The following is a 67,494-nucleotide window of genomic DNA, read 5'->3' as shown; positions in this document are numbered from 1 at the left end:
CGACCCCGCTGGCCAACAGCTGCAATGAGCCCTGTGTCAGGCAGTGCCAGGACTCCACCGTCGTCATCCAGCCCTCCCCCGTGGTGGTGACCCTGCCCGGCCCCATCCTCAGCTCCTTCCCACAGAGCACCGCCGTGGGATCCTCCACCTCCGCTGCCGTTGGCAGCATCCTCAGCTCTCAGGGAGTGCCCATCTCCTCCGGGGGCTTTGGCTTCTCCCGCTTGGGCAACCGCTACTGTGGGAGAACGTGCCTCCCCTGCTAAAGCTGCTGGCGATGGCCCTGGGGAAGGTCCCCAAGGACCCACAAGTTGGGACCGGACTGGCGACGGAGCACCCGCTTCTTGCTTTCAGAGGGGCTGAGCCATGCCAACACCCCTTGCAGAAGTACAGGGTCAGCATGGGCTCTCGGAAAGCACAGTGCATGCCTACCCTTCCCCTCTTCCACTCTCTCCTTTCCCTCCCGGGTCCTTGATCTCCCGTGCTCCCCGTGGCTCTGAGCCCCACAAAGCCAGCCTAGGGAATTCCTGCTGGCTCTGCTCCCTCCGTGGGGCAGGCAGATGGACTCCTGGCAGGATCTCTGCTGCAGCTGTGGGGCGCAGGCTGTCATCTGCCCCTGGTGCTCGCTGCACCATGACCAGCACTCAGAATGACCTCAATTCCCTCTCCTGCCTCATTAAAGTTCTGCTGCATCCCCGCCTTTGTCTCTGTGTCATTCTTCCCCCTGCAGATGCTCTCCCAAGATGCCCAAGGGCAGATATGTTGCTCGGGGCTGGTTCTGGGAGAGGCTTGTTGGGGATGGTAATGCAGTGATTGTTAACACAGGCTTGCTTTGAGTATTGTTTGGCACACGTAGGGTGACCCCCTGCTTTCTGAACTTCTCTGCCTACCTGGGACGGGAAGAGTTACCTGACACACTTTAATGACCGTAGCTGCTTCAGAGACGATCTTAGGTCTCTCACCAAAGCATTCTCTTCTCCACGCTCAGCAAACCCCACACCCTCTGCCTCTCATCCCCAAGCAAGGGCTCCAAGCCTCTCACTCTCCTGGCCACCCTCCGCTGAACCCATTCCGTTTGGTCACGTCCTTCTTATATTGCAGCCCAAAACTTGAACTAATGTTCTAGAGACTGTCGGGCTGGTGCTGAGCCGAGTGGGGTCATCACTCCTAACGATCTCCTGGCTACACGCCTACTCACGCAGTCCAGGATGTTGATGTCAGCCGCCCTTCATGTCTGGGAAGAGTCCTGAGAGTTGAGTTTCACCTGTTTTAATGGGGTTACCAAAAAAGCACCTCTTCCTGGCCCTGCTCTTGGGCTGTTGCTTGTCAGAGGGCGAAGGAGATGTGAGGTGACGTGGCTGGTTACTACCAAGACAGATGCTGATCACGGCTCTACCCACAGTGCTATTGTTGGCCATGATGTCATACAGCATGCCACAGCTCTTTTGTCAATTCTGGTCAGCTGTTTGGGGGTCATTTCCTGCTTGAGCCTCCTCCCCCAGCACAGCAGCAGCCAGGGCACGAGCGATTGCTACCCCTTCCCACCTGACTCCTCTCCTCCCCACCTGGCCACTTCCCAGCAGCTTGTGGGGCTGCTGCCCTCCCAGGGCTTCGCGCAGCCCAGGCTCCTCAAGCGACATCAGCAGTGGCCACGCGTCCCTTCCTCAGCAAGTGCACTGAGGCCCGGAAGGCACGGCTGCGCAGAGGTCCAACAAAGCAGGGCCTGAATGGCCAGGGGCTCTGGAGGACTCATGGATGACTTCGTCTCCATGAAAGTGATGGTGGCCCGAAGGGGCCCACCGCCCTGGGTCCCACCCTGCCCGCCTTTTGCAAAGAGCAAAGGCTCCCCATCTGCCCTACGCACCTCCAGCGCAACGCTCTCCTCACCCTTGGTGCTGCGGTGTCCGTAGACGGAAGGACCACGCTGCGGCAGTTAGCAATCGTTCTTGTGGCGGGTTGACCTTGTCTGGCTGCCAGGTGACGGGGATACAGGTGTTACCTTATTAATCACATCCATAAAGATGTGGTGACAGCCACCCTGCCATCGTACTCCCAACAAACACCTCTCCTGGGCAGGTCCGTTGCCCTTGCTTTGTTTCATGGCCAATCCACCTCTAAGAAGAATCAGCATTTTTCTTTTTGCCCTTCCCTAACCCTTCTTCTGCTTTCTTGCCCCCAGATAATGGGGTAACTGAGCTGCAGCTCAACTGACAGCCTTCTTGCACGGCCCCTTATTAGCAGCGGCCTTCCCCGCTGTGTGCGCACGCAGGTTTCCGGCTCAAAGGTGGGCTCAGCATCCCACTTCCCCTGGTCATGCAGGAAGATCCGGAGAGGGCCACGTGACACGGTCCGGGGTCTTCCTTTCCCCCCTGACCACAGCAGGAGCAGACTGGCTCTGTGGGGCACCCCTCACAGCTGAGGTGCTGGCCTGCGGGGACAAGGAGGGAGAGACATTTTCTTCAACATTTCAGAGGCAGCAAGCTGCTCTCTCCACAGTTGGTGTATCCAAATCTGGGCAGTGCAGTGTTGCCAAGCTGTTAGAATATGCCACTGGTGCATTGCGGACCACCTTTTTCACATGGCCCGTATACACGGGGCATTCTCCAGACCTTTGGAGACCTCCTTGTCACCCAGGTCACCGTAGACGATGACCAGCACCGCTAATTCTCTTGGGTATTGGATGCCATCCAAAGTGGTAGTCCACCTTCCTCGCCAAATCACAAGATCTTCCCTCAGCGGAAATCCTGTCCTCGTACTTGACAGGAGACGCCCCCGGGCACTGCAATTCACCGCCTCTTTTCCAATGCCGCTGTCAACCCCCCACTCCCTAGCGAGGCGCTCAGCCTGTTGGGCTTCCTTACCTTCCAGTTCCTGACTGTTGGCCCTGCTCTTCCAGCATCGGAGTTGCCAGGCAGTGATCCGCTTTCCCGGCTGCTGCCTGTAATCTTTCCACATCTCCCAAAGTTCCCTTGAGGTCAGGGACCGGGTACTTCCCGTCTCTTGAGTGATTTCTCTCACTTCTCCCTCCCACTTCTTTGCTGAAGGACCAGCTTACCCATCAGACTCTTCGTCCCCCTCATTCCCTTACTAATGGACGATATAGTCCGGTTCACCTCCCTGCCCACTATTTCTTTTCCACTACTGGAGCAATTACTCGAGGTGGTGTTTGGGTCCCGATCTCAACCATGGCTGTCTCAGATGTGCTTTGGGTCTCTGCCTCAACTACCACGTTCTTAGATGTAGTTTGGATGCCCGGCTGAACCGTGACATTCTCAGAGAGGTTTGGGTCCCTCTCTTAAACACTGTCCTCTGATAGCACTGAATCGTGGCTCGATAGGCACAGGTCAAGCTCCAACACAGTGCTAAAAGCAGCTGGTTTTCAGGCAGCTGCCGCCCACGGACCGGCCACCTCAGGGCATGTTTCACTGTCACCGCACCCAGAAATTGTCTCCTCGTACGCCAGCATGACACCACATTCCACAAACCCCACGTTAAGGCGACAGTGTTGGTTAGTAGTTTTAAACACCTCGCGTAAAGGAGAGGGAGGACCTCGGGAGCCTGTGTAACCAAACAACCCACATCAGTCCCGCATGGGAAGAGGGAGGTGTGTTCCCGCACCCTCTCCACAAGGCAGCTCTGCCCAGCACAGGAAGGGCATCCATGCCAGGGCAAAGCGCATAGCCTTTGGTTCTAGGAACATGTGCCCAAGCTCAGGCAAGGAAAGAGATAAGCGGTGCACCAAGCGAACACCCTCCCTCACCTGCGCAAACGCCTGCTAATTAGGAACTACTACAGCTAGAGCATGCTCAGATCAAAACTGCCAATGTCTTGAGACCCGTGCTGAACGCCAGAAAGGCTGCGGGGAGTTGGCCTCGTCTGGCTGCCAGCTGCCCACCAAGACACTCTATCCTTCCGTGTCCTCAGCGAGACAGGGGGCAGAAAATAAGGAGAAAACTTTGTGGCTTGGCATAAAGGCAGTGTAATGAATAAACGCAAGTCCCACGTGCATAAGCAAAGAAAAGCACTGCTCAGCAGAAGGCAAAACATTTCTGTGTTACCAGGACCCTTCTAGCTACACCTACAAAGCACAGCACTATGAAGGCTCTTATGGGGAAAGTTAATTCCATCCCCGTCAGACGCAACACAATTGTGATAACAACCATTGCACAACCATCCCAAAGACCACCCTGCCAGAATGACCAGGGAGCAACATCTCTCTCCCTGGGCATCATGGGAGAGATTCTACAGAGGAAAGGATGACACAGAGGCATGGACTGGGATGCAGCAGAACTTTACTGAGGCAGAAGAGGGAACTGTGGTCGTTCTGAGTGCTGGTCCCAGCGCAGGGAGCACCAGGCTCAGATAGGAGTCTTCGCCCCATGGCTGTGGCCGAGACCCTGCCAGGTGTCCATCTGCCTGACGGGCTGCCGGTGTGGCTCAGCCCTTCTGAAAGCAACCAGCCGACCCTCCATCCGCACTCCAGTGCCATCTTGTGGGTCCCTGGGGGCCTTCCCCAGGGCCATCGCCAGCAGCTTTAGCAGGGGAGGCAGCTCCTGCCGCAGTAGCCGCTGCCAAAGCCGGAGAGGCCAAAGCCCCCGGAGGAGATGGGCACTCCCTGAGAGCTGAGGATGCTGCCAACGGCAGCGGAGGTGGAGGATCCCACGGCGGTGCTCTGTGGGAAGGAGCTGAGGATGGGGCCGGGCAGGGTCACCACCACGGGGGAGGGCTGGATGACGACGGTGGAGTCCTGGCACTGCCTGACACAGGGCTCATTGCAGCTGTTGGCCAGCGGGGTCGGGCCGCAGGGCTGGCAGGGCAGGCACGGGTTGTAGCAGGACATGTCTCGGGGCTGGAGGTGCACCTGTGAGAGTGGGCAGGGGGAAGCAGAGCATGGGGGGGGAGGGGTGGGTGAGGTGCAGCCTGTCACCCCAGGACGATGAGGAATACCATTTCCCTCAGCCCAAAAGAGCTCCAAGAAGAACGACTAAACCCACATAGCACCAGCTCAGCAGACACCTCAGCCAAGCCCAGCCTCTCTCGAAGCCACACCATCCCTCTACCGTGGCATGGGGACTGAAGACACAGCAGGGGAAAAAGAGCCAAGTGTGGGCTGAGAAATCCCACAGTAGGAAAAGGAGGAGGCAGCTGAGAAAGACAGGAAAGGGCTTCAGCTCACCTTGTTCCCAAGGAAATCGAGGCGAGAGGAGTGGGTGAGAGAGTGACGGGAAGGGCCTGCTTTTATACTGCTCCTGCACTGCCCCAGGCCCTCAGTCACTGCACGCGGGCAGTAATTTTCCAACAGACTCACCTCCAGAGAAAAATATCCTACCTGATGGCACAGGCTGTGTTTTGGTTTACGTCAAGCCTGCCATTTTATTTCCTCATTTCTGACATGACCATTAGGCCACGGAGGCTCTTTTGAAGGAAGGGGATGAGAGGCCCAAGGATTTCTTGCACAGAATCATGTCAACACAGGCAAAAGGTGTGTCCCCAAGAGCTGGGGAGGTCTGTGGAGAGGGAGGACATGGGTCTGGGGAAATCTGGTGAGATGTTTTCAACAGCCTGTGCAGGAAGATGGGCATATCTTCCCACCAATGCTGTCTTCTCCCTGGTGCCCGAAGGCTTCTGCGAATGGGGACACGCCGCATCCTTCCTCCTCCTTGACTGCCCCCATGCTCGCTCCAGCAATCACTGACCATTGCCTCTGTGGGCAGGTGGGCTGTGCTGTGGTTACAAATGTCTTCTCCCAAGGAAAGCTTCCCATTCCTGCAAACTTTGGCCAGTGTCTATGGTAAAGTCATCCCCTCTTGTGGCAGTCTCTGGGGGTCTCCTAACAATGACATCTGCGGGCTTGTGGAATGAGAACGTTGCCCTCCCAAAGCCCCACAATAAGTTGGGCCCCTCCCTCCTCCCTACAAGGCGGGTGTGTTGTGGCTCTGGACAGAACCTTGTTCCTCCCACTCTCCTCACACCACCATGCAGTTTGGCTGCATGCTTAGGACCCTGACCAGCGGGACACACAATGGCCTGCCCTGGAGCTGTGTACTCGGGTGCAGCCAGTGCTCAAAGACGATTTTCCTGGGGCAGGGATGGAGCGGCCCTGGCCTCAGGGGAATTCAGCCCTGCGTGGGGTACAAGCCTGCAGACAGCACGCACTCCTGGCTTGGCCTCACACATAAAGGCTGGCACACGGCCAATCCAACATTAGAGTGTGACTCACCATGGGTAGGGAGAGTCTATCCCGGGAAGCTTGGCTTCTGAAGGCATTCCCTTGCCCTCCTGAGACACATCCCAGCTGCCTCCATGTCTGCAGGGCAGGGAAGTGCATCACCTCCTCAGCGCAGTCTCAGAGCTGCTTCTGTACCCAGGGCCCTGCTGAGCACGTCCCCTCATCCCCTCAGCATCCCCAGGCACGTGGCACTGCAGGGTCCTGACAGACACCGCTCGCTGGGGAGGTGGGGGAAGTTTCCTTGCTTCCCCAACAGCGCTGGGTTATACTCCAAACTGAGGAGGCCTTTGGGGCATGGGAAAGGAGGCATGGTGAGGCACTACTGCCAGGAAAAGATGTAACGCTTGAGAACCAAGCAAGAGTCCCAACCTGTGGGGAGATATTTTCTGTGACCTTTTCTTTTCCTCCACGGAGCATTCAGGAGTGCCCCCTCCCACAGCCGGCTGTCTTGGTCCAGGAAGACGAGGCCTGTATGTCCATTGCCTTCCACCCTTCAAGCGTCTCTCCAAGGGTGACCCTGCCCCACGGCTCAGGTCTACCCAGAGGAGGTTTCAGGTCTCTAAGAGCATAGCCTGGTCCATTCCCCAGGCCATACTGATGTAAGAGGTTCTTCCTTTCCAGATGCAGCACTTGCCACGTGTCCTTCTTAACACCGTGAGGTTCCTTTGGCCCAGTGCTCCCGCTGGTCTAGGTCTTCCTTTACAGCAGCCCTGCCCTGTAGCACATCAGCTGGCTTGTACGGCTCAAGTTTACTCAGGCTGGGAGGGATACCCCTCCTTCCTTCAACTCTTTCAAAGGGCAGAGCAGCCTGGGAGAACTTACAGGTGACCGCTGGGAGAGAGAAGGCCCTGACTCCCCACAGGCAGCCTGCTCTCTGTCCACTGTCAGGAAATCAGACGCCCCAGTCAGCAGAGGGCCCACATTTTTCTCCCATCACTCTTTGGCTACCCCTGTAGGGGTTGGATGTTGCTCTTGATGCTTGTTGCCTGTTGCTCTTGAGGCCCCTTGCAAGACTCAAGGCAGGCTGAGCTTTGGCTTTCCTAACAGCATCCCAACATGCCCAGGGATTATTCCCACATTCCTTCTCTGCAGCTCATTCCTCCTTCCAACTCCAGGATGCTGCCTTTTGACGTTGGTGCTCCGCCGTGGCTACGCCGCTCAGCCAAAGCCAGGCTGCTGAGATTTCTGATTGTTTGCCTCAGTATTGGCTGGACCCTTCTTGCTCTTGGACCATGAGGTGCCTACCCGCTGCCTGACTAGGCCACAGTTGGCCTGCCTGAAGTCCAGGGGCTGTACCCTGCTACTCACTTTCCTCCCTGACCACAGCTCTTCAAACCTAGTGTTCCTGTGCTGTGGTAGCCAAGGCTGCCCTTGATTCCCATGTTCCCAACCACTTCTTCCTTCTTCGCAGCAGCCGTGCGTCACCTGTCTTTTGCCCATGACAGAATCGCAGGAGCCTTGAGGTTGGAAAGGTCTTTGTGGTGCTCACAGCCCAGGGGAGTGCAGGAGAGCAAGGACCCAGGAGGGAAAGGAGGTGTGGAAAGGAGGTGTGGAAAGGAGGGGAAGGAGGTGTGGAAAGCCCACACCAGGTGGGCTTCAGCTTTCCTAACCCAAGCGCTGGGTATCTGGAGGTATCTGCTGCCTGTGCCGACATGACCTTATTCGGGATATCCTTGGGCCTTTCATCCCAGCACATGAAAGGAGACTGCATGGCAAATCAAGCATGATGGAAACGAGGAAATGAAGCGGCAGCGTTGAGGGAAACCAAAGCACAACCTGTGCCAGTAGGGAGGATAGTTTGCTCTGGAGGTGAGTCTGTTGGAAAATTACTGCCCGCGTGCAGTGACTGAGGGCCTGGGGCAGTGCAGGAGCACTATAAAAGCGGGCCCTTCTCCTCACTCTCTCAACCACTCCTCTCGCCTCCATCTCCTTGAGAACAAGGTAACTCTGAAGCCCTTTCTCCTCTGCCTGCTCGTCCTCCTTTGCCTCATCCTCCTCTAGGATTTCTCAGCACAAAATTGTCTTTTTCTCCTTTTGTTGGGTCTTGGAACTGCTTGTCATGGGAGATGGAGGGGACGGAAGGTGTGGCGTGGGCAGAAGCTGGGCTTGGCTGAGGTGTCTGCTGAGCTATGGGCCAGGAAGGGACCTCCCTGGGTCTGGGTGCTCTTTTCAGGGCTCTTTTGGGCAGAGGGGAAGGAGAACCACTAGGTCTGCCTACGGTGCCTCCACCTCTTGGCTCCAGCTCGTGGCTCTTTCCCTCGTCCTGGGGTGACAGGCTGCACCTCACCCACCCCTCCCCCCCCATGCTCTGCTTCCCCCTGCCCACTCTCACAGGTGCACCTCCCGCCCCGAGACATGTCCTGCTACATCCCGTGCCTGCCCTGCCAGCCCTGCGGCCCGACCCCGCTGGCCAACAGCTGCAATGAGCCCTGTGTCAGGCAGTGCCAGGACTCCACCGTCGTCATCCAGCCCTCCCCCGTGGTGGTGACCCTGCCCGGCCCCATCCTCAGCTCCTTCCCACAGAGCACCGCCGTGGGATCCTCCACCTCCGCTGCCGTTGGCAGCATCCTCAGCTCTCAGGGAGTGCCCATCTCCTCCGGGGGCTTTGGCTTCTCCCGCTTGGGCAACCGCTACTGTGGGAGAACGTGCCTCCCCTGCTAAAGCTGCTGGCGATGGCCCTGGGGAAGGTCCCCAGGGACCCACAAGTTGGGACTAGACTGGCGACAGAGCACCCGCTTCTTGCTTTCAGAGGGGCTGAGCCATGCCAACACCCCTTGCAGAAGTACAGGGTCAGCATGGGCTCTCGGAAAGCACAGTGCATGCCTACCCTTCCCCTCTTCCACTCTCTCCTTTCCCTCCCGGGTCCTTGATCTCCCGTGCTCCCCGTGGCTCTGAGCCCCACAAAGCCAGCCTAGGGAATTCCTGCTGGCTCTGCTCCCTCCGTGGGGCAGGCAGATGGACTCCTGGCAGGATCTCTGCTGCAGCTGTGGGGTGCTGGCTGTCATCTGCCCCTGGTGCTCGCTGCACCAGGACCAGCACTCAGAACGACCTCAGTTCCCTCTCCTGCCCCATTAAAGTTCTGCTGCATCCCCGCCTTTGTCTCTGTTTCATTTTTCCCCCTGCAGATGCTCTCCCAAGATGCCCAAGGGCAGATATGTTGCTCGGGGCTGGTTCTGGGAGAGGCTTGTTGGGGATGGTAATGCAGTGATTGTTAACACAGGCTTGCTTTGAGTATTGTTTGGCACACGTAGGGTGACCCCCTGCTTTCTGAACTTCTCTGCCTATCTGGGGCGGGAAGAGTTACCTGACACACTTTAATGACCGTAGCTGCTTCAGAGACGATCTTAGGTCTCTCACCAAAGCATTCTCTTCTCCACGCTCAGCAAACCCCACACCCTCTGCCTCTCATCCCCAAGCAAGGGCTCCAAGCCTCTCACTCTCCTGGCCACCCTCCGCTGAACCCATTCCGTTTGGTCACGTCCTTCTTATATTGCAGCCCAAAACTTGAACTAATGTTCTAGAGACTGTCGGGCTGGTGCTGAGCCGAGTGGGGTCATCACTCCTAACGATCTCCTGGCTACACGCCTACTCACGCAGTCCAGGATGTTGATGTCAGCCGCCCTTCATGTCTGGGAAGAGTCCTGAGAGTTGAGTTTCACCTGTTTTAATGGGGTTACCAAAAAAGCACCTCTTCCTGGCCCTGCTCTTGGGCTGTTGCTTGTCAGAGGGCGAAGGAGATGTGAGGTGACGTGGCTGGTTACTACCAAGACAGATGCTGATCACGGCTCTACCCACAGTGCTATTGTTGGCCATGATGTCATACAGCATGCCACAGCTCTTTTGTCAATTCTGGTCAGCCGTTTGGGGGTCATTTCCTGCTTGAGCCTCCTCCCCCAGCACAGCAGCAGCCAGGGCACGAGCGATTGCTACCCCTTCCCACCTGACTCCTCTCCTCCCCACCTGGCCACTTCCCAGCAGCTTGTGGGGCTGCTGCCCTCCCAGGGCTTCGCGCAGCCCAGGCTCCTCAAGCGACATCAGCAGTGGCCACGCGTCCCTTCCTCAGCAAGTGCACTGAGGCCCGGAAGGCACGGCTGCACAGAGGTCCAGCAAAGCAGGGCCTGATTGCCTGGGGCTCTGGAGGACTCATGGATGACTTCCTCTCCATGAAAGTGATGGTGGCCCGAAGGGGCCCACCGCCCTGGGTCCCACCCTGCCCGCCTTTTGCAAAGAGCAAAGGCTCCCCATCTGCCCTACGCACCTCCAGCACAACGCTCTCCTCACCCTTGGTGCTGCGGTGTCCGTAGACGGAAGGACCACGCTGCGGCAGTTAGCAATCGTTCTTGTGGCGGGTTGACCTTGTCTGGCTGCCAGGTGACGGGGATACAGGTGTTACCTTATTAATCACATCCATAAAGATGTGGTGACAGCCACCCTGCCATCGTACTCCCAACAAACACCTCTCCTGGGCAGGTCCGTTGCCCTTGCTTTGTTTCATGGCCAATCCACCTCTAAGAAGAATCAGCATTTTTCTTTTTGCCCTTCCCTAACCCTTCTTCTGCTTTCTTGCCCCCAGATAATGGGGTAACTGAGCTGCAGCTCAACTGACAGCCTTCTTGCACGGCCCCTTATTAGCAGCGGCCTTCCCCGCTGTGTGCGCACGCAGGTTTCCGGCTCAAAGGTGGGCTCAGCATCCCACTTCCCCTGGTCATGCAGGAAGATCCGGAGAGGGCCACGTGACACGGTCCGGGGTCTTCCTTTCCCCCCTGACCACAGCAGGAGCAGACTGGCTCTGTGGGGCACCCCTCACAGCTGAGGTGCTGGCCTGCGGGGACAAGGAGGGAGAGACATTTTCTTCAACATTTCAGAGGCAGCAAGCTGCTCTCTCCACAGTTGGTGTATCCAAATCTGGGCAGTGCAGTGTTGCCAAGCTGTTAGAATATGCCACTGGTGCATTGCGGACCACCTTTTTCACATGGCCCGTATACACGGGGCATTCTCCAGACCTTTGGAGACCTCCTTGTCACCCAGGTCACCGTAGACGATGACCAGCACCGCTAATTCTCTTGGGTATTGGATGCCATCCAAAGTGGTAGTCCACCTTCCTCGCCAAATCACAAGATCTTCCCTCAGCGGAAATCCTGTCCTCGTACTTGACAGGAGACGCCCCCGGGCACTGCAATTCACCGCCTCTTTTCCAATGCCGCTGTCAACCCCCCACTCCCTAGCGAGGCGCTCAGCCTGTTGGGCTTCCTTACCTTCCAGTTCCTGACTGTTGGCCCTGCTCTTCCAGCATCGGAGTTGCCAGGCAGTGATCCGCTTTCCCGGCTGCTGCCTGTAATCTTTCCACATCTCCCAAAGTTCCCTTGAGGTCAGGGACTGGGTACTTCCTGTCTCTTGAGTGATTTCTCTCACTTCTCCCTCCCACTTCTTTGCTGAAGGACCAGCTTACCCATCAGACTCTTCGTCCCCCTCACTCCCTTACTAATGGACGATATGGTCCGGTTCACCTCCCTGCCCACTATTTCTTTTCCACTACTGGAGCAATTACTCGAGGTGGTGTTTGGGTCCCGATCTCAACCATGGCTGTCTCAGATGTGCTTTGGGTCTCTGCCTCAACTACCACGTTCTTAGATGTAGTTTGGATGCCCGGCTGAACCGTGACATTCTCAGAGAGGTTTGGGTCCCTCTCTTAAACACTGTCCTCTGATAGTACTGAATCGTGGCTCGATAGGCACAGGTCAAGCTCCAACACAGTGCTAAAAGCAGCTGGTTTTCAGGCAGCTGCCGCCCACGGACCGGCCACCTCAGGGCATGTTTCACTGTCACCGCACCCAGAAATTGTCTCCTCGTACGCCAGCATGACACCACATTCCACAAACCCCACGTTAAGGCAACAGTGTTGGTTAGTAGTTTTAAACACCTCGCGTAAAGGAGAGGGAGGACCTCGGGAGCCTGTGTAACCATACAACCCACATCAGTCCCGCATGGGAAGAGGGAGGTGTGTTCCCGCACCCCCTCCACAAGGCAGCTCTGCCCAGCACAGGAAGGGCATCCATGCCAGGGCAAAGCGCATAGCCTTTGGTTCTAGGAACATGTGCCCAAGCTCAGGCAAGGAAAGAGATAAGCGGTGCACCAAGCGAACACCCTCCCTCACCTGCGCAAACGCCTGCTAATTAGGAACTACTACAGCTAGAGCATGCTCAGATCAAAACTGCCAATGTCTTGAGACCCGTGCTGAACGCCAGAAAGGCTGCGGGGAGTTGGCCTCGTCTGGCTGCCAGCTGCCCACCAAGACACTCTATCCTTCCGTGTCCTCAGCGAGACAGGGGGCAGAAAATAAGGAGAAAACTTTGTGGCTTGGCATAAAGGCAGTGTAATGAATAAACGCAAGTCCCACGTGCATAAGCAAAGAAAAGCACTGCTCAGCAGAAGGCAAAACATTTCTGTGTTACCAGGACCCTTCTAGCTACACCTACAAAGCACAGCACTATGAAGGCTCTTATGGGGAAAGTTAATTCCATCCCCGTCAGACGCAACACAATTGTGATAACAACCATTGCACAACCATCCCAAAGACCACCCTGCCAGAATGACCAGGGAGCAACATCTCTCTCCCTGGGCATCATGGGAGAGATTCTACAGAGGAAAGGATGACACAGAGGCATGGACTGGGATGCAGCAGAACTTTACTGAGGCAGAAGAGGGAACTGTGGTCGTTCTGAGTGCTGGTCCCAGCGCAGGGAGCACCAGGCTCAGATAGGAGTCTTCGCCCCATGGCTGTGGCCGAGACCCTGCCAGGTGTCCATCTGCCTGACGGGCTGCCGGTGTGGCTCAGCCCTTCTGAAAGCAACCAGCCGACCCTCCATCCGCACTCCAGTGCCATCTTGTGGGTCCCTGGGGGCCTTCCCCAGGGCCATCGCCAGCAGCTTTAGCAGGGGAGGCAGCTCCTGCCGCAGTAGCCGCTGCCAAAGCCGGAGAGGCCAAAGCCCCCGGAGGAGATGGGCACTCCCTGAGAGCTGAGGATGCTGCCAACGGCAGCGGAGGTGGAGGATCCCACGGCGGTGCTCTGTGGGAAGGAGCTGAGGATGGGGCCGGGCAGGGTCACCACCACGGGGGAGGGCTGGATGACGACGGTGGAGTCCTGGCACTGCCTGACACAGGGCTCATTGCAGCTGTTGGCCAGCGGGGTCGGGCCGCAGGGCTGGCAGGGCAGGCACGGGTTGTAGCAGGACATGTCTCGGGGCGGGAGGTGCACCTGTGAGAGTGGGCAGGGGGAAGCAGAGCATGGGGGGGGAGGGGTGGGTGAGGTGCAGCCTGTCACCCCAGGACGATGAGGAATACCATTTCCCTCAGCCCAAAAGAGCTCCAAGAAGAACGACTAAACCCACATAGCACCAGCTCAGCAGACACCTCAGCCAAGCCCAGCCTCTCTCGAAGCCACACCATCCCTCTACCGTGGCATGGGGACTGAAGACACAGCAGGGGAAAAAGAGCCAAGTGTGGGCTGAGAAATCCCACAGTAGGAAAAGGAGGAGGCAGCTGAGAAAGACAGGAAAGGGCTTCAGCTCACCTTGTTCCCAAGGAAATCGAGGCGAGAGGAGTGGGTGAGAGAGTGACGGGAAGGGCCTGCTTTTATACTGCTCCTGCACTGCCCCAGGCCCTCAGTCACTGCACGCGGGCAGTAATTTTCCAACAGACTCACCTCCAGAGAAAAATATCCTACCTGATGGCACAGGCTGTGTTTTGGTTTACGTCAAGCCTGCCATTTTATTTCCTCATTTCTGACATGACCATTAGGCCACGGAGGCTCTTTTGAAGGAAGGGGATGAGAGGCCCAAGGATTTCTTGCACAGAATCATGTCAACACAGGCAAAAGGTGTGTCCCCAAGAGCTGGGGAGGTCTGTGGAGAGGGAGGACATGGGTCTGGGGAAATCTGGTGAGATGTTTTCAACAGCCTGTGCAGGAAGATGGGCATATCTTCCCACCAATGCTGTCTTCTCCCTGGTGCCCAAAGGCGTCTGCGAATGGGGACACGCCGCATCCTTCCCCCTCCTTGACTGCCCCCATGCTCGCTCCAGCAATCACTGACCATTGCCTCTGTGGGCAGGTGGGCTGTGCTGTGGTTACAAATGTCTTCTCCCAAGGAAAGCTTCCCATTCCTGCAAACTTTGGCCAGTGTCTATGGTAAAGTCATCCCCTCTTGTGGCAGTCTCTGGGGGTCTCCTAACAATGACATCTGCGGGCTTGTGGAATGAGAACGTTGCCCTCCCAAAGCCCCACAATAAGTTGGGCCCCTCCCTCCTCCCTACAAGGCGGGTGTGTTGTGGCTCTGGACAGAACCTTGTTCCTCCCACTCTCCTCACACCACCATGCAGTTTGGCTGCATGCTTAGGACCCTGACCAGCGGGACACACAATGGCCTGCCCTGGAGCTGTGTACTCGGGTGCAGCCAGTGCTCAAAGACGATTTTCCTGGGGCAGGGATGGAGCGGCCCTGGCCTCAGGGGAATTCAGCCCTGCGTGGGATACAAGCCTGCAGACAGCACGCACTCCGGGCTTGGCCTCACACATAAAGGCTGGCACACGGCCAATCCAACATTAGAGTGTGACTCACCATGGGTAGGGAGAGTCTATCCCGGGAAGCTTGGCTTCTGAAGGCATTCCCTTGCCCTCCTGAGACACATCCCAGCTGCCTCCATGTCTGCAGGGCAGGGAAGTGCATCACCTCCTCAGTGCAGTCTCAGAGCTGCTTCTGTACCCAGGGCCCTGCTGAGCACGTCCCCTCATCCCCTCAGCATCCCCAGGCACGTGGCACTGCAGGGTCCTGACAGACACCGCTCGCTGGGGAGGTGGGGGAAGTTTCCTTGCTTCCCCAACAGCGCTGGGTTATACTCCAAACTGAGGAGGCCTTTGGGGCATGGGAAAGGAGGCATGGTGAGGCACTACTGCCAGGAAAAGATGTAACGCTTGAGAACCAAGCAAGAGTCCCAACCTGTGGGGAGATATTTTCTGTGACCTTTTCTTTTCCTCCACGGAGCATTCAGGAGTGCCCCCTCCCACAGCCGGCTGTCTTGGTCCAGGAAGACGAGGCCTGTATGTCCATTGCCTTCCACCCTTCAAGCGTCTCTCCAAGGGTGACCCTGCCCCACGGCTCAGGTCTACCCAGAGGAGGTTTCAGGTCTCTAAGAGCGTAGCCTGGTCCATTCCCCAGGCCATACTGATGTAGGAGGTTCTTCCTTTCCAGATGCAGCACTTGCCACGTGTCCTTCTTAACACCGTGAGGTTCCTTTGGCCCAGTGCTCCCGCTGGTCTAGGTCTTCCTTTACAGCAGCCCTGCCCTGTAGCACATCAGCTGGCTTGTACAGCTCAAGTTTACTCAGGCTGGGAGGGATACCCCTCCTTCCTTCAACTCTTTCAAAGGGCAGAGCAGCCTGGGAGAACTTACAGGTGACTGCTGGGAGAGAGAAGGCCCTGACTCCCCACAGGCAGCCTGCTCTCTGTCCACTGTCAGGAAATCAGACGCCCCAGTTAGCAGAGGGCCCACATTTTTCTCCCATCACTCTTTGGCTACCCCTGTAGGGGTTGGATGTTGCTCTTGATGCTTGTTGCCTGTTGCTCTTGAGGCCCCTTGCAAGACTCAAGGCAGGCTGAGCTTTGGCTTTCCTAACAGCATCCCAACATGCCCAGGGATTATTCCCACATTCCTTCTCTGCAGCTCATTCCTCCTTCCAACTCCAGGATGCTGCCTTTTGACGTTGGTGCTCCGCCGTGGCTACGCCGCTCAGCCAAAGCCAGGCTGCTGAGATTTCTGATTGTTTGCCTCAGTATTGGCTGGACCCTTCTTGCTCTTGGACCATGAGGTGCCTACCCGCTGCCTGACTAGGCCACAGTTGGCCTGCCTGAAGTCCTGGGGCTGTACCCTGCTACTCACTTTCCTCCCTGACAACAGCTCTTCAAACCTAGTGTTCCTGTGCTGTGGTAGCCAAGGCTGCCCTTGATTCCCATGTTCCCAACCACTTCTTCCTTCTTCGCAGCAGCTGTGTGTCACCTGTCTTTTGCCCATGACAGAATCGCAGGAGCCTTGAGGTTGGAAAGGTCTTTGTGGTGCTCACAGCCCAGGGGAGTGCAGGAGAGCAAGGACCCAGGAGGGAAAGGAGGTGTGGAAAGGAGGTGTGGAAAGGAGGGGAAGGAGGTGTGGAAAGCCCACACCAGGTGGGCTTCAGCTTTCCTAACCCAAGCGCTGGGTATCTGGAGGTATCTGCTGCCTGTGCCGACATGACCTTATTCGGGATATCCTTGGGCCTTTCATCCCAGCACATGAAAGGAGACTGCATGGCAAATCAAGCATGATGGAAACGAGGAAATGAAGCGGCAGCGTTGAGGGAAACCAAAGCACAACCTGTGCCAGTAGGGAGGATAGTTTGCTCTGGAGGTGAGTCTGTTGGAAAATTACTGCCCGCGTGCAGTGACTGAGGGCCTGGGGCAGTGCAGGAGCACTATAAAAGCGGGCCCTTCTCCTCACTCTCTCAACCACTCCTCTCGCCTCCATCTCCTTGAGAACAAGGTAACTCTGAAGCCCTTTCTCCTCTGCCTGCTCGTCCTCCTTTGCCTCATCCTCCTCTAGGATTTCTCAGCACAAAATTGTCTTTTTCTCCTTTTGTTGGGTCTTGGAACTGCTTGTCATGGGAGATGGAGGGGACGGAAGGTGTGGCGTGGGCAGAAGCTGGGCTTGGCTGAGGTGTCTGCTGAGCTATGGGCCAGGAAGGGACCTCCCTGGGTCTGGGTGCTCTTTTCAGGGCTCTTTTGGGCAGAGGGGAAGGAGAACCACTAGGTCTGCCTACGGTGCCTCCACCTCTTGGCTCCAGCTCGTGGCTCTTTCCCTCGTCCTGGGGTGACAGGCTGCACCTCACCCACCCCTCCCCCCCCATGCTCTGCTTCCCCCTGCCCACTCTCACAGGTGCACCTCCAGCCCCGAGACATGTCCTGCTACAACCCGTGCCTGCCCTGCCAGCCCTGCGGCCCGACCCCGCTGGCCAACAGCTGCAATGAGCCCTGTGTCAGGCAGTGCCAGGACTCCACCGTTGTCATCCAGCCCTCCCCCGTGGTGGTGACCCTGCCCGGCCCCATCCTCAGCTCCTTCCCACAGAGCACCGCCGTGGGATCCTCCACCTCCGCTGCCGTTGGCAGCATCCTCAGCTCTCAGGGAGTGCCCATCTCCTCCGGGGGCTTTGGCCTCTCCGGCTTTGGCAGCGGCTACTGCGGCAGGAGCTGCCTCCCCTGCTAAAGCTGCTGGCGATGGCCCTGGGGAAGGTCCCCAGGGACCCACAAGTTGGGACTAGACTGGCGACGGAGCACCCGCTTCTGGCTTTCAGAGGGGCTGAGCCATGCCAACACCCCTTGCAGAAGTACAGGGTCAGCATGGGCTCTCGGAAAGCACAGTGCATGCCTACCCTTCCCCTCTTCCACTCTCTCCTTTCCCTCACGAGTCCTTGATCTCCCGTGCTCCCCGTGGCTCTGAGCCCCACAAAGCCAGCCTAGGGAATTCCTGCTGGCTCTGCTCCCTCCGTGGGGCAGGCAGATGGACTCCTGGCAGGATCTCTGCTGCAGCTGTGGGGTGCTGGCTGTCATCTGCCCCTGGTGCTCCCTGCACCAGGACCAGCACTCAGAACGACCTCAGTTCCCTCTCCTGCCCCATTAAAGTTCTGCTGCATCCCCGCCTTTGTCTCTGTGTCATTCTTCCCCCTGCAGATGCTCTCCCAAGATGCCCAAGGGCAGATATGTTGCTCGGGGCTGGTTCTGGGAGAGGCTTGTTGGGGATGGTAATGCAGTGATTGTTAACACAGGCTTGCTTTGAGTATTGTTTGGCACACGTAGGGTGACCCTCTGCTTTCTGAACTTCTCCGCCTATCTGGGGCGGGAAGAGTTACCTGACACACTTTAATGACCGTAGCTGCTTCAGAGACGATCTTAGGTCTCTCACCAAAGCATTCTCTTCTCCACGCTCAGCAAACCCCACACCCTCTGCCTCTCATCCCCAAGCAAGGGCTCCAAGCCTCTCACTCTCCTGGCCACCCTCCGCTGAACCCATTCCGTTTGGTCACGTCCTTCTTATATTGCAGCCCAAAACTTGAACTAATGTTCTAGAGACTGTCGGGCTGGTGCTGAGCCGAGTGGGGTCATCACTCCTAACGATCTCCTGGCTACACGCCTACTCACGCAGTCCAGGATGTTGATGTCAGCCGCCCTTCATGTCTGGGAAGAGTCCTGAGAGTTGAGTTTCACCTGTTTTAATGGGGTTACCAAAAAAGCACCTCTTCCTGGCCCTGCTCTTGGGCTGTTGCTTGTCAGAGGGCGAAGGAGATGTGAGGTGACGTGGCTGGTTACTACCAAGACAGATGCTGATCACGGCTCTACCCACAGTGCTATTGTTGGCCATGATGTCATACAGCATGCCACAGCTCTTTTGTCAATTCTGGTCAGCCGTTTGGGGGTCATTTCCTGCTTGAGCCTCCTCCCCCAGCACAGCAGCAGCCAGGGCACGAGCGATTGCTACCCCTTCCCACCTGACTCCTCTCCTCCCCACCTGGCCACTTCCCAGCAGCTTGTGGGGCTGCTGCCCTCCCAGGGCTTCGCGCAGCCCAGGCTCCTCAAGCGACATCAGCAGTGGCCACGCGTCCCTTCCTCAGCAAGTGCACTGAGGCCCGGAAGGCACGGCTGCGCAGAGGTCCAGCAAAGCAGGGCCTGAATGGCCAGGGGCTCTGGAGGACTCATGGATGACTTCCTCTCCATGAAAGTGATGGTGGCCCGAAGGGGCCCACCGCCCTGGGTCCCACCCTGCCCGCCTTTTGCAAAGAGCAAAGGCTCCCCATCTGCCCTACGCACCTCCAGCGCAACGCTCTCCTCACCCTTGGTGCTGCGGTGTCCGTAGACGGAAGGACCACGCTGCGGCAGTTAGCAACCGTTCTTGTGGCGGGTTGACCTTGTCTGGCTGCCAGGTGACGGGGATACAGGTGTTACCTTATTAATCACATCCATAAAGATGTGGTGACAGCCACCCTGCCATCGTACTCCCAACAAACACCTCTCCTGGGCAGGTCCGTTGCCCTTGCTTTGTTTCATGGCCAATCCACCTCTAAGAAGAATCAGCATTTTTCTTTTTGCCCTTCCCTAACCCTTCTTCTGCTTTCTTGCCCCCAGATAATGGGGTAACTGAGCTGCAGCTCAACTGACAGCCTTCTTGCACGGCCCCTTATTAGCAGCGGCCTTCCCCGCTGTGTGCGCACGCAGGTTTCCGGCTCAAAGGTGGGCTCAGCATCCCACTTCCCCTGGTCATGCAGGAAGATCCGGAGAGGGCCACGTGACACGGTCCGGGGTCTTCCTTTCCCCCCTGACCACAGCAGGAGCAGACTGGCTCTGTGGGGCACCCCTCACAGCTGAGGTGCTGGCCTGCGGGGACAAGGAGGGAGAGAGATTTTCTTCAACATTTCAGAGGCAGCAAGCTGCTCTCTCCACAGTTGGTGTATCCAAATCTGGGCAGTGCAGTGTTGCCAAGCTGTTAGAATATGCCACTGGTGCATTGCGGACCACCTTTTTCACATGGCCCGTATACACGGGGCATTCTCCAGACCTTTGGAGACCTCCTTGTCACCCAGGTCACCGTAGACGATGACCAGCACCGCTAATTCTCTTGGGTATTGGATGCCATCCAAAGTGATAGTCCACCTTCCTCACCAAATCACAAGATCTTCCCTCAGCGGAAATCCTGTCCTCGTACTTGACAGGAGATGCCCTCGGGCACTGCAATTCACCGCCTCTTTTCCAATGCCGCTGTCAACCCCCCACTCCCTAGCGAGGCGCTCAGCCTGTTGGGCTTCCTTACCTTCCAGTTCCTGACTGTTGGCCCTGCTCTTCCAGCATCGGAGTTGCCAGGCAGTGATCCGCTTTCCCGGCTGCTGCCTGTAATCTTTCCACATCTCCCAAAGTTCCCTTGAGGTCAGGGACCGGGTACTTCCTGTCTCTTGAGTGATTTCTCTCACTTCTCCCTCCCACTTCTTTGCTGAAGGACCAGCTTACCCATCAGACTCTTCGTCCCCCTCATTCCCTTACTAATGGACGATATGGTCCGGTTCACCTCCCTGCCCACTATTTCTTTTCCACTACTGGAGCAATTACTCGAGGTGGTGTTTGGGTCCCGATCTCAACCATGGCTGTCTCAGATGTGCTTTGGGTCTCTGCCTCAACTACCATGTTCTTAGATGTAGTTTGGATGCCCGGCTGAACCGTGACATTCTCAGAGAGGTTTGGGTCCCTCTCTTAAACACTGTCCTCTGATAGTACTGAATCGTGGCTCGATAGGCACAGGTCAAGCTCCAACACAGTGCTAAAAGCAGCTGGTTTTCAGGCAGCTGCCGCCCACGGACCGGCCACCTCAGGGCATGTTTCACTGTCACCGCACCCAGAAATTGTCTCCTCGTACGCCAGCATGACACCACATTCCACAAACCCCACGTTAAGGCAACAGTGTTGGTTAGTAGTTTTAAACACCTCGCGTAAAGGAGAGGGAGGACCTCGGGAGCCTGTGTAACCATACAACCCACATCAGTCCCGCATGGGAAGAGGGAGGTGTGTTCCCGCACCCTCTCCACAAGGCAGCTCTGCCCAGCACAGGAAGGGCATCCATGCCAGGGCAAAGCGCATAGCCTTTGGTTCTAGGAACATGTGCCCAAGCTCAGGCAAGGAAAGAGATAAGCGGTGCACCAAGCGAACACCCTCCCTCACCTGCGCAAACGCCTGCTAATTAGGAACTACTACAGCTAGAGCATGCTCAGATCAAAACTGCCAATGTCTTGAGACCCGTGCTGAACGCCAGAAAGGCTGCGGGGAGTTGGCCTCGTCTGGCTGCCAGCTGCCCACCAAGACACTCTATCCTTCCGTGTCCTCAGCGAGACAGGGGGCAGAAAATAAGGAGAAAACTTTGTGGCTTGGCATAAAGGCAGTGTAATGAATAAACGCAAGTCCCACGTGCATAAGCAAAGAAAAGCACTGCTCAGCAGAAGGCAAAACATTTCTGTGTTACCAGGACCCTTCTAGCTACACCTACAAAGCACAGCACTATGAAGGCTCTTATGGGGAAAGTTAATTCCACCCCCGTCAGACGCAACACAATTGTGATAACAACCATTGCACAACCATCCCAAAGACCACCCTGCCAGAATGACCAGGGAGCAACATCTCTCTCCCTGGGCATCATGGGAGAGATTCTACAGAGGAAAGGATGACACAGAGGCATGGACTGGGATGCAGCAGAACTTTACTGAGGCAGAAGAGGGAACTGTGGTCGTTCTGAGTGCTGGTCCCAGCGCAGGGAGCACCAGGCTCAGATAGGAGTCTTCGCCCCATGGCTGTGGCCGAGACCCTGCCAGGTGTCCATCTGCCTGACGGGCTGCCGGTGTGGCTCAGCCCTTCTGAAAGCAACCAGCCGACCCTCCATCCGCACTCCAGTGCCATCTTGTGGGTCCCTGGGGGCCTTCCCCAGGGCCATCGCCAGCAGCTTTAGCAGGGGAGGCAGCTCCTGCCGCAGTAGCCGCTGCCAAAGCCGGAGAGGCCAAAGCCCCCGGAGGAGATGGGCACTCCCTGAGAGCTGAGGATGCTGCCAACGGCAGCGGAGGTGGAGGATCCCACGGCGGTGCTCTGTGGGAAGGAGCTGAGGATGGGGCCGGGCAGGGTCACCACCACGGGGGAGGGCTGGATGACGACGGTGGAGTCCTGGCACTGCCTGACACAGGGCTCATTGCAGCTGTTGGCCAGCGGGGTCGGGCCGCAGGGCTGGCAGGGCAGGCACGGGTTGTAGCAGGACATGTCTCGGGGCGGGAGGTGCACCTGTGAGAGTGGGCAGGGGGAAGCAGAGCATGGGGGGGGAGGGGTGGGTGAGGTGCAGCCTGTCACCCCAGGACGATGAGGAATACCATTTCCCTCAGCCCAAAAGAGCTCCAAGAAGAACGACTAAACCCACATAGCACCAGCTCAGCAGACACCTCAGCCAAGCCCAGCCTCTCTCGAAGCCACACCATCCCTCTACCGTGGCATGGGGACTGAAGACACAGCAGGGGAAAAAGAGCCAAGTGTGGGCTGAGAAATCCCACAGTAGGAAAAGGAGGAGGCAGCTGAGAAAGACAGGAAAGGGCTTCAGCTCACCTTGTTCCCAAGGAAATCGAGGCGAGAGGAGTGGGTGAGAGAGTGACGGGAAGGGCCTGCTTTTATACTGCTCCTGCACTGCCCCAGGCCCTCAGTCACTGCACGCGGGCAGTAATTTTCCAACAGACTCACCTCCAGAGAAAAATATCCTACCTGATGGCACAGGCTGTGTTTTGGTTTACGTCAAGCCTGCCATTTTATTTCCTCATTTCTGACATGACCATTAGGCCACGGAGGCTCTTTTGAAGGAAGGGGATGAGAGGCCCAAGGATTTCTTGCACAGAATCATGTCAACACAGGCAAAAGGTGTGTCCCCAAGAGCTGGGGAGGTCTGTGGAGAGGGAGGACATGGGTCTGGGGAAATCTGGTGAGATGTTTTCAACAGCCTGTGCAGGAAGATGGGCATATCTTCCCACCAATGCTGTCTTCTCCCTGGTGCCCGAAGGCTTCTGCGAATGGGGACACGCCGCATCCTTCCCCCTCCTTGACTGCCCCCATGCTCGCTCCAGCAATCACTGACCATTGCCTCTGTGGGCAGGTGGGCTGTGCTGTGGTTACAAATGTCTTCTCCCAAGGAAAGCTTCCCATTCCTGCAAACTTTGGCCAGTGTCTATGGTAAAGTCATCCCCTCTTGTGGCAGTCTCTGGGGGTCTCCTAACAATGACATCTGCGGGCTTGTGGAATGAGAACGTTGCCCTCCCAAAGCCCCACAATAAGTTGGGCCCCTCCCTCCTCCCTACAAGGCGGGTGTGTTGTGGCTCTGGACAGAACCTTGTTCCTCCCACTCTCCTCACACCACCATGCAGTTTGGCTGCATGCTTAGGACCCTGACCAGCGGGACACACAATGGCCTGCCCTGGAGCTGTGTACTCGGGTGCAGCCAGTGCTCAAAGACGATTTTCCTGGGGCAGGGATGGAGCGGCCCTGGCCTCAGGGGAATTCAGCCCTGCGTGGGATACAAGCCTGCAGACAGCACGCACTCCTGGCTTGGCCTCACACATAAAGGCTGGCACACGGCCAATCCAACATTAGAGTGTGACTCACCATGGGTAGGGAGAGTCTATCCCGGGAAGCTTGGCTTCTGAAGGCATTCCCTTGCCCTCCTGAGACACATCCCAGCTGCCTCCATGTCTGCAGGGCAGGGAAGTGCATCACCTCCTCAGCGCAGTCTCAGAGCTGCTTCTGTACCCAGGGCCCTGCTGAGCACGTCCCCTCATCCCCTCAGCATCCCCAGGCACGTGGCACTGCAGGGTCCTGACAGACACCGCTCACTGGGGAGGTGGGGGAAGTTTCCTTGCTTCCCCAACAGCGCTGGGTTATACTCCAAACTGAGGAGGCCTTTGGGGCATGGGAAAGGAGGCATGGTGAGGCACTACTGCCAGGAAAAGATGTAACGCTTGAGAACCAAGCAAGAGTCCCAACCTGTGGGGAGATATTTTCTGTGACCTTTTCTTTTCCTCCACGGAGCATTCAGGAGTGCCCCCTCCCACAGCCGGCTGTCTTGGTCCAGGAAGACGAGGCCTGTATGTCCATTGCCTTCCACCCTTCAAGCGTCTCTCCAAGGGTGACCCTGCCCCACGGCTCAGGTCTACCCAGAGGAGGTTTCAGGTCTCTAAGAGCGTAGCCTGGTCCATTCCCCAGGCCATACTGATGTAAGAGGTTCTTCCTTTCCAGATGCAGCACTTGCCACGTGTCCTTCTTAACACCGTGAGGTTCCTTTGGCCCAGTGCTCCCGCTGGTCTAGGTCTTCCTTTACAGCAGCCCTGCCCTGTAGCACATCAGCTGGCTTGTACGGCTCAAGTTTACTCAGGCTGGGAGGGATACCCCTCCTTCCTTCAACTCTTTCAAAGGGCAGAGCAGCCTGGGAGAACTTACAGGTGACCGCTGGGAGAGAGAAGGCCCTGACTCCCCACAGGCAGCCTGCTCTCTGTCCACTGTCAGGAAATCAGACGCCCCAGTCAGCAGAGGGCCCACATTTTTCTCCCATCACTCTTTGGCTACCCCTGTAGGGGTTGGATGTTGCTCTTGATGCTTGTTGCCTGTTGCTCTTGAGGCCCCTTGCAAGACTCAAGGCAGGCTGAGCTTTGGCTTTCCTAACAGCATCCCAACATGCCCAGGGATTATTCCCACATTCCTTCTCTGCAGCTCATTCCTCCTTCCAACTCCAGGATGCTGCCTTTTGACGTTGGTGCTCCGCCGTGGCTACGCCGCTCAGCCAAAGCCAGGCTGCTGAGATTTCTGATTGTTTGCCTCAGTATTGGCTGGACCCTTCTTGCTCTTGGACCATGAGGTGCCTACCCGCTGCCTGACTAGGCCACAGTTGGCCTGCCTGAAGTCCAGGGGCTGTACCCTGCTACTCACTTTCCTCCCTGACAACAGCTCTTCAAACCTAGTGTTCCTGTGCTGTGGTAGCCAAGGCTGCCCTTGATTCCAATGTTCCCAACCACTTCTTCCTTCTTCGCAGCAGCCGTGCGTCACCTGTCTTTTGCCCATGACAGAATCGCAGGAGCCTTGAGGTTGGAAAGGTCTTTGTGGTGCTCACAGCCCAGGGGAGTGCAGGAGAGCAAGGACCCAGGAGGGAAAGGAGGTGTGGAAAGGAGGTGTGGAAAGGAGGGGAAGGAGGTGTGGAAAGCCCACACCAGGTGGGCTTCAGCTTTCCTAACCCAAGCGCTGGGTATCTGGAGGTATCTGCTGCCTGTGCCGACATGACCTTATTCGGGATATCCTTGGGCCTTTCATCCCAGCACATGAAAGGAGACTGCATGGCAAATCAAGCATGATGGAAACGAGGAAATGAAGCGGCAGCGTTGAGGGAAACCAAAGCACAACCTGTGCCAGTAGGGAGGATAGTTTGCTCTGGAGGTGAGTCTGTTGGAAAATTACTGCCCGCGTGCAGTGACTGAGGGCCTGGGGCAGTGCAGGAGCACTATAAAAGCGGGCCCTTCTCCTCACTCTCTCAACCACTCCTCTCGCCTCCATCTCCTTGAGAACAAGGTAACTCTGAAGCCCTTTCTCCTCTGCCTGCTCGTCCTCCTTTGCCTCATCCTCCTCTAGGATTTCTCAGCACAAAATTGTCTTTTTCTCCTTTTGTTGGGTCTTGGAACTGCTTGTCATGGGAGATGGAGGGGACGGAAGGTGTGGCGTGGGCAGAAGCTGGGCTTGGCTGAGGTGTCTGCTGAGCTATGGGCCAGGAAGGGACCTCCCTGGGTCTGGGTGCTCTTTTCAGGGCTCTTTTGGGCAGAGGGGAAGGAGAACCACTAGGTCTGCCTACGGTGCCTCCACCTCTTGGCTCCAGCTCGTGGCTCTTTCCCTCGTCCTGGGGTGACAGGCTGCACCTCACCCACCCCTCCCCCCCCATGCTCTGCTTCCCCCTGCCCACTCTCACAGGTGCACCTCCCGCCCCGAGACATGTCCTGCTACAACCCGTGCCTGCCCTGCCAGCCCTGCGGCCCGACCCCGCTGGCCAACAGCTGCAATGAGCCCTGTGTCAGGCAGTGCCAGGACTCCACCGTCGTCATCCAGCCCTCCCCCGTGGTGGTGACCCTGCCCGGCCCCATCCTCAGCTCCTTCCCACAGAGCACCGCCGTGGGATCCTCCACCTCCGCTGCCGTTGGCAGCATCCTCAGCTCTCAGGGAGTGCCCATCTCCTCCGGGGGCTTTGGCTTCTCCCGCTTGGGCAACCGCTACTGTGGGAGAACGTGCCTCCCCTGCTAAAGCTGCTGGCGATGGCCCTGGGGAAGGTCCCCAGGGACCCACAAGTTGGGACTAGACTGGCGACAGAGCACCCGCTTCTTGCTTTCAGAGGGGCTGAGCCATGCCAACACCCCTTGCAGAAGTACAGGGTCAGCATGGGCTCTTGGAAAGCACAGTGCATGCCTACCCTTCCCCTCTTCCACTCTCTCCTTTCCCTCCCGGGTCCTTGATCTCCCGTGCTCCCCGTGGCTCTGAGCCCCACAAAGCCAGCCTAGGGAATTCCTGCTGGCTCTGCTCCCTCCGTGGGGCAGGCAGATGGACTCCTGGCAGGATCTCTGCTGCAGCTGTGGGGTGCTGGCTGTCATCTGCCCCTGGTGCTCGCTGCACCAGGACCAGCACTCAGAATGACCTCAATTCCCTCTCCTGCCCCATTAAAGTTCTGCTGCATCCCCGCCTTTGTCTCTGTGTCATTCTTCCCCCTGCAGATGCTCTCCCAAGATGCCCAAGGGCAGATATGTTGCTCGGGGCTGGTTCTGGGAGAGGCTTGTTGGGGATGGTAATGCAGTGATTGTTAACACAGGCTTGCTTTGAGTATTGTTTGGCACACGTAGGGTGACCCCCTGCTTTCTGAACTTCTCTGCCTATCTGGGGCGGGAAGAGTTACCTGACACACTTTAATGACCGTAGCTGCTTCAGAGACAATCTTAGGTCTCTCACCAAAGCATTCTCTTCTCCACGCTCAGCAAACCCCACACCCTCTGCCTCTCATCCCCAAGCAAGGGCTCCAAGCCTCTCACTCTCCTGGCCACCCTCCACTGAACCCATTCCGTTTGGTCACGTCCTTCTTATATTGCAGCCCAAAACTTGAACTAATGTTCTAGAGACTGTCGGGCTGGTGCTGAGCCGAGTGGGGTCATCACTCCTAACGATCTCCTGGCTACACGCCTACTCACGCAGTCCAGGATGTTGATGTCAGCCACCCTTCATGTCTGGGAAGAGTCCTGAGAGTTGAGTTTCACCTGTTTTAATGGGGTTACCAAAAAAGCACCTCTTCCTGGCCCTGCTCTTGGGCTGTTGCTTGTCAGAGGGCGAAGGAGATGTGAGGTGACATGGCTGGTTACTACCAAGACAGATGCTGATCACGGCTCTACCCACAGTGCTATTGTTGGCCATGATGTCATACAGCATGCCACAGCTCTTTTGTCAATTCTGGTCAGCCGTTTGGGGGTCATTTCCTGCTTGAGCCTCCTCCCCCAGCACAGCAGCAGCCAGGGCACGAGCGATTGCTACCCCTTCCCACCTGACTCCTCTCCTCCCCACCTGGCCACTTCCCAGCAGCTTGTGGGGCTGCTGCCCTCCCAGGGCTTCGCGCAGCCCAGGCTCCTCAAGCGACATCAGCAGTGGCCACGCGTCCCTTCCTCAGCAAGTGCACTGAGGCCCAGAAGGCACGGCTGCGCAGAGGTCCAGCAAAGCAGGGCCTGAATGGCCAGGGGCTCTGGAGGACTCATGGATGACTTCCTCTCCATGAAAGTGATGGTGGCCCGAAGGGGCCCACTGCCCTGGGTCCCACCCTGCCCGCCTTTTGCAAAGAGCAAAGGCTCCCCATCTGCCCTACGCACCTCCAGCGCAACGCTCTCCTCACCCTTGGTGCTGCGGTGTCCGTAGACGGAAGGACCACGCTGCGGCAGTTAGCAATCGTTCTTGTGGCGGGTTGACCTTGTCTGGCTGCCAGGTGACGGGGATACAGGTGTTACCTTATTAATCACATCCATAAAGATGTGGTGACAGCCACCCTGCCATCGTACTCCCAACAAACACCTCTCCTGGGCAGGTCCGTTGCCCTTGCTTTGTTTCATGGCCAATCCACCTCTAAGAAGAATCAGCATTTTTCTTTTTGCCCTTCCCTAACCCTTCTTCTGCTTTCTTGCCCCCAGATAATGGGGTAACTGAGCTGCAGCTCAACTGACAGCCTTCTTGCACGGCCCCTTATTAGCAGCGGCCTTCCCCGCTGTGTGCGCACGCAGGTTTCCGGCTCAAAGGTGGGCTCAGCATCCCACTTCCCCTGGTCATGCAGGAAGATCCGGAGAGGGCCACGTGACACGGTCCGGGGTCTTCCTTTCCCCCCTGACCACAGCAGGAGCAGACTGGCTCTGTGGGGCACCCCTCACAGCTGAGGTGCTGGCCTGCGGGGACAAGGAGGGAGAGAGATTTTCTTCAACATTTCAGAGGCAGCAAGCTGCTCTCTCCACAGTTGGTGTATCCAAATCTGGGCAGTGCAGTGTTGCCAAGCTGTTAGAATATGCCACTGGTGCATTGCGGACCACCTTTTTCACATGGCCCGTATACACGGGGCATTCTCCAGACCTTTGGAGACCTCCTTGTCACCCAGGTCACCGTAGACGATGACCAGCACCGCTAATTCTCTCGGGTATTGGATGCCATCCAAAGTGGTAGTCCACCTTCCTCGCCAAATCACAAGATCTTCCCTCAGCGGAAATCCTGTCCTCGTACTTGACAGGAGACGCCCTCGGGCACTGCAATTCACCGCCTCTTTTCCAATTCCGCTGTCAACCCCCCACTCCCTAGCGAGGCGCTCAGCCTGTTGGGCTTCCTTACCTTCCAGTTCCTGACTGTTGGCCCTGCTCTTCCAGCATCGGAGTTGCCAGGCAGTGATCCGCTTTCCCGGCTGCTGCCTGTAATCTTTCCACATCTCCCAAAGTTCCCTTGAGGTCAGGGACCGGGTACTTCCCGTCTCTTGAGTGATTTCTCTCACTTCTCCCTCCCACTTCTTTGCTGAAGGACCAGCTTACCCATCAGACTCTTCGTCCCCCTCATTCCCTTACTAATGGACGATATGGTCCGGTTCACCTCCCTGCCCACTATTTCTTTTCCACTACTGGAGCAATTACTCGAGGTGGTGTTTGGGTCCCGATCTCAACCATGGCTGTCTCAGATGTGCTTTGGGTCTCTGCCTCAACTACCACGTTCTTAGATGTAGTTTGGATGCCCGGCTGAACCGTGACATTCTCAGAGAGGTTTGGGTCCCTCTCTTAAACACTGTCCTCTGATAGCACTGAATCGTGGCTCGATAGGCACAGGTCAAGCTCCAACACAGTGCTAAAAGCAGCTGGTTTTCAGGCAGCTGCCGCCCACGGACCGGCCACCTCAGGGCATGTTTCACTGTCACCGCACCCAGAAATTGTCTCCTCGTACGCCAGCATGACACCACATTCCACAAACCCCACGTTAAGGCAACAGTGTTGGTTAGTAGTTTTAAACACCTCGCGTAAAGGAGAGGGAGGACCTCGGGAGCCTGTGTAACCATACAACCCACATCAGTCCCGCATGGGAAGAGGGAGGTGTGTTCCCGCACCCTCTCCACAAGGCAGCTCTGCCCAGCACAGGAAGGGCATCCATGCCAGGGCAAAGCGCATAGCCTTTGGTTCTAGGAACATGTGCCCAAGCTCAGGCGAGGAAAGAGATAAGCGGTGCACCAAGCGAACACCCTCCCTCACCTGCGCAAACGCCTGCTAATTAGGAACTACTACAGCTAGAGCATGCTCAGATCAAAACTGCCAATGTCTTGAGACCCGTGCTGAACGCCAGAAAGGCTGCGGGGAGTTGGCCTCGTCTGGCTGCCAGCTGCCCACCAAGACACTCTATCCTTCCGTGTCCTCAGCGAGACAGGGGGCAGAAAATAAGGAGAAAACTTTGTGGCTTGGCATAAAGGCAGTGTAATGAATAAACGCAAGTCCCACGTGCATAAGCAAAGAAAAGCACTGCTCAGCAGAAGGCAAAACATTTCTGTGTTACCAGGACCCTTCTAGCTACACCTACAAAGCACAGCACTATGAAGGCTCTTATGGGGAAAGTTAATTCCACCCCCGTCAGACGCAACACAATTGTGATAACAACCATTGCACAACCATCCCAAAGACCACCCTGCCAGAATGACCAGGGAGCAACATCTCTCTCCCTGGGCATCATGGGAGAGATTCTACAGAGGAAAGGATGACACAGAGGCATGGACTGGGATGCAGCAGAACTTTACTGAGGCAGAAGAGGGAACTGTGGTCGTTCTGAGTGCTGGTCCCAGCGCAGGGAGCACCAGGCTCAGATAGGAGTCTTCGCCCCATGGCTGTGGCCGAGACCCTGCCAGGTGTCCATCTGCCTGACGGGCTGCCGGTGTGGCTCAGCCCTTCTGAAAGCAACCAGCCGACCCTCCATCCGCACTCCAGTGCCATCTTGTGGGTCCCTGGGGGCCTTCCCCAGGGCCATCGCCAGCAGCTTTAGCAGGGGAGGCAGCTCCTGCCGCAGTAGCCGCTGCCAAAGCCGGAGAGGCCAAAGCCCCCGGAGGAGATGGGCACTCCCTGAGAGCTGAGGATGCTGCCAACGGCAGCGGAGGTGGAGGATCCCACGGCGGTGCTCTGTGGGAAGGAGCTGAGGATGGGGCCGGGCAGGGTCACCACCACGGGGGAGGGCTGGATGACGACGGTGGAGTCCTGGCACTGCCTGACACAGGGCTCATTGCAGCTGTTGGCCAGCGGGGTCGGGCCGCAGGGCTGGCAGGGCAGGCACGGGTTGTAGCAGGACATGTCTCGGGGCGGGAGGTGCACCTGTGAGAGTGGGCAGGGGGAAGCAGAGCATGGGGGGGGAGGGGTGGGTGAGGTGCAGCCTGTCACCCCAGGACGATGAGGAATACCATTTCCCTCAGCCCAAAAGAGCTCCAAGAAGAACGACTAAACCCACATAGCACCAGCTCAGCAGACACCTCAGCCCAGCCTCTCTCGAAGCCACACCATCCCTCTACCGTGGCATGGGGACTGAAGACACAGCAGGGGAAAAAGAGCCAAGTGTGGGCTGAGAAATCCCACAGTAGGAAAAGGAGGAGGCAGCTGAGAAAGACAGGAAAGGGCTTCAGCTCACCTTGTTCCCAAGGAAATCGAGGCGAGAGGAGTGGGTGAGAGAGTGACGGGAAGGGCCTGCTTTTATACTGCTCCTGCACTGCCCCAGGCCCTCAGTCACTGCACGCGGGCAGTAATTTTCCAACAGACTCACCTCCAGAGAAAAATATCCTACCTGATGGCACAGGCTGTGTTTTGGTTTACGTCAAGCCTGCCATTTTATTTCCTCATTTCTGACATGACCATTAGGCCACGGAGGCTCTTTTGAAGGAAGGGGATGAGAGGCCCAAGGATTTCTTGCACAGAATCATGTCAACACAGGCAAAAGGTGTGTCCCCAAGAGCTGGGGAGGTCTGTGGAGAGGGAGGACATGGGTCTGGGGAAATCTGGTGAGATGTTTTCAACAGCCTGTGCAGGAAGATGGGCATATCTTCCCACCAATGCTGTCTTCTCCCTGGTGCCCGAAGGCGTCTGCGAATGGGGACACGCCGCATCCTTCCTCCTCCTTGACTGCCCCCATGCTCGCTCCAGCAATCACTGACCATTGCCTCTGTGGGCAGGTGGGCTGTGCTGTGGTTACAAATGTCTTCTCCCAAGGAAAGCTTCCCATTCCTGCAAACTTTGGCCAGTGTCTATGGTAAAGTCATCCCCTCTTGTGGCAGTCTCTGGGGGTCTCCTAACAATGACATCTGCGGGCTTGTGGAATGAGAACGTTGCCCTCCCAAAGCCCCAAAATAAGTTGGGCCCCTCCCTCCTCCCTACAAGGCGGGTGTGTTGTGGCTCTGGACAGAACCTTGTTCCTCCCACTCTCCTCACACCACCATGCAGTTTGGCTGCATGCTTAGGACCCTGACCAGCGGGACACACAATGGCCTGCCCTGGAGCTGTGTACTCGGGTGCAGCCAGTGCTCAAAGACGATTTTCCTGGGGCAGGGATGGAGCGGCCCTGGCCTCAGGGGAATTCAGCCCTGCGTGGGGTACAAGCCTGCAGACAGCACGCACTCCTGGCTTGGCCTCACACATAAAGGCTGGCACACGGCCAATCCAACATTAGAGTGTGACTCACCATGGGTAGGGAGAGTCTATCCCGGGAAGCTTGGCTTCTGAAGGCATTCCCTTGCCCTCCTGAGACACATCCCAGCTGCCTCCATGTCTGCAGGGCAGGGAAGTGCATCACCTCCTCAGCGCAGTCTCAGAGCTGCTTCTGTACCCAGGGCCCTGCTGAGCACGTCCCCTCATCCCCTCAGCATCCCCAGGCACGTGGCACTGCAGGGTCCTGACAGACACCGCTCACTGGGGAGGTGGGGGAAGTTTCCTTGCTTCCCCAACAGCGCTGGGTTATACTCCAAACTGAGGAGGCCTTTGGGGCATGGGAAAGGAGGCATGGTGAGGCACTACTGCCAGGAAAAGATGTAACGCTTGAGAACCAAGCAAGAGTCCCAACCTGTGGGGAGATATTTTCTGTGACCTTTTCTTTTCCTCCACGGAGCATTCAGGAGTGCCCCCTCCCACAGCCGGCTGTCTTGGTCCAGGAAGACGAGGCCTGTATGTCCATTGCCTTCCACCCTTCAAGCGTCTCTCCAAGGGTGACCCTGCCCCACGGCTCAGGTCTACCCAGAGGAGGTTTCAGGTCTCTAAGAGCGTAGCCTGGTCCATTCCCCAGGCCATACTGATGTAAGAGGTTCTTCCTTTCCAGATGCAGCACTTGCCACGTGTCCTTCTTAACACTGTGAGGTTCCTTTGGCCCAGTGCTCCCGCTGGTCTAGGTCTTCCTTTACAGCAGCCCTGCCCTGTAGCACATCAGCTGGCTTGTACGGCTCAAGTTTACTCAGGCTGGGAGGGATACCCCTCCTTCCTTCAACTCTTTCAAAGGGCAGAGCAGCCTGGGAGAACTTAGAGGTGACCGCTGGGAGAGAGAAGGCCCTGACTCCCCACAGGCAGCCTGCTCTCTGTCCACTGTCAGGAAATCAGACGCCCCAGTCAGCAGAGGGCCCACATTTTTCTCCCATCACTCTTTGGCTACCCCTGTAGGGGTTGGATGTTGCTCTTGATGCTTGTTGCCTGTTGCTCTTGAGGCCCCTTGCAAGACTCAAGGCAGGCTGAGCTTTGGCTTTCCTAACAGCATCCCAACATGCCCAGGGATTATTCCCACATTCCTTCTCTGCAGCTCATTCCTCCTTCCAACTCCAGGATGCTGCCTTTTGACGTTGGTGCTCCGCCGTGGCTACGCCGCTCAGCCAAAGCCAGGCTGCTGAGATTTCTGATTGTTTGCCTCAGTATTGGCTGGACCCTTCTTGCTCTTGGACCATGAGGTGCCTACCCGCTGCCTGACTAGGCCACAGTTGGCCTGCCTGAAGTCCTGGGGCTGTACCCTGCTACTCACTTTCCTCCCTGACAACAGCTCTTCAAACCTAGTGTTCCTGTGCTGTGGTAGCCAAGGCTGCCCTTGATTCCCATGTTCCCAACCACTTCTTCCTTCTTCGCAGCAGCCGTGCGTCACCTGTCTTTTGCCCATGACAGAATCGCAGGAGCCTTGAGGTTGGAAAGGTCTTTGTGGTGCTCACAGCCCAGGGGAGTGCAGGAGAGCAAGGACCCAGGAGGGAAAGGAGGTGTGGAAAGGAGGTGTGGAAAGGAGGGGAAGGAGGTGTGGAAAGCCCACACCAGGTGGGCTTCAGCTTTCCTAACCCAAGCGCTGGGTATCTGGAGGTATCTGCTGCCTGTGCCGACATGACCTTATTCGGGATATCCTTGGGCCTTTCATCCCAGCACATGAAAGGAGACTGCATGGCAAATCAAGCACGATGGAAATGAGGAAATGAAGCGGCAGCGTTGAGGGAAACCAAAGCACAACCTGTGCCAGTAGGGAGGATAGTTTGCTCTGGAGGTGAGTCTGTTGGAAAATTACTGCCCGCGTGCAGTGACTGAGGGCCTGGGGCAGTGCAGGAGCAGTATAAAAGCAGGCCCTTCTCCTCACTCTCTCAACCACTCCTCTCGCCTCCATCTCCTTGAGAACAAGGTAACTCTGAAGCCCTTTCTCCTCTGCCTGCTCGTCCTCCTTTGCCTCATCCTCCTCTAGGATTTCTCAGCACAAAATTGTCTTTTTCTCCTTTTGTTGGGTCTTGGAACTGCTTGTCATGGGAGATGGAGGGGACGGAAGGTGTGGCGTGGGCAGAAGCTGGGCTTGGCTGAGGTGTCTGCTGAGCTATGGGCCAGGAAGGGACCTCCCTGGGTCTGGGTGCTCTTTTCAGGGCTCTTTTGGGCAGAGGGGAAGGAGAACCACTAGGTCTGCCTACGGTGCCTCCACCTCTTGGCTCCAGCTCGTGGCTCTTTCCCTCGTCCTGGGGTGACAGGCTGCACCTCACCCACCCCTCCCCCCCCATGCTCTGCTTCCCCCTGCCCACTCTCACAGGTGCACCTCCCGCCCCGAGACATGTCCTGCTACAACCCGTGCCTGCCCTGCCAGCCCTGCGGCCCGACCCCGCTGGCCAACAGCTGCAATGAGCCCTGTGTCAGGCAGTGCCAGGACTCCACCGTCGTCATCCAGCCCTCCCCCGTGGTGGTGACCCTGCCCGGCCCCATCCTCAGCTCCTTCCCACAGAGCACCGCCGTGGGATCCTCCACCTCCGCTGCCGTTGGCAGCATCCTCAGCTCTCAGGGAGTGCCCATCTCCTCCGGGGGCTTTGGCTTCTCCCGCTTGGGCAACCGCTACTGTGGGAGAACGTGCCTCCCCTGCTAAAGCTGCTGGCGATGGCCCTGGGGAAGGTCCCCAGGGACCCACAAGTTGGGACCGGACTGGCGACGGAGCACCCGCTTCTTGCTTTCAGAGGGGCTGAGCCATGCCAACACCCCTTGCAGAAGTACAGGGTCAGCATGGGCTCTTGGAAAGCACAGTGCATGCCTACCCTTCCCCTCTTCCACTCTCTCCTTTCCCTCCCGGGTCCTTGATCTCCCGTGCTCCCCGTGGCTCTGAGCCCCACAAAGCCAGCCTAGGGAATTCCTGCTGGCTCTGCTCCCTCCGTGGGGCAGGCAGATGGACTCCTGGCAGGATCTCTGCTGCAGCTGTGGGGCGCAGGCTGTCATCTGCCCCTGGTGCTCCCTGCACCATGACCAGCACTCAGAATGACCTCAATTCCCTCTCCTGCCTCATTAAAGTTCTGCTGCATCCCCGCCTTTGTCTCTGTGTCATTCTTCCCCCTGCAGATGCTCTCCCAAGATGCCCAAGGGCAGATATGTTGCTCGGGGCTGGTTCTGGGAGAGGCTTGTTGGGGATGGTAATGCAGTGATTGTTAACACAGGCTTGCTTTGAGTATTGTTTGGCACACGTAGGGTGACCCCCTGCTTTCTGAACTTCTCCGCCTATCTGGGGCGGGAAGAGTTACCTGACACACTTTAATGACCGTAGCTGCTTCAGAGACGATCTTAGGTCTCTCACCAAAGCATTCTCTTCTCCACGCTCAGCAAACCCCACACCCTCTGCCTCTCATCCCCAAGCAAGGGCTCCAAGCCTCTCACTCTCCTGGCCACCCTCCGCTGAACCCATTCCGTTTGGTCACGTCCTTCTTATATTGCAGCCCAAAACTTGAACTAATGTTCTAGAGACTGTTGGGCTGGTGCTGAGCCGAGTGGGGTCATCACTCCTAACGATCTCCTGGCTACACGCCTACTCACGCAGTCCAGGATGTTGATGTCAGCCGCCCTTCATGTCTGGGAAGAGTCCTGAGAGTTGAGTTTCACCTGTTTTAATGGGGTTACCAAAAAAGCACCTCTTCCTGGCCCTGCTCTTGGGCTGTTGCTTGTCAGAGGGCGAAGGAGATGTGAGGTGACGTGGCTGGTTACTACCAAGACAGATGCTGATCACGGCTCTACCCACAGTGCTATTGTTGGCCATGATGTCATACAGCATGCCACAGCTCTTTTGTCAATTCTGGTCAGCTGTTTGGGGGTCATTTCCTGCTTGAGCCTCCTCCCCCAGCACAGCAGCAGCCAGGGCACGAGCGATTGCTACCCCTTCCCACCTGACTCCTCTCCTCCCCACCTGGCCACTTCCCAGCAGCTTGTGGGGCTGCTGCCCTCCCAGGGCTTCGCGCAGCCCAGGCTCCTCAAGCGACATCAGCAGTGGCCACGCGTCCCTTCCTCAGCAAGTGCACTGAGGCCCAGAAGGCACGGCTGCGCAGAGGTCCAGCAAAGCAGGGCCTGAATGGCCAGGGGCTCTGGAGGACTCATGGATGACTTCTTCTCCATGAAAGTGACGGTGGCCCGAAGGGGCCCACCGCCCTGGGTCCCACCCTGCCCGCCTTTTGCAAAGAGCAAAGGCTCCCCATCTGCCCTACGCACCTCCAGCGCAACGCTCTCCTCACCCTTGGTGCTGCGGTGTCCGTAGACGGAAGGACCACGCTGCGGCAGTTAGCAATCGTTCTTGTGGCGGGTTGACCTTGTCTGGCTGCCAGGTGACGGGGATACAGGTGTTACCTTATTAATCACATCCATAAAGATGTGGTGACAGCCACCCTGCCATCGTACTCCCAACAAACACCTCTCCTGGGCAGGTCCGTTGCCCTTGCTTTGTTTCATGGCCAATCCACCTCTAAGAAGAATCAGCATTTTTCTTTTTGCCCTTCCCTAACCCTTCTTCTGCTTTCTTGCCCCCAGATAATGGGGTAACTGAGCTGCAGCTCAACTGACAGCCTTCTTGCACGGCCCCTTATTAGCAGCGGCCTTCCCCGCTGTGTGCGCACGCAGGTTTCCGGCTCAAAGGTGGGCTCAGCATCCCACTTCCCCTGGTCATGCAGGAAGATCCGGAGAGGGCCACGTGACACGGTCCGGGGTCTTCCTTTCCCCCCTGACCACAGCAGGAGCAGACTGGCTCTGTGGGGCACCCCTCACAGCTGAGGTGCTGGCCTGCGGGGACAAGGAGGGAGAGAGATTTTCTTCAACATTTCAGAGGCAGCAAGCTGCTCTCTCCACAGTTGGTGTATCCAAATCTGGGCAGTGCAGTGTTGCCAAGCTGTTAGAATATGCCACTGGTGCATTGCGGACCACCTTTTTCACATGGCCCGTATACACGGGGCATTCTCCAGACCTTTGGAGACCTCCTTGTCACCCAGGTCACCGTAGACGATGACCAGCACCGCTAATTCTCTTGGGTATTGGATGCCATCCAAAGTGATAGTCCACCTTCCTCACCAAATCACAAGATCTTCCCTCAGCGGAAATCCTGTCCTCGTACTTGACAGGAGACGCCCCCGGGCACTGCAATTCACCGCCTCTTTTCCAATGCCGCTGTCAACTCCCCACTCCCTAGCGAGGCGCTCAGCCTGTTGGGCTTCCTTACCTTCCAGTTCCTGACTGTTGGCCCTGCTCTTCCAGCATCGGAGTTGCCAGGCAGTGATCCGCTTTCCCGGCTGCTGCCTGTAATCTTTCCACATCTCCCAAAGTTCCCTTGAGGTCAGGGACCGGGTACTTCCTGTCTCTTGAGTGATTTCTCTCACTTCTCCCTCCCACTTCTTTGCTGAAGGACCAGCTTACCCATCAGACTCTTCGTCCCCCTCATTCCCTTACTAATGGACGATATGGTCCGGTTCACCTCCCTGCCCACTATTTCTTTTCCACTACTGGAGCAATTACTCGAGGTGGTGTTTGGGTCCCGATCTCAACCATGGCTGTCTCAGATGTGCTTTGGGTCTCTGCCTCAACTACCACGTTCTTAGATGTAGTTTGGATGCCCGGCTGAACCGTGACATTCTCAGAGAGGTTTGGGTCCCTCTCTTAAACACTGTCCTCTGATAGCACTGAATCATGGCTCGATAGGCACAGGTCAAGCTCCAACACAGTGCTAAAAGCAGCTGGTTTTCAGGCAGCTGCCGCCCACGGACCGGCCACCTCAGGGCATGTTTCACTGTCACCGCACCCAGAAATTGTCTCCTCGTACGCCAGCATGACACCACATTCCACAAACCCCACGTTAAGGCGACAGTGTTGGTTAGTAGTTTTAAACACCTCGCGTAAAGGAGAGGGAGGACCTCGGGAGCCTGTGTAACCAAACAACCCACATCAGTCCCGCATGGGAAGAGGGAGGTGTGTTCCCGCACCCTCTCCACAAGGCAGCTCTGCCCAGCACAGGAAGGGCATCCATGCCAGGGCAAAGCGCATAGCCTTTGGTTCTAGGAACATGTGCCCAAGCTCAGGCAAGGAAAGAGATAAGCGGTGCACCAAGCGAACACCCTCCCTCACCTGCGCAAACGCCTGCTAATTAGGAACTACTACAGCTAGAGCACGCTCAGATCAAAACTGCCAATGTCTTGAGACCCGTGCTGAACGCCAGAAAGGCTGCGGGGAGTTGGCCTCGTCTGGCTGCCAGCTGCCCACCAAGACACTCTATCCTTCCGTGTCCTCAGCGAGACAGGGGGCAGAAAATAAGGAGAAAACTTTGTGGCTTGGCATAAAGGCAGTGTAATGAATAAACGCAAGTCCCACGTGCATAAGCAAAGAAAAGCACTGCTCAGCAGAAGGCAAAACATTTCTGTGTTACCAGGACCCTTCTAGCTACACCTACAAAGCACAGCACTATGAAGGCTCTTATGGGGAAAGTTAATTCCACCCCCGTCAGACGCAACACAATTGTGATAACAACCATTGCACAACCATCCCAAAGACCACCCTGCCAGAATGACCAGGGAGCAACATCTCTCTCCCTGGGCATCATGGGAGAGATTCTACAGAGGAAAGGATGACACAGAGGCATGGACTGGGATGCAGCAGAACTTTACTGAGGCAGAAGAGGGAACTGTGGCCGTTCTGAGTGCTGGTCCCAGTGCAGGGAGCACCAGGCTCAGATAGGAGTCTTCGCCCCATGGCTGTGGCCGAGACCCTGCCAGGTGTCCATCTGCCTGACGGGCTGCCGGTGTGGCTCAGCCCTTCTGAAAGCAACCAGCCGACCCTCCATCCGCACTCCAGTGCCATCTTGTGGGTCCCTGGGGGCCTTCCCCAGGGCCATCGCCAGCAGCTTTAGCAGGGGAGGCAGCTCCTGCCGCAGTAGCCGCTGCCAAAGCCGGAGAGGCCAAAGCCCCCGGAGGAGATGGGCACTCCCTGAGAGCTGAGGATGCTGCCAACGGCAGCGGAGGTGGAGGATCCCACGGCGGTGCTCTGTGGGAAGGAGCTGAGGATGGGGCCGGGCAGGGTCACCACCACGGGGGAGGGCTGGATGACGACGGTGGAGTCCTGGCACTGCCTGACACAGGGCTCGTTGCAGCTGTTGGCCAGCGGGGTCGGGCCGCAGGGCTGGCAGGGCAGGCACGGGTTGTAGCAGGACATGTCTCGGGGCGGGAGGTGCACCTGTGAGAGTGGGCAGGGGGAAGCAGAGCATGAGGGGTGTTTGGTGAGCAGTCTCTCACCCCACCATCAGCTGGAGACAGGAGCTAGAGCTGTTGTACGGGGTCTACTGGGTTCTTTTTTCCAGCAGTTCAGGAGAGCCCTGCTAAGAGGAACTAAGCCCAGAGAGGTCCCTTCTACCCATAGCTCGCTTCAGCAAGGCCCCGGCCTCTCACTATGTCACAACTCTGGCACCTTCCCTCTCCCATGATAAGTAGCCCAATGAGCCAGTGTAGGACAAAGCAGCAGGTATGCTCTGAGATATCCCAAAGGAAGAGAAGGATTAGGAGAAAGGGCTTCAAACTCACCTCGTTCCCAGGGAGATGGAGGCGAGAGGAGTGGATGAGAGAGTGACGGGAAGGGCCTGCTTTTATACTGCTCCTGCACTGCCCCAGGCCCTCAGTCACTGCACGCGGGCAGTAATTTTCCAACAGACTCACCTCCAAAGAAAAATATCCTACCTGATGGCACAGGCTGTGTTTTGGTTTCTCTCAACACTGTCATTTCATTTCCTCATTTCTGACATGCCTGCTCTACCATGCTGGCTCCTTTCATGTGCTGGGATAAGAGGCCCATGGATATCCCGAGTAAAGTCATGCCTGTACAGGCAGTAGATACCTCCAAAGTTCAGGGGGTGTTGGTTTGAGGCAGTGAATTGTGATCAGTTGCAACTCCCGTTGCTGGAAAAGGGCCAGCTCTGCTTTGCGCAACGGATGTCAGCAGAGCACTCAAAGGCTCCTCCTTTTAGGGAGGTGCCATATGCTTCTCCCTCTTTCCTCTCTCAGCTCTCTCCAATGGTCACTAGCAATGGCATCTCCAGGCAGCCAGGCTGTACCAACAGTTTCACCTGTCTTCCTCTCAATGCCCTTTGCTCTGGGGAGAACCTTTGCCAGGCTAAGTATGCAGCGTTGTGGTTAGGAAAGCCAGAGCCCACCTGGTGTTCAGTCAGGCAAAGCATGTGGAGGGTAACAAGAAAGTTTTCTCCCAGGTAGGTCAGCAGCAAAAGAAAGGCCTGGGCAAAGGCTGAATGGGACAGTTTCTCTGGGCACAGGTGGTACAGGAAAGGTGGAGGTACTCCAAGGACTGTTGGCCTTGGTCTTTACTGGCAGGATTTGCTATCGATACATCAGGCACCTGACATTCACCAACCACCTCAAGGGCGTGCATGGCTATAGTGGATCCTCATGCACCCCCCCAGGGAAACCTGCATGCTCAGGCACCTTTCTGAAATGCCTGTACACCAATGCACGCAGCATGGGGAATAAACAGGAGGAACTAGAGATCTGTGTGCGGTCGCAGGGCCACAATCTGATTGAAATTACAGAGACATGGTGGGATAGCTCGCATTACTGGAATGCGGTTGTGGACGCCTACAGGCTTTTTAGGAAAGACAGGCCAGCAAGGTGAGGTGGAGGAGTTGCTCTTTATGTGAGAGAGCAACTGGAATGCATTGAGCTCTGCCTTGGAGTGGAAGGAGAACATGTTGCGAGCTTGCAGGTAAAAATTAAGGGACAGGCCAATATGGGTGACACTGTTGTGGGCATTTGCTACAGGCCACCATTGATCAGGAAGAGGAAGTCAATGAAGCATTCTACAGACAGCGGGAATTCCAGCCTCACAATCGCAGGCCCTGGGCCTCGTGGGGGACGTCAGCCACCCTGATATTTGCTAGAAAAGCAACATGGCGAGGCACGCGCAAGCCAAGAGGTTCCTGCAGAGCAACGAGGATAACTTTTTGGTGCAGGTAGTAGAGGAGCCAATGAGGCAAGATGTGCTGCTGGACCTTATACTAACGAACAAGGAAGGGCTGGCTGAGGATGTGAGAATTGCGGGTAGCCTTGGCTGCAGTGACCATGAGATGGTTGAGTTTAGGATACTGCGAGACAGAAGCAGGGCTATAAGTCGGGTTACAGCCTTGGACTTCAAGAGAGCCAACTTTGGCCTCTTCAAAGACCTGCTAGGAGGAATCCCACGGGCTAGGGCTCTGGAAGGCAGGGGGATCCAAGAGAGCTGGACAGTATTCAAGGACCACTTCCTCCAAGCTCAAGATCAGTGCTTCCCCAGGAGGAAGAAGTCAGGCAGAGGAGCCAGGAGACCTGCATGGATGACCAAAGAGCTTCTAGAGAAACTCAAAAGGAAGAAGGAGGTTCACAGCATGTGGAAAAAAGGACTGGCCACTTGGGAGGAATATAGGAATGTTTTCAGGGTGTGCAGAGGTGCGACGAGGAAGGCCAAGGCCCACTTGGAATTCAGTCTGGCAGTGCATGTCAAAGATAACAAGAAGGGCTTCTTTAAATACATCAGCAGTAAAAGGAAGACTGGGGATACAGTGAGCCCGCTGCTGAACAAGGAAGGGACCATGGTGACACAGGATGCAGAGAAGGCGGAGCTACTGAATGCCTCCTTTGCCTCGGTCTTTACTTGCTAAGGCTGGCCCTCGGGCATCCCAGCCCCCAGAGAAGAGAGGACAAACTGGGACAAAGGCAGACTTACCATCGGTTGAGAAAGACTGGGTCAGAGATCACCTATGCCAACTGGATCCTCGCAAATCCATGGGCCCCGATGGGATGCACTCACGAGTGCTGAGGGAGCTGGCGGATGTTCTTGCTGAGCCACTCTCCATCATCTCTGAAGTGTCGTAGAGGACAGGAGAGGTGCCCGAGGACTGGAGGACAGCAAATGTCACTCCAGTCTTCAAAAAGGGCGAGAAGGAGGACCTGGGGATCTATAGGCCAGTCAGCCTCACCTCCATCCCTGGAAAGGTGATGGAGCAGTTCATCCTGGAGGTCATCTCCAGGCACGCAGAGGACAAGAAGGTTATCAGAAGTAGTCAACATGGATTCACAAGGGGAGATCACGCCTGACCAACCAGGTAGCCTTCTACGATGGCGTGACTGGCTGGGTCAACGAAGGGAGGGCAGTGGATGCTGCCTATCACAACTTCAGTAAGGCATTTGACACTGTCTCCCATAGCCTCCTCACAGGCAAGCTAAGGAAGCGTGGGTTGGATGAGTGGACAGTGAGGTGGATTGAGAACTGTCTCAACAACAGAACTCAGAGGGTCGTGATCAATGGGGCAGAGTCTGGTTGGAGGCCTGTCACTAGTGGTGTTCCCCAGGGGTCTGTGCTGGGTGCAGTCCTGTTCAACATATTCATCAGTGACCTGGATGAAGGGACAGAGCATAACCGCAGCAAGTTTGCTGAAGATACCAAGATGGGAGGAGTGGCTGATACACCAGAAGGCTGTGCTGCCATCCAACGAGACCTGGACAGCTGGAGAGCTGGGCTGAGGGGAACCTCATGAAATTCAACAAAAGGAAGTGTAGGGTCCCGCCCCTAGGGAGGAACAACCCCATCCACTGGTACAGGTTGGGGGAGGGTTGACCCGCAGGAAAGCAGCTCTGCTGAGAAGGCCCTGGGAGTGCTGGTGGACAGCAAGGTGACACTGAGCCAGCGCTGTGCCCTTGGGGCCAAGAAGGCCAACGGTATCCTGGGCTGCATTAAAAGGAGTGTGGCCAGCAGGTCAAGGGAGGTTGTCCTCCCCCTCTACTGCGCCCTAGTGAGACCGAATTTGGAGTACTGTGTCCAATTCTGGGCCCTCCAGTTTAAGGACAGGGAACAGCTTGAACAAGTCCAGTGGAGAGCTACCAAGGTGATTAGGGGACTGGAACATTTCTCTTATGAGGAAAGGCTGAGAGACCAGGGTTTGTTCAGCCTGCAGAAGAGAAGACTGAGGGGGGATCTTATCAATACTTATATATATCTGAAGGGTGGGCGTCAAGAGGATGGGCCCAGACTCTTTTCAGTGGTGCCCAATGACGGGACAAGGGGCAATGGGCACGAGTTGGAACACAGGATGTTCCACCTGAATATGAGGAAAAACTTCTTTACTGTGAGGGTGACAGAGCAGTGGAACAGGCTGCCCAGAGCGGTTGCAGAGCCTCCTTCCCTGGAGACATTCAAAACCTGCCATCACGTGGTCCTGTGCACCCTGCTCTAGGGTATACTTGCTCGAGCAGGGGGGCTGAAGACAAGAAGACAGGAATCTCTCCAGAGGTCCCTTCCAACCCCTAGCATTCTGCGATTCTGTGATTCTGTGATTCCTTGGAAAGTCTGGAGCAGGGAAGACTTACCTGCAGTAGAAGAGGATCAGGTGTGGAAAACATTTAAAGAGGTTGGACTGACCTGAGTGCAAGCGACCTGATGCCATGCACCCAAGGGAGTTGCTTGGTGTCGCTACAAGGCTGTGCTCAACTCCCATGGAAAGTGACCCCAGTCAGGGAATGCAGCTGAGGACTGGAAGAAAGCCAATGGGCCTCCTGTCTTCAGGACGGGCAGAAAGGAGGAGCTGGGGGGAACAGCAGGCCGGCCATCCTCATCTTGATCCCTGCAAAAGTGATGGAGCAAATCGTGCTGGAAGCCCTTTCCCAAGGTGAAAGGGCGAGAAGGTGATTGTGAGTGGTCAGCATGGCTTCCTGGAGGGGAAAGCAGGTCTGACCACCTGACCACCCTCATGGCCTTCTTTGATGATGTGCCTGGCTCCAGTGGGTGAGGGAAGTGCAGCAAATGCTGTTAATCTCATCTAACCAAGGCTTTTGATGCTGTCTGCTGTAATAATCCTTACAGACTGACTAACAAAATACAGTCTGGGGAAGAGGGCAGTGGAGGAGATTGAAATCTGGCATGGCTGCTGGTCTCCAAATGTTGTGGTGAGTGGCACGAAGGACAGCTGGTAACCACTCCCTTCTGGTGCGTTGTAGGGGTCTAGGCTGGGGCCAATAGTTTTTAACTTCTATATGCAAAGTCCTGCAGTGGGGGAAGAAGAACCTCCTGCACCACTACAGTCCGGGGCCAATGGGCTGTGAAAGAGCTTTGCAGCAGGGTACGTGGGTCCTTGTGGACACCATGAGGTAGCCCGCACCCATGCAGAAATGGCATCCGACATCATTCTGGTCTGGGGTAGGAAGGACTTTACTATCAGATTGCAAAAGTTAGAGGCATCGAATCACAGAATAGTTTGGACTGGAAGAGACCTTTAAAGGTCATCTAGTCAACACCCCTGCAATGAACAGGGATATCTTCACAGAATCACACAGGTTGGAAGGGACCTCAGGGATCATCTAGTCCAACCTTTCCGGGAAGAGCAGAGTCTAAACAAGATGGCCCAGCACCCTGTCCAGACGACTCTTGAAGGTGTCCAACGTGGCCGAGTCAACCACTTCCCTGGGGAGATTATTCCAATGGTTGACTGTCCTCACTGTGAAAAATTTCCCTCTGGTGTCCAATCGGAATCTCCCCAAGAGCAACTTGTTTCCATTCCCCCTTGTCCTCTCCGTGGGACTCCATGTAAAAAGGGAGTGTCCATCTTCTTTGTAACTACCCCTTAAGTACTGGTGCACGGCGATGAGCTCCCCTCTGAACCCCCTTTTCTCAAGGCTGAACAAACCCAGCACTCCCAGCCTATCCTCGTATGGCAGGCTTCGCAATCCTTTGATCATCTTGGTGGCCCTTCTCTGGACCCCTTCCAGCCTGGCCACATCCTTTTTGTACAGAGGGGACCAGAACTGCACACAGCGCTCCAGGTGTGGCCTGACAAGTGCTGAGTAGAGTGGGCTAATGATGTCTTTCTCTCTGCTGGCGATGCCCTTTTTGGTGCAACCCAGCATCCTGTTGGCCTTCTTGGCCGCAGCAGCCACTGTTCGCTCATGTTGAGCTTTCTGTCCACCAGGACCCCCAGGTCCCTTTCCACAGAGCTGCTCTCCTGCCAGGTGGATCCCAGTCTGTGCTGCATTCCTGGTGCAGTTTCTCAGGTGCATGATCTTACACTTTTTCTTGTTGAACTTCATAAGGTTCTTGCTGGCCCACTCCTCCAGCCTATCCAGATCTCCCTGCAGAGCAGCTCTCCCTTCCGGAGTGTCTACTTCCCCACTCAACTTGGTGTCATCAGCAAACTTCATCAGGCTACACTTGATGCCGGTATCCAGATCACTTATAAAGATGTTGAATAACATTGGGCCCAATGTCGATCCCTGGGGGACTCCACTTGTGACAGGTTGCCAGTTTGAGAAAGAGCTATTTACCACCACCCTTTGGGTGCGGCCTGTCAGCCAGTTCCCCACCCACTGCACAGACCACTTGTCTAGGCCATAACACATCAGTTTCTCCAGGAGGAGACTATGGGGCACCGTTATCAAAGGCCTTGGAGAAGTCCAGGTAAACAATGTCCACGGCCTGCCCCATGTCAACCAGGCAAGTCACTTTGTCACAGAAGGCCACCAGGTTTGTCAAGCACGATCTGCCTTTAGTGAAGCCACATTGGCTTTTTCCCAATCACGTGCTTCAATTGACTTGTGATGGCCCCCAGGAGGATTCATTCCATAACTTTCCCAGGGATTGAAGTAAGGCTGATGGGCCTAGAGTTACCCGGATCCTCCCTCGAGCCCTTCTTGTAGATAGGGGTAACATTTGCCTTCCTCCAGTCCTCTGGGACATCCCCCGTTCTCCATGACTTCTCAAAGATTATTTAGAGCGGCCTTGCGATGATGTCAGCCAGCTCTCTCAACACCCTCGGGTGGATGGTGTCAGGGCCCATTGATCTGTGGGGGTCAAGCTCCTGCAGTAGTTCATATACTAACTCTTCCTTCACCGATGGTGGGTTGGTGTTTGGTTCGATGGGCAATTTTGTTCCCAAAGCCTGGGACCCTACAGTGCTGATAAAGACCAAGGTGAAGAAGGTGTTGAGGACCTCTGCCTTTTCTGCATCATTCGTGATTGATTCTCCTTTTCTGTTTAACAGTGGGCCTATGTTTTCCTTCTTTTTCTCCTTACGGTTGACATGTCTGAAGAACCCTTTCTTGTTATTTTTTATGTCTACAGCCAGTTTCAATTCAAATTGGGCTTTTGCTTTTCTGACTGTGTCTCTGCACTCGCTGGCTATGCCCCTGTAGTTCTCGGTGGACAATCCTCCACTTCTCCATTTCTGGTGTGCTTCCCTTTTGGATCTGAGTAGACCCAGGAGGTCATGGTTGAGCCATGGGGGCCTCTTGCTCCGCTTACTTCCTTTTCCTTTGTAGGGGATTATCTGGCTTTGTGCTTCCAATAGAGAGTTCTTGAAGAATTCCCAGCTCTCACTACCTCCTTTGTATTCCATGGAAGCCTCCCATCGATCCGTCCCAATTGAGCCCTGAGTGCACTGAAGTTTGCGCTTCTAAAATCAAGAACCCTTGTCTTAGAGCTGACCTTCAGCACACTCAGCAGGATCCCGAACTCCACAATGTTGTGGTCACTGCAGCCAAGGCTATCACTAACCAAGATATTACAAGGCAGGCTTTCTCGGTTTGTGAATAGCAAGTCCAGCAGCACCTCATTCCTGGTTGGCACATCTAACATTTGTATCAGGAAACAGTCCTCTACACATTCCAGGTACTTGGTGGATGACACGCCAGCTGCCGTATTGTTCTTCCAGCAGACGTCTGGGTAGTTGAAGTCACCCATCAGGACCAGATTCTGTTGGCCAGAAGCTTGCTTTAGTGCCCCAAATATCACTTCGCCGGCTTTGTCACCATGGTTAGGAGGTCGATAGCAGATGCCCACTGTGAGGTCCTGCTTGGAGATGACCCCTTTGACTTTAATCCAGAGGCATTCGATAGAGCAGTCGCAATCACCATAGTTGACTTCGATACATTCTAGGTGTTCCTTGATGTAGAGTGCAACTCCTCCACCTCTTCTACCTTGCCTGTCTTCACGAAAGAGCTTGTAACCATCCATTGCGATCCCCCAGTCATTTGAGGTGTCCCACTGTGTTTCAGTTACTCCTATGATGTCGTACCCTTCTGAGAGGGCACGGAGCTCCAGCTCCTCCTGTTTGTTACCTAGACTGCATGCATTCATGTACATACACTTGAGGGGTTTACTCCTGTGTTTCACCTCTTGGGAGACAGCTAAGGAACCTTTGTCACCACACTGCTTGGCCTGACTTACTCCCCCGTTGGATGTGCTGGTGTGAGCGTTTTCTCCACGGATCCCACCCCCCAGGTCCTTCAGTTTAAAGCCTGCCTCACCAAATTAGCCAGCCTACTGCTGAAGATTCCCCTAACCCCTTTTTAGACAGATGGATTCCATCCCTCCCTCGCATGTTGCCGTCATTGAAGAACACCCCATTGTCGTAAAAGCCAAACCCCTCACGACGGCACCAACCACATAGCCAGGAGTTGATATGCATTATGCGCCTGTTTCTGGCTGCTCCCTTCCCTCGAACTGGCAAAATGGAAGAGAAGATCACTTGGGCGCCAATGCTTTTCACTTGCTCCCCTAGGGCTCGAAAATCTTCCTTGATTTTACCCAGGTTGTGGCTCTCAGTGACGTTCATGCCTACATGAAATAGTAATAGCGGATAGCAGTCTGTTTTCCTGATGAGTTGTGGCACCCTCTCAGCAACGTCTCGGACCTTGGCTCCTGGGAGGCAGCACACCTCTCGTGACTCCCTGTCAGGCCGGCAGATGGGTGCCTCAGTACCCTTCAACAGAGAGCCACCCACCACAAGCACTCGTCGGTTCTTTTTACGATACCCACTGTGTGTTGCTGGTACAGTTTCCCCTTGCAGGGGACTTTGCAGACTTTGCTGATGGGTATCCTCAGTCGTTAAGGCTTCATATCTGTTTCTAATTGTGATGGTGGAGGGTGCAGGCTGATGTGGAATCCTGCTCTTGTGAGTCACCAGGGTCCACGGTGCCTCATTCTCGGCGGTGTCTGCCACAGGAACATGATTCTGAAGCCACCTGTCTATCTCTGCCTCAGCTCCTCAAATACTGCACAGCCTCTTCACCGTTTCCTGCAGTTCGGCCACCTGACCCTGTGCACACCTCGTGCAGGTACTTACCTTTTCATCAGGAGGGGTGTTTCGGCATTTGCCGCAACCCACTGCCTGTACTGATGTGTCCTGTCTTACCAGACCCGTCTGGGTGGATGAGTCTGACATCTCAGGGGCTTTCGCTGAACAAACAGTGGTTTTAGCTCTGAGGCGAGTGCTCACCATTTTGCCCAAGGCCAAAGCACTTGCCTGAGCTGTAGACCTACAAGCGGGCTGTGGCATCCTCCTGCTCGCCCTGCCTGCACGAACTGCCGCCCCACGCCCTGTTTGCCCGTCCTGTTCGCCACGCTCCTGGTCGCTCGCACTCCCTAGGGGCTGTTTAAATCTCCCGCCATTGCTTCTGGCAATGCCCCACGCTGCGTCAGCTGCACGTCAGCCTTGCTCGCGAGAGCTGCCGGCTCCTGACGGGTCCCTCTGCTCACCCCCAGGCTTCTTGGGTACGAGGAACCGCTCTGCCTGCCCCGATCTAGCACTGCGCCACGGGACTCGCCCTTGCCGCCGCTGAGCTCCTCGCCGACTGATTCACCTAGATCAGGTTTTTCAGGGTCTTGTCCAACCTGACCTTGAATGTTTCCAGGGCTGGGGCATCTACCACCTTGCTGGGCAACCTGTGCCAGTGTTTCAGCCTCATAGTAAAAAATTTCTTCCTTATATCCAGTCTGAAGCTGACCTCTTCTAGTTTAAAGCCATTACACCTTGCTCTATCACTACAGGACCTACTAAAAAGTCTGTCCCCATCTACCTTATAATCCCCTTTAAGTATCCAAAGGCAGCAGTAAGGTCTCCCCTGAGCCTATGCTTCTCCAGGCTGAAACAACCCCATCTCCCTCAGCCTGTCCTCATAGATGTGTTCCATCCGTCTGACCATTTTTGTAGCTGTCGTCAGGGCTCGCCTCAACAGGTCTCACCAGAGCGTAGCAGAGGGGCAGAATCCCCTCCCTCAACCTGCTGGCCATGCATCTTTTGATGCAGCCCAGGATATAGTTGACTTTCTGGACCGAGAGCACGTATTGCTGGCTCATGTCCAGCTTTTCATCCACCAGTATCCTCAAGCCCCTCTCCACAGGACTGCTCTGAATCCCCTCATCCCCTAGCTGGTATTGATACTGGGGGTTGCCCCTACACAGGTGCAGGACCTTGCACTGGGCCTTGTTGAACCTCATGAGGTTCACATGGGCCCTCTTCTTGAGTTTGTGAAGTTGATCCCTCTTCTTGGCTCAGCACAGCTGACACCACAACTGCTATGAAGGATTTCCCGTTCATGGCTCCCCAGTATGAGAGAGACACAGCCATAATAGCACAAGTTCAGCAAAGGGCCACAGAGACCATGAAGTGGCTGGAGCCCCTGAGGCAGGAGGCGCTGCGATACATAGGGTTGTTCACCCTGGAGGAGAGAAGGCCCCGATGCACGCTTCTTAGCAATGGGTAAAAGAGCTGATGGGAAGGAGTCTGGACCACAGAGCCAGACTGCCCTGAGTCCTGTCCAGTGAAGGGGCAGCAGGTAATAGGCACATACTGAAATACAGGAATTTCCATGAAAAGGTAAGAAAAGAGTATGTTAATGTGAGGGTGGTAAAGCTCCATCTGGGGTTACCACGGACAAGTTGTGGTTTCTCTGGCCTTGTAGGTATTCAGAGCCAGGCAGGACTTAGCCCTGAGCGTCCTCCAAAGGCTGGCCATGCTTTGAGCAGGGGCAGTTGGGGTAGACAATGTCCATAGGTCCCTTCCAACCTCAAGGCTCCTGCGATTCTGTCATGGGCAGAAGACAGGTGATGCACGGCTGCTGCAAAGAAGGAAGAAGTGTTTGGGAACATGGGAATCAAGGGCAGCCTTGGCTACCACAGCACAGGAACACTAGGTTTGAAGAGCTGTTGTCAGGGAGGAAAGTGAGTATCATCTGATACTGAGTAGCATCTGATTTCCTGACAGTGGACAGAGAGCAGGCTGCCTGTGGGGAGTCAGGGCCTTCTCTCTCCCAGCGGTCACCTGTAAGTTCTCCCAGGCTGCTCTGCCCTTTGAAAGAGTTGAAGGAAGGAGGGGTATCCCTCCCAGCCTGAGTAAACTTGAGCCGTACAAGCCAGCTGATGTGCTACAGGGCAGGGCTGCTGTAAAGGAAGACCTAGACCAGCGGGAGCACTGGGCCAAAGGAACCTCACGGTGTTAAGAAGGACACGTGGCAAGTGCTGCATCTGGAAAGGAAGAACCTCTTACATCAGTATGGCCTGGGGAATGGACCAGGCTACGCTCTTAGAGACCTGAAACCTCCTCTGGGTAGACCTGAGCCGTGGGGCAGGGTCACCCTTGGAGAGACGCTTGAAGGGTGGAAGGCAATGGACATACAGGCCTCGTCTTCCTGGACCAAGACAGCCGGCTGTGGGAGGGGGCACTCCTGAATGCTCCGTGGAGGAAAAGAAAAGGTCACAGAAAATATCTCCCCACAGGTTGGGACTCTTGCTTGGTTCTCAAGCGTTACATCTTTTCCTGGCAGTAGTGCCTCACCATGCCTCCTTTCCCATGCCCCAAAGGCCTCCTCAGTTTGGAGTATAACCCAGCGCTGTTGGGGAAGCAAGGAAACTTCCCCCACCTCCCCAGCGAGTGGTGTCTGTCAGGACCCTGCAGTGCCACGTGCCTGGGGATGCTGAGGGGATGAGGGGACGTGCTCAGCAGGGCCCTGGGTACAGAAGCAGCTCTGAGACTGCACTGAGGAGGTGATGCACTTCCCTGCCCTGCAGACATGGAGGCAGCTGGGATGTGTCTCAGGAGGGCAAGGGAATGCCTTCAGAAGCCAAGCTTCCCGGGATAGACTCTCCCTACCCATGGTGAGTCACACTCTAATGTTGGATTGGCCGTGTGCCAGCCTTTATGTGTGAGGCCAAGCCAGGAGTGCGTGCTGTCTGCAGGCTTGTATCCCACGCAGGGCTGAATTCCCCTGAGGCCAGGGCTGCTCCATCCCTGCCCCAGGAAAATCGTCTTTGAGCACTGGCTGCACCCGAGTACACAGCTCCAGGGCAGGCCATTGTGTGTCCCGCTGGTCAGGGTCCTAAGCATGCAGCCAAACTGCATGGTGGTGTGAGGAGAGTGGGAGGAACAAGGTTCTGTCCAGAGCCACAACACACCCGCCTTGTAGGGAGGAGGGAGGGGCCCAACTTATTGTGGGGCTTTGGGAGGGCAACGTTCTCATTCCACAAGCCCGCAGATGTCATTGTTAGGAGACCCCCAGAGACTGCCACAAGAGGGGATGACTTTACCATAGACACTGGCCAAAGTTTGCAGGAATGGGAAGCTTTCCTTGGGAGAAGACATTTGTAACCACAGCACAGCCCACCTGCCCACAGAGGCAATGGTCAGTGATTGCTGGAGCGAGCATGGGGGCAGTCAAGGAGGAGGAAGGATGCGGCGTGTCCCCATTCGCAGAAGCCTTCGGGCACCAGGGAGAAGACAGCATTGGTGGGAAGATATGCCCATCTTCCTGCACAGGCTGTTGAAAACATCTCACCAGATTTCCCCAGACCCATGTCCTCCCTCTCCACAGACCTCCCCAGCTCTTGGGGACACACCTTTTGCCTGTGTTGACATGATTCTGTGCAAGAAATCCTTGGGCCTCTCATCCCCTTCCTTCAAAAGAGCCTCCGTGGCCTAATGGTCATGTCAGAAATGAGGAAATAAAATGGCAGGCTTGACGTAAACCAAAACACAGCCTGTGCCATCAGGTAGGATATTTTTCTCTGGAGGTGAGTCTGTTGGAAAATTACTGCCCGCGTGCAGTGACTGAGGGCCTGGGGCAGTGCAGGAGCAGTATAAAAGCAGGCCCTTCCCGTCACTCTCTCACCCACTCCTCTCGCCTCGATTTCCTTGGGAACAAGGTGAGCTGAAGCCCTTTCCTGTCTTTCTCAGCTGCCTCCTCCTTTTCCTACTGTGGGATTTCTCAGCCCACACTTGGCTCTTTTTCCCCTGCTGTGTCTTCAGTCCCCATGCCACGGTAGAGGGATGGTGTGGCTTCGAGAGAGGCTGGGCTGAGGTGTCTGCTGAGCTGGTGCTATGTGGGTTTAGTCGTTCTTCTTGGAGCTCTTTTGGGCTGAGGGAAATGGTATTCCTCATCGTCCTGGGGTGACAGGCTGCACCTCACCCACCCCTCCCCCCCCATGCTCTGCTTCCCCCTGCCCACTCTCACAGGTGCACCTCCCGCCCCGAGACATGTCCTGCTACAACCCGTGCCTGCCCTGCCAGCCCTGCGGCCCGACCCCGCTGGCCAACAGCTGCAATGAGCCCTGTGTCAGGCAGTGCCAGGACTCCACCGTCGTCATCCAGCCCTCCCCCGTGGTGGTGACCCTGCCCGGCCCCATCCTCAGCTCCTTCCCACAGAGCACCGCCGTGGGATCCTCCACCTCCGCTGCCGTTGGCAGCATCCTCAGCTCTCAGGGAGTGCCCATCTCCTCCGGGGGCTTTGGCCTCTCCGGCTTTGGCAGCGGCTACTGCGGCAGGAGCTGCCTCCCCTGCTAAAGCTGCTGGCGATGGCCCTGGGGAAGGTCCCCAGGGACCCACAAGTTGGGACTAGACTGGCGACGGAGCACCCACTTCTTGCTTTCAGAGGGGCTGACCCATGCCAACCACCCCTTGCAGAAGTAAAGGGTCAGCATGGGCTCTTGGAAAACACAGTGCATGCCTACCCTTCCCCTCTTCCACTCTCTCCTTTCCCTCCCGGGTCCTTGATCTCCCGTGCTCCCCGTGGCTCTGAGCCCCACAAAGCCAGCCTAGGGAATTCCTGCTGGCTCTGCTCCCTCCGTGGGGCAGGCAGATGGACTCCTGGCAGGATCTCTGCTGCAGCTGTGGGGTGCTGGCTGTCATCTGCCCCTGGTGCTCCCTGCACCAGGACCAGCACTCAGAACGACCTCAATTCCCTCTCCTGCCTCATTAAAGTTCTGCTGCATCCCCGCCTTTGTCTCTGTGTCATTCTTCCCCCTGCAGATGCTCTCCCAAGATGCCCAAGGGCAGATATGTTGCTCGGGGCTGGTTCTGGGAGAGGCTTGTTGGGGATGGTAATGCAGTGATTGTTAACACAGGCTTGCTTTGAGTATTGTTTGGCACACGTAGGGTGACCCCCTGCTTTCTGAACTTCTCTGCCTATCTGGGGCGGGAAGAGTTACCTGACACACTTTAATGACCGTAGCTGCTTCAGAGACGATCTTAGGTCTCTCACCAAAGCATTCTCTTCTCCACGCTCAGCAAACCCCACACCCTCTGCCTCTCATCCCCAAGCAAGGGCTCCAAGCCTCTCACTCTCCTGGCCACCCTCCGCTGAACCCATTCCGTTTGGTCACGTCCTTCTTATATTGCAGCCCAAAACTTGAACTAATGTTCTAAAGACTGTCGGGCTGGTGCTGAGCTGAGTGGGGTCATCACTCCTAACGATCTCCTGGCTACACGCCTACTCACGCAGTCCAGGATGTTGATGTCAGCCGCCCTTCATGTCTGGGAAGAGTCCTGAGAGTTGAGTTTCACCTGTTTTAATGGGGTTACCAAAAAAGCACCTCTTCCTGGCCCTGCTCTTGGGCTGTTGCTTGTCAGAGGGCGAAGGAGATGTGAGGTGACGTGGCTGGTTACTACCAAGACAGATGCTGATCACGGCTCTACCCACAGTGCTATTGTTGGCCATGATGTCATACAGCATGCCACAGCTCTTTTGTCAATTCTGGTCAGCCGTTTGGGGGTCATTTCCTGCTTGAGCCTCCTCCCCCAGCACAGCAGCAGCCAGGGCACGAGCGATTGCTACCCCTTCCCACCTGACTCCTCTCCTCCCCACCTGGCCACTTCCCAGCAGCTTGTGGGGCTGCTGCCCTCCCAGGGCTTCGCGCAGCCCAGGCTCCTCAAGCGACATCAGCAGTGGCCACGCGTCTCTTCCTCAGCAAGTGCACTGAGGCCCGGAAGGCACGGCTGCGCAGAGGTCCAACAAAGCAGGGCCTGATGGCCAGGGGCTCTGGAGGACTCATGGATGACTTCCTCTCCATGAAAGTGATGGTGGCCCGAAGGGGCCCACCGCCCTGGGTCCCACCCTGCCCGCCTTTTGCAAAGAGCAAAGGCTCCCCATCTGCCCTACGCACCTCCAGCGCAACGCTCTCCTCACCCTTGGTGCTGCGGTGTCCGTAGACGGAAGGACCACGCTGCGGCAGTTAGCAATCGTTCTTGTGGCGGGTTGACCTTGTCTGGCTGCCAGGTGACGGGGATACAGGTGTTACCTTATTAATCACATCCATAAAGATGTGGTGACAGCCACCCTGCCATCGTACTCCCAACAAACACCTCTCCTGGGCAGGTCCGTTGCCCTTGCTTTGTTTCATGGCCAATCCACCTCTAAGAAGAATCAGCATTTTTCTTTTTGCCCTTCCCTAACCCTTCTTCTGCTTTCTTGCCCCCAGATAATGGGGTAACTGAGCTGCAGCTCAACTGACAGCCTTCTTGCACGGCCCCTTATTAGCAGCGGCCTTCCCCGCTGTGTGCGCACGCAGGTTTCCGGCTCAAAGGTGGGCTCAGCATCCCACTTCCCCTGGTCATGCAGGAAGATCCGGAGAGGGCCACGTGACACGGTCCGGGGTCTTCCTTTCCCCCCTGACCACAGCAGGAGCAGACTGGCTCTGTGGGGCACCCCTCACAGCTGAGGTGCTGGCCTGCGGGGACAAGGAGGGAGAGAGATTTTCTTCAACATTTCAGAGGCAGCAAGCTGCTCTCTCCACAGTTGGTGTATCCAAATCTGGGCAGTGCAGTGTTGCCAAGCTGTTAGAATATGCCACTGGTGCATTGCGGACCACCTTTTTCACATGGCCCGTATACACGGGGCATTCTCCAGACCTTTGGAGACCTCCTTGTCACCCAGGTCACCGTAGACGATGACCAGCACCGCTAATTCTCTTGGGTATTGGATGCCATCCAAAGTGGTAGTCCACCTTCCTCGCCAAATCACAAGATCTTCCCTCAGCGGAAATCCTGTCCTCGTACTTGACAGGAGACGCCCCCGGGCACTGCAATTCACCGCCTCTTTTCCAATGCCGCTGTCAACTCCCCACTCCCTAGCGAGGCGCTCAGCCTGTTGGGCTTCCTTACCTTCCAGTTCCTGACTGTTGGCCCTGCTCTTCCAGCATCGGAGTTGCCAGGCAGTGATCCGCTTTCCCGGCTGCTGCCTGTAATCTTTCCACATCTCCCAAAGTTCCCTTGAGGTCAGGGACCGGGTACTTCCCGTCTCTTGAGTGATTTCTCTCACTTCTCCCTCCCACTTCTTTGCTGAAGGACCAGCTTACCCATCAGACTCTTCGTCCCCCTCATTCCCTTACTAATGGACGATATAGTCCGGTTCACCTCCCTGCCCACTATTTCTTTTCCACTACTGGAGCAATTACTCGAGGTGGTGTTTGGGTCCCGATCTCAACCATGGCTGTCTCAGATGTGCTTTGGGTCTCTGCCTCAACTACCACGTTCTTAGATGTAGTTTGGATGCCCGGCTGAACCGTGACATTCTCAGAGAGGTTTGGGTCCCTCTCTTAAACACTGTCCTCTGATAGTACTGAATCATGGCTCGATAGGCACAGGTCAAGCTCCAACACAGTGCTAAAAGCAGCTGGTTTTCAGGCAGCTGCCGCCCACGGACCGGCCACCTCAGGGCATGTTTCACTGTCACCGCACCCAGAAATTGTCTCCTCGTACGCCAGCATGACACCACATTCCACAAACCCCACGTTAAGGCAACAGTGTTGGTTAGTAGTTTTAAACACCTCGCGTAAAGGAGAGGGAGGACCTCGGGAGCCTGTGTAACCATACAACCCACATCAGTCCCGCATGGGAAGAGGGAGGTGTGTTCCCGCACCCCCTCCACAAGGCAGCTCTGCCCAGCACAGGAAGGGTATCCATGCCAGGGCAAAGCGCATAGCCTTTGGTTCTAGGAACATGTGCCCAAGCTCAGGCAAGGAAAGAGATAAGCGGTGCACCAAGCGAACACCCTCCCTCACCTGCGCAAACGCCTGCTAATTAGGAACTACTACAGCTAGAGCACGCTCAGATCAAAACTGCCAATGTCTTGAGACCCGTGCTGAACGCCAGAAAGGCTGCGGGGAGTTGGCCTCGTCTGGCTGCCAGCTGCCCACCAAGACACTCTATCCTTCCGTGTCCTCAGCGAGACAGGGGGCAGAAAATAAGGAGAAAACTTTGTGGCTTGGCATAAAGGCAGTGTAATGAATAAACGCAAGTCCCACGTGCATAAGCAAAGAAAAGCACTGCTCAGCAGAAGGCAAAACATTTCTGTGTTACCAGGACCCTTCTAGCTACACCTACAAAGCACAGTACTATGAAGGCTCTTATGGGGAAAGTTAATTCCACCCCCGTCAGACGCAACACAATTGTGATAACAACCATTGCACAACCATCCCAAAGACCACCCTGCCAGAATGACCAGGGAGCAACATCTCTCTCCCTGGGCATCATGGGAGAGATTCTACAGAGGAAAGGATGACACAGAGGCATGGACTGGGATGCAGCAGAACTTTACTGAGGCAGAAGAGGGAACTGTGGTCGTTCTGAGTGCTGGTCCCAGCGCAGGGAGCACCAGGCTCAGATAGGAGTCTTCGCCCCATGGCTGTGGCCGAGACCCTGCCAGGTGTCCATCTGCCTGATGGGCTGCCGGTGTGGCTCAGCCCTTCTGAAAGCAACCAGCCGACCCTCCATCCGCACTCCAGTGCCATCTTGTGGGTCCCTGGGGGCCTTCCCCAGGGCCATCGCCAGCAGCTTTAGCAGGGGAGGCAGCTCCTGCCGCAGTAGCCGCTGCCAAAGCCGGAGAGGCCAAAGCCCCCGGAGGAGATGGGCACTCCCTGAGAGCTGAGGATGCTGCCAACGGCAGCGGAGGTGGAGGATCCCACGGCGGTGCTCTGTGGGAAGGAGCTGAGGATGGGGCCGGGCAGGGTCACCACCACGGGGGAGGGCTGGATGATGACGGTGGAGTCCTGGCACTGCCTGACACAGGGCTCATTGCAGCTGTTGGCCAGCGGGGTCGGGCCGCAGGGCTGGCAGGGCAGGCACGGGTTGTAGCAGGACATGTCTCGGGGCGGGAGGTGCACCTGTGAGAGTGGGCAGGGGGAAGCAGAGCATGGGGGGGGAGGGGTGGGTGAGGTGCAGCCTGTCACCCCAGGACGATGAGGAATACCATTTCCCTCAGCCCAAAAGAGCTCCAAGAAGAACGACTAAACCCACATAGCACCAGCTCAGCAGACACCTCAGCCCAGCCTCTCTCGAAGCCACACCATCCCTCTACCGTGGCATGGGGACTGAAGACACAGCAGGGGAAAAAGAGCCAAGTGTGGGCTGAGAAATCCCACAGTAGGAAAAGGAGGAGGCAGCTGAGAAAGACAGGAAAGGGCTTCAGCTCACCTTGTTCCCAAGGAAATCGAGGCGAGAGGAGTGGGTGAGAGAGTGACGGGAAGGGCCTGCTTTTATACTGCTCCTGCACTGCCCCAGGCCCTCAGTCACTGCACGCGGGCAGTAATTTTCCAACAGACTCACCTCCAGAGAAAAATATCCTACCTGATGGCACAGGCTGTGTTTTGGTTTACGTCAAGCCTGCCATTTTATTTCCTCATTTCTGACATGACCATTAGGCCACGGAGGCTCTTTTGAAGGAAGGGGATGAGAGGCCCAAGGATTTCTTGCACAGAATCATGTCAACACAGGCAAAAGGTGTGTCCCCAAGAGCTGGGGAGGTCTGTGGAGAGGGAGGACATGGGTCTGGGGAAATCTGGTGAGATGTTTTCAACAGCCTGTGCAGGAAGATGGGCATATCTTCCCACCAATGCTGTCTTCTCCCTGGTGCCCGAAGGCTTCTGCGAATGGGGACACGCCGCATCCTTCCTCCTCCTTGACTGCCCCCATGCTCGCTCCAGCAATCACTGACCATTGCCTCTGTGGGCAGGTGGGCTGTGCTGTGGTTACAAATGTCTTCTCCCAAGGAAAGCTTCCCATTCCTGCAAACTTTGGCCAGTGTCTATGGTAAAGTCATCCCCTCTTGTGGCAGTCTCTGGGGGTCTCCTAACAATGACATCTGCGGGCTTGTGGAATGAGAACGTTGCCCTCCCAAAGCCCCACAATAAGTTGGGCCCCTCCCTCCTCCCTACAAGGCGGGTGTGTTGTGGCTCTGGACAGAACCTTGTTCCTCCCACTCTCCTCACACCACCATGCAGTTTGGCTGCATGCTTAGGACCCTGACCAGCGGGACACACAATGGCCTGCCCTGGAGCTGTGTACTCGGGTGCAGCCAGTGCTCAAAGACGATTTTCCTGGGGCAGGGATGGAGCGGCCCTGGCCTCAGGGGAATTCAGCCCTGCGTGGGATACAAGCCTGCAGACAGCACGCACTCCTGGCTTGGCCTCACACATAAAGGCTGGCACACGGCCAATCCAACATTAGAGTGTGACTCACCATGGGTAGGGAGAGTCTATCCCGGGAAGCTTGGCTTCTGAAGGCATTCCCTTGCCCTCCTGAGACACATCCCAGCTGCCTCCATGTCTGCAGGGCAGGGAAGTGCATCACCTCCTCAGTGCAGTCTCAGAGCTGCTTCTGTACCCAGGGCCCTGCTGAGCACGTCCCCTCATCCCCTCAGCATCCCCAGGCACGTGGCACTGCAGGGTCCTGACAGACACCACTCGCTGGGGAGGTGGGGGAAGTTTCCTTGCTTCCCCAACAGCGCTGGGTTATACTCCAAACTGAGGAGGCCTTTGGGGCATGGGAAAGGAGGCATGGTGAGGCACTACTGCCAGGAAAAGATGTAACGCTTGAGAACCAAGCAAGAGTCCCAACCTGTGGGGAGATATTTTCTGTGACCTTTTCTTTTCCTCCACGGAGCATTCAGGAGTGCCCCCTCCCACAGCCGGCTGTCTTGGTCCAGGAAGACGAGGCCTGTATGTCCATTGCCTTCCACCCTTCAAGCGTCTCTCCAAGGGTGACCCTGCCCCACGGCTCAGGTCTACCCAGAGGAGGTTTCAGGTCTCTAAGAGCGTAGCCTGGTCCATTCCCCAGGCCATACTGATGTAAGAGGTTCTTCCTTTCCAGATGCAGCACTTGCCACGTGTCCTTCTTAACACCGTGAGGTTCCTTTGGCCCAGTGCTCCCGCTGGTCTAGGTCTTCCTTTACAGCAGCCCTGCCCTGTAGCACATCAGCTGGCTTGTACGGCTCAAGTTTACTCAGGCTGGGAGGGATACCCCTCCTTCCTTCAACTCTTTCAAAGGGCAGAGCAGCCTGGGAGAACTTAGAGGTGACCGCTGGGAGAGAGAAGGCCCTGACTCCCCACAGGCAGCCTGCTCTCTGTCCACTGTCAGGAAATCAGATGCTACTCAGTATCAGATGATACTCACTTTCCTCCCTGACAACAGCTCTTCAAACCTAGTGTTCCTGTGCTGTGGTAGCCAAGGCTGCCCTTGATTCCCATGTTCCCAAACACTTCTTCCTTCTTTGCAGCAGCCGTGCATCACCTGTCTTCTGCCCATGACAGAATCGCAGGAGCCTTGAGGTTGGAAGGGACCTATGGACATTGTCTACCCCAACTGCCCCTGCTCAAAGCATGGCCAGCCTTTGGAGGACGCTCAGGGCTAAGTCCTGCCTGGCTCTGAATACCTACAAGGCCAGAGAAACCACAACTTGTCCGTGGTAACCCCAGATGGAGCTTTACCACCCTCACATTAACATACTCTTTTCTTACCTTTTCATGGAAATTCCTGTATTTCAGTATGTGCCTATTACCTGCTGCCCCTTCACTGGACAGGACTCAGGGCAGTCTGGCTCTGTGGTCCAGACTCCTTCCCATCAGCTCTTTTACCCATTGCTAAGAAGCGTGCATCGGGGCCTTCTCTCCTCCAGGGTGAACAACCCTATGTATCGCAGCGCCTCCTGCCTCAGGGGCTCCAGCCACTTCATGGTCTCTGTGGCCCTTTGCTGAACTTGTGCTATTATGGCTGTGTCTCTCTCATACTGGGGAGCCATGAACGGGAAATCCTTCATAGCAGTTGTGGTGTCAGCTGTGCTGAGCCAAGAAGAGGGATCAACTTCACAAACTCAAGAAGAGGGCCCATGTGAACCTCATGAGGTTCAACAAGGCCCAGTGCAAGGTCCTGCACCTGTGTAGGGGCAACCCCCAGTATCAATACCAGCTAGGGGATGAGGGGATTCAGAGCAGTCCTGTGGAGAGGGGCTTGAGGATACTGGTGGATGAAAAGCTGGACATGAGCCAGCAATACGTGCTCTCGGTCCAGAAAGTCAACTATATCCTGGGCTGCATCAAAAGATGCATGGCCAGCAGGTTGAGGGAGGGGATTCTGCCCCTCTGCTACGCTCTGGTGAGACCTGTTGAGGCGAGCCCTGACGACAGCTACAAAAATGGTCAGACGGATGGAACACATCTATGAGGACAGGCTGAGGGAGATGGGGTTGTTTCAGCCTGGAGAAGCATAGGCTCAGGGGAGACCTTACTGCTGCCTTTGGATACTTAAAGGGGATTATAAGGTAGATGGGGACAGACTTTTTAGTAGGTCCTGTAGTGATAGAGCAAGGTGTAATGGCTTTAAACTAGAAGAGGTCAGCTTCAGACTGGATATAAGGAAGAAATTTTTTACTATGAGGCTGAAACACTGGCACAGGTTGCCCAGCAAGGTGGTAGATGCCCCAGCCCTGGAAACATTCAAGGTCAGGTTGGACAAGACCCTGAAAAACCTGATCTAGGTGAATCAGTCGGCGAGGAGCTCAGCGGCGGCAAGGGCGAGTCCCGTGGCGCAGTGCTAGATCGGGGCAGGCAGAGCGGTTCCTCGTACCCAAGAAGCCTGGGGGTGAGCAGAGGGACCCGTCAGGAGCCGGCAGCTCTCGCGAGCAAGGCTGACGTGCAGCTGACGCAGCGTGGGGCATTGCCAGAAGCAATGGCGGGAGATTTAAACAGCCCCTAGGGAGTGCGAGCGACCAGGAGCGTGGCGAACAGGACAGGCAAACAGGGCGTGGGGCGGCAGTTCGTGCAGGCAGGGCGAGCAGGAGGATGCCACAGCCCGCTTGTAGGTCTACAGCTCAGGCAAGTGCTTTGGCCTTGGGCAAAATGGTGAGCACTCGCCTCAGAGCTAAAACCACTGTTTGTTCAGCGAAAGCCCCTGAGATGTCAGACTCATCCACCCAGACGGGTCTGGTAAGACAGGACACATCAGTACAGGCAGTGGGTTGCGGCAAATGCCGAAACACCCCTCCTGATGAAAAGGTAAGTACCTGCACGAGGTGTGCACAGGGTCAGGTGGCCGAACTGCAGGAAACGGTGAAGAGGCTGTGCAGTATTTGAGGAGCTGAGGCAGAGATAGACAGGTGGCTTCAGAATCATGTTCCTGTGGCAGACACCGCCGAGAATGAGGCACCGTGGACCCTGGTGACTCACAAGAGCAGGATTCCACATCAGCCTGCACCCTCCACCATCACAATTAGAAACAGATATGAAGCCTTAACGACTGAGGATACCCATCAGCAAAGTCTGCAAAGTCCCCTGCAAGGGGAAACTGTACCAGCAACACACAGTGGGTATCGTAAAAAGAACCGACGAGTGCTTGTGGTGGGTGGCTCTCTGTTGAAGGGTACTGAGGCACCCATCTGCCGGCCTGACAGGGAGTCACGAGAGGTGTGCTGCCTCCCAGGAGCCAAGGTCCGAGACGTTGCTGAGAGGGTGCCACAACTCATCAGGAAAACAGACTGCTATCCGCTATTACTATTTCATGTAGGCATGAACGTCACTGAGAGCCACAACCTGGGTAAAATCAAGGAAGATTTTCGAGCCCTAGGGGAGCAAGTGAAAAGCATTGGCGCCCAAGTGATCTTCTCTTCCATTTTGCCAGTTCGAGGGAAGGGAGCAGCCAGAAACAGGCGCATAATGCATATCAACTCCTGGCTATGTGGTTGGTGCCGTCGTGAGGGGTTTGGCTTTTACGACAATGGGGTGTTCTTCAATGACGGCAACATGCGAGGGAGGGATGGAATCCATCTGTCTAAAAAGGGGTTAGGGGAATCTTCAGCAGTAGGCTGGCTAATTTGGTGAGGCAGGCTTTAAACTGAAGGACCTGGGGGGTGGGATCCGTGGAGAAAACGCTCACACCAGCACATCCAACGGGGGAGTAAGTCAGGCCAAGCAGTGTGGTGACAAAGGTTCCTTAGCTGTCTCCCAAGAGGTGAAACACAGGAGTAAACCCCTCAAGTGTATGTACATGAATGCATGCAGTCTAGGTAACAAACAGGAGGAGCTGGAGCTCCGTGCCCTCTCAGAAGGGTACGACATCATAGGAGTAACTGAAACACAGTGGGACACCTCAAATGACTGGGGGATCGCAATGGATGGTTACAAGCTCTTTCGTGAAGACAGGCAAGGTAGAAGAGGTGGAGGAGTTGCACTCTACATCAAGGAACACCTAGAATGTATCGAAGTCAACTATGGTGATTGCGACTGCTCTATCGAATGCCTCTGGATTAAAGTCAAAGGGGTCATCTCCAAGCAGGACCTCACAGTGGGCATCTGCTATCGACCTCCTAACCATGGTGACAAAGCCGGCGAAGTGATATTTGGGGCACTAAAGCAAGCTTCTGGCCAACAGAATCTGGTCCTGATGGGTGACTTCAACTACCCAGACGTCTGCTGGAAGAACAATACGGCAGCTGGCGTGTCATCCACCAAGTACCTGGAATGTGTAGAGGACTGTTTCCTGATACAAATGTTAGATGTGCCAACCAGGAATGAGGTGCTGCTGGACTTGCTATTCACAAACCGAGAAAGCCTGCCTTGTAATATCTTGGTTAGTGATAGCCTTGGCTGCAGTGACCACAACATTGTGGAGTTCGGGATCCTGCTGAGTGTGCTGAAGGTCAGCTCTAAGACAAGGGTTCTTGATTTTAGAAGCGCAAACTTCAGTGCACTCAGGGCTCAATTGGGACGGATCGATGGGAGGCTTCCATGGAATACAAAGGAGGTAGTGAGAGCTGGGAATTCTTCAAGAACTCTCTATTGGAAGCACAAAGCCAGATAATCCCCTACAAAGGAAAAGGAAGTAAGCGGAGCAAGAGGCCCCCATGGCTCAACCATGACCTCCTGGGTCTACTCAGATCCAAAAGGGAAGCACACCAGAAATGGAGAAGTGGAGGATTGTCCACCGAGAACTACAGGGGCATAGCCAGCGAGTGCAGAGACACAGTCAGAAAAGCAAAAGCCCAATTTGAATTGAAACTGGCTGTAGACATAAAAAATAACAAGAAAGGGTTCTTCAGACATGTCAACCGTAAGGAGAAAAAGAAGGAAAACATAGGCCCACTGTTAAACAGAAAAGGAGAATCAATCACGAATGATGCAGAAAAGGCAGAGGTCCTCAACACCTTCTTCACCTTGGTCTTTATCAGCACTGTAGGGTCCCAGGCTTTGGGAACAAAATTGCCCATCGAACCAAACACCAACCCACCATCGGTGAAGGAAGAGTTAGTATATGAACTACTGCAGGAGCTTGACCCCCACAGATCAATGGGCCCTGACACCATCCACCCGAGGGTGTTGAGAGAGCTGGCTGACATCATCGCAAGGCCGCTCTAAATAATCTTTGAGAAGTCATGGAGAACGGGGGATGTCCCAGAGGACTGGAGGAAGGCAAATGTTACCCCTATCTACAAGAAGGGCTCGAGGGAGGATCCGGGTAACTCTAGGCCCATCAGCCTTACTTCAATCCCTGGGAAAGTTATGGAATGAATCCTCCTGGGGGCCATCACAAGTCAATTGAAGCACGTGATTGGGAAAAAGCCAACGTGGCTTCACTAAAGGCAGATCGTGCTTGACAAACCTGGTGGCCTTCTGTGACAAAGTGACTTGCCTGGTTGACATGGGGCAGGCCGTGGACATTGTTTACCTGGACTTCTCCAAGGCCTTTGATAACGGTGCCCCATAGTCTCCTCCTGGAGAAACTGATGTGTTATGGCCTAGACAAGTGGTCTGTGCAGTGGGTGGGGAACTGGCTGACAGGCCGCACCCAAAGGGTGGTGGTAAATAGCTCTTTCTCAAACTGGCAACCTGTCACAAGTGGAGTCCCCCAGGGATCGATATTGGGCCCAATGTTATTCAACATCTTTATAAGTGATCTGGATACCGGCATCAAGTGTAGCCTGATGAAGTTTGCTGATGACACCAAGTTGAGTGGGGAAGTAGACACTCCGGAAGGGAGAGCTGCTCTGCAGGGAGATCTGGATAGGCTGGAGGAGTGGGCCAGCAAGAACCTTATGAAGTTCAACAAGAAAAAGTGTAAGATCATGCACCTGAGAAACTGCACCAGGAATGCAGCACAGACTGGGATCCACCTGGCAGGAGAGCAGCTCTGTGGAAAGGGACCTGGGGGTCCTGGTGGACAGAAAGCTCAACATGAGCGAACAGTGGCTGCTGCGGCCAAGAAGGCCAACAGGATGCAAGGTTGCACCAAAAAGGGCATCGCCAGCAGAGAGAAAGACATCATTAGCCCACTCTACTCAGCACTTGTCAGGCCACACCTGGAGCGCTGTGTGCAGTTCTGGTCCCCTCTGTACAAAAAGGATGTGGCCAGGCTGGAAGGGGTCCAGAGAAGGGCCACCAAGATGATCAAAGGATTGCGAAGCCTGCCATACGAGGATAGGCTGGGAGTGCTGGGTTTGTTCAGCCTTGAGAAAAGGGGGTTCAGAGGGGAGCTCATCGCCGTGCACCAGTACTTAAGGGGTAGTTACAAAGAAGATGGACACTCCCTTTTTACATGGAGTCCCACGGAGAGGACAAGGGGGAATGGAAACAAGTTGCTCTTGGGGAGATTCCGATTGGACACCAGAGGGAAATTTTTCACAGTGAGGACAGTCAACCATTGGAATAATCTCCCCAGGGAAGTGGTTGACTCGGCCACGTTGGACACCTTCAAGAGTCGTCTGGACAGGGTGCTGGGCCATCTTGTTTAGACTCTGCTCTTCCCGGAAAGGTTGGACTAGATGATCCCTGAGGTCCCTTCCAACCTGTGTGATTCTGTGAAGATATCCCTGTTCATTGCAGGGGTGTTGACTAGATGACCTTTAAAGGTCTCTTCCAGTCCAAACTATTCTGTGATTCGATGCCTCTAACTTTTGCAATCTGATAGTAAAGTCCTTCCTACCCCAGACCAGAATGATGTCGGATGCCATTTCTGCATGGGTGCGGGCTACCTCATGGTGTCCACAAGGACCCACGTCCCCTGCTGCAAAGCTCTTTCACAGCCCATTGGCCCCGGACTGTAGTGGTGCAGGAGGTTCTTCTTCCCCCACTGCAGGACTTTGCATATAGAGGTTAAAAACTATTGGCCCCAGCCTAGACCCCTACAACGCACCAGAAGGGAGTGGTTACCAGCTGTCCTTCGTGCCACTCACCACAACATTTGGAGACCAGTAGTGTCGTGGTTTAGCGGCAGCTCAGCCCCACACAGTCGCTCGCTCACTCCCCCACCGGTAGATGGGGGAGAGAATCAGAAGGGTAACGCTCGTGGGTTGGGATAAGAACAGTTTAATAATGAAAATTAAAAGAAACAACAGTAGAAATGCAATGTAAAGGAGAACAACGAGAGGCGCAAAGCCCCGGGGGAGGGGGGAAGGGAGGGGAGAGGGGGAACGAACCGCCGGAACAAACCGCACGCGCCGCAGCCGCTCGCCGCCCCCCGACCCGACGCCGCGCCGCCTGCGCGCTGCCACTGCCCCCCCTCAATATACTGGTCATGGTGTCACATGGTATGGAATGAACCTGCCATTGGCCAGTCGGGGTCAGCCGCCCCCACCATGGCCCTGCCCCTCCCAGCCCCCCCTGCCACGCCACGCGGCAGAGCGCGGGAAGCTGGAAAGGTAGCTGACCCCCACAGTGAGGAGAATTAACCCCTTCTCAGCCAAAACCAGCACATTCTCCACCCCTTATTCCATACCACTTACACCATGCCCAGGTCCCATATGATGCAATACAACCGTACCAACCACCACCCCTCCCCTTCCCATCCTTTAACATAATACACGGACATCATTCCCTTAGTTCATGGATCTTCCCTGTAAAATGTCCATTAAAATGTCCATTGAGTTCACGCAGTCCATGACTCTGGGCTCCATCTGTTGTATCAGTCTTTCCGGGTGGGAGAGATGGTGTGTGGCGTTGGGTTACTGCATACCGAGTCAGTCATCGTTCCATCACTGCTGCACGGCTTGTTTCATAGTTGATCTTCCATGGGTTGGGAGGCTCGTACTCTGATATCATTGATACAACACAGAGGTGACACACAATATTATATAGCAGTTCACATTGTGCCATTCAGTTCATTGACTGTTTTCACCCAAAATCAAATCCCCTTGAGGCACACATCGGATTTCTCCATCCTCCCGCATCACCCACCAAGTGCACCCAGGTCCTCGAGCAAAAACAATCCCACGAATGGGTTTGCCTTTGCCAGAGGCAGGAAGAACCCAGACTGTTTTGCCCAGCATACTTTTTGTGTGCACTACAGGGACTCTATCCCCTTCCACAGTATGTAGGATTTCTGACTGGGCAGGGCCAGCTCGGTTGGCAGATCCCCTCGTGTTGACTAACCACGTGGCTTTTGCTAAATGTGTATCCCAGTGCTTGAATGTCCCACCCCCCATTGCTCTCAGTGTGGTTTTTAACAGTCCATTGTACCTTTCAATTTTCCCAGAGGCTGGTGCGTGATAGGGGATGTGATACACCCACTCAATGCCGTGCTCTTTGGCCCAGGTGTCTATGAGGCTATTTCGGAAATGAGTCCCATTGTCTGACTCAATCCTCTCTGGGGTGCCATGTCGCCACAGGACTTGTTTCTCAAGACCCAGGATAGTGTTCCGGGCAGTGGCGTGGGGGACAGGATATGTTTCCAGCCAGCCAGTCGTTGTTTCTACCATTGTAAGCACATGGCGCTTGCCTTGGCGGGTCTGTGGGAGTGTGATATAGTCAATTTGCCCAGCCTCCCCATATTTATATTTCAGCCATCGTCCCCCATACCACAGAGGCTTTACCCGCTTCGCTTGCTTGATTGCAGCGCATGTGTCACATTCGTGGATAACCTGTGCAATAATATCCATGGTCAAGTCCACCCCTCGATCACGAGCCCACCTGTATGTTGCATCTCTCCCTTGATGGCCTGAGGTGTCATGGGCCCACCGAGCTAGAAATAGTTCACCCTTATGCTGCCAG

At 55.8% G+C, this 67,494-nt stretch overlaps 11 protein-coding genes across 11 annotated transcripts in view; 5 read left to right on the top strand and 6 right to left on the bottom strand.

Moving 5' to 3' along the window:
- LOC142067965 (feather keratin 1-like) overlaps nt 1–263 on the top strand; it is a 306-nt gene extending 43 nt beyond the window's left edge. Inside the window, exon 1 of the mRNA XM_075117024.1 lies at nt 1–263. This exon is cut by the window's left edge and continues 43 nt beyond it. Within this exon, the coding sequence (XP_074973125.1) occupies nt 1–263 (263 nt within the window).
- Nucleotides 264–4,508: 4,245 nt separating this feature from the next.
- LOC142068124 (feather keratin 1-like) lies at nt 4,509–4,837 on the bottom strand. Its single transcript, XM_075117371.1, has one exon. The coding sequence runs from the start codon at nt 4,835–4,837 to the stop codon at nt 4,532–4,534; it is 306 nt and encodes a 101-aa protein (XP_074973472.1). The 3' UTR covers nt 4,509–4,531.
- Nucleotides 4,838–13,131: 8,294 nt separating this feature from the next.
- Nucleotides 13,132–13,460, bottom strand: LOC142068052 (feather keratin 1-like). The gene has a single exon (XM_075117246.1). It carries the CDS (start codon nt 13,458–13,460, stop codon nt 13,155–13,157), a length of 306 nt encoding a protein of 101 aa, XP_074973347.1. The 3' UTR covers nt 13,132–13,154.
- Nucleotides 13,461–17,204: 3,744 nt separating this feature from the next.
- On the top strand, nt 17,205–17,519 carry LOC142067957 (feather keratin 1-like). The gene has a single exon (XM_075117004.1). The coding sequence runs from the start codon at nt 17,205–17,207 to the stop codon at nt 17,508–17,510; it is 306 nt and encodes a 101-aa protein (XP_074973105.1). The 3' UTR covers nt 17,511–17,519.
- Nucleotides 17,520–21,755: 4,236 nt separating this feature from the next.
- Nucleotides 21,756–22,084, bottom strand: LOC142067927 (feather keratin 1-like). The gene has a single exon (XM_075116936.1). The coding sequence runs from the start codon at nt 22,082–22,084 to the stop codon at nt 21,779–21,781; it is 306 nt and encodes a 101-aa protein (XP_074973037.1). The 3' UTR covers nt 21,756–21,778.
- Nucleotides 22,085–25,828: 3,744 nt separating this feature from the next.
- Nucleotides 25,829–26,134, top strand: LOC142067796 (feather keratin 1-like). Its single transcript, XM_075116758.1, has one exon. The coding sequence runs from the start codon at nt 25,829–25,831 to the stop codon at nt 26,132–26,134; it is 306 nt and encodes a 101-aa protein (XP_074972859.1).
- Nucleotides 26,135–30,379: 4,245 nt separating this feature from the next.
- LOC142067924 (feather keratin 1-like) lies at nt 30,380–30,708 on the bottom strand. Its single transcript, XM_075116933.1, has one exon. It carries the CDS (start codon nt 30,706–30,708, stop codon nt 30,403–30,405), a length of 306 nt encoding a protein of 101 aa, XP_074973034.1. The 3' UTR covers nt 30,380–30,402.
- Nucleotides 30,709–34,447: 3,739 nt separating this feature from the next.
- Nucleotides 34,448–34,753, top strand: LOC142067749 (feather keratin 1-like). Its single transcript, XM_075116687.1, has one exon. It carries the CDS (start codon nt 34,448–34,450, stop codon nt 34,751–34,753), a length of 306 nt encoding a protein of 101 aa, XP_074972788.1.
- A 4,259-nt stretch (nt 34,754–39,012) lies between these two features.
- LOC142067923 (feather keratin 1-like) lies at nt 39,013–39,327 on the bottom strand. The gene has a single exon (XM_075116932.1). The coding sequence runs from the start codon at nt 39,325–39,327 to the stop codon at nt 39,022–39,024; it is 306 nt and encodes a 101-aa protein (XP_074973033.1). The 3' UTR covers nt 39,013–39,021.
- A 13,120-nt stretch (nt 39,328–52,447) lies between these two features.
- LOC142067926 (feather keratin 1-like) lies at nt 52,448–52,762 on the top strand. Its single transcript, XM_075116935.1, has one exon. It carries the CDS (start codon nt 52,448–52,450, stop codon nt 52,751–52,753), a length of 306 nt encoding a protein of 101 aa, XP_074973036.1. The 3' UTR covers nt 52,754–52,762.
- A 4,236-nt stretch (nt 52,763–56,998) lies between these two features.
- LOC142067694 (feather keratin 1-like) lies at nt 56,999–57,327 on the bottom strand. Its single transcript, XM_075116598.1, has one exon. The coding sequence runs from the start codon at nt 57,325–57,327 to the stop codon at nt 57,022–57,024; it is 306 nt and encodes a 101-aa protein (XP_074972699.1). The 3' UTR covers nt 56,999–57,021.
- Between the last annotated feature and the right edge of the window lie 10,167 nt (nt 57,328–67,494).

Source organism: Phalacrocorax aristotelis, chromosome 23, assembly GCF_949628215.1.
Source record: "Phalacrocorax aristotelis chromosome 23, bGulAri2.1, whole genome shotgun sequence".
Taxonomy (NCBI): Eukaryota; Metazoa; Chordata; class Aves; order Suliformes; family Phalacrocoracidae; genus Phalacrocorax; species Phalacrocorax aristotelis.
The sequence above is the reverse complement of the archived record's forward strand: the minus strand, read 5'-3'. Positions and strand labels throughout refer to the sequence as shown.

Coding starts and splice junctions, on each gene's coding strand:
- LOC142068124 (XM_075117371.1), bottom strand. CDS start 4,837: ATGTCCTGCTACAACCCGTGCCTGCCCTGCCAGCCCTGCGGCCCGACC.
- LOC142068052 (XM_075117246.1), bottom strand. CDS start 13,460: ATGTCCTGCTACAACCCGTGCCTGCCCTGCCAGCCCTGCGGCCCGACC.
- LOC142067957 (XM_075117004.1), top strand. CDS start 17,205: ATGTCCTGCTACAACCCGTGCCTGCCCTGCCAGCCCTGCGGCCCGACC.
- LOC142067927 (XM_075116936.1), bottom strand. CDS start 22,084: ATGTCCTGCTACAACCCGTGCCTGCCCTGCCAGCCCTGCGGCCCGACC.
- LOC142067796 (XM_075116758.1), top strand. CDS start 25,829: ATGTCCTGCTACAACCCGTGCCTGCCCTGCCAGCCCTGCGGCCCGACC.
- LOC142067924 (XM_075116933.1), bottom strand. CDS start 30,708: ATGTCCTGCTACAACCCGTGCCTGCCCTGCCAGCCCTGCGGCCCGACC.
- LOC142067749 (XM_075116687.1), top strand. CDS start 34,448: ATGTCCTGCTACAACCCGTGCCTGCCCTGCCAGCCCTGCGGCCCGACC.
- LOC142067923 (XM_075116932.1), bottom strand. CDS start 39,327: ATGTCCTGCTACAACCCGTGCCTGCCCTGCCAGCCCTGCGGCCCGACC.
- LOC142067926 (XM_075116935.1), top strand. CDS start 52,448: ATGTCCTGCTACAACCCGTGCCTGCCCTGCCAGCCCTGCGGCCCGACC.
- LOC142067694 (XM_075116598.1), bottom strand. CDS start 57,327: ATGTCCTGCTACAACCCGTGCCTGCCCTGCCAGCCCTGCGGCCCGACC.